Below are 60,948 nucleotides of genomic sequence, written 5' to 3'. Positions count from 1 at the left end.
AGGCGGGTCTTCTCCGATAAGGACACTCAGTGAAGATAGGAGACACGTATCTCTACGCCTTGGCCCTCTCCCGGCCTCAAGCCAATCTGATATCCCCATTCAATCTCGTTTGTCTGATGGACCGGCAATAGTCACCAGGAGTGTGGCAAGAAGAAAAGCAGGGACTTCAACGGAGAAGAAAAGATACAATGCTAGCCCCCTCCAAGGAATCAATCTGAAGAAAAGGAGAGTTACCAAAACCGAAAGCTCCCCTAAGAGAAGAACACATAAGGAAAAACAATCAACTCAGACTCAACAGAGAGGGGTCCCGAAGCCTAAACTTATTCCAGCGATAACAAAGAAGCAAAAGGATTTTCGGGCAACCCCAAGCGCTCTTCCTTAGCGTTACTTAGCTGGAACTGTCAAGGGATTGGGAGCACCCTGACAGACCAGCGAATCAGGGAATTCAAAAAAAGAATTTCCTCTGTAGTTATCTTCCTTATGGAGACGATGAATCAAGACGAAGTGGTGCTCCGAATGTTCCAGCGAACGGAATATACAAACCACTTCACAGTGCCCCCGAGTGGGACCAGTGGCGGGCTCTCCCTATCATGGAAAACCGATACTCAGGTCGATATTCTCTCTTCCTCTCCCAACTTTATTGATACTATTATCACCTTGCAACAGAAACCTATGTTTGTCTCCTTCATCTATGGAGCGCCTAGAACAGAAAATAGATTAGATTTCTGGAACAAGTTAACTGAGGTTGGTTTAGGAAGAGACGAAGAAGCTTGGTTAGTAGTTGGTGACTTTAATGACCTCCTGGATAATTCCGAGAAAGTAGGAGGTCCCTTGAGATGGGAAGGATCTTTTCTGGCTTTCAGGAGCTTTGTATCCCAAATGGGGTTGTGGGATCTCCAACACTCCGGCAACTCTCTCTCGTGGAGGGGAACTCGGTACAGTCACTTTATACAGTCCCGCCTAGACCGCGCAATGATCAACTGTAAATGGGCTGAGCTCTTCCCCTCCGGTTGCTGTGAATATCTGAGATTTGAAGGCTCGGATCATCGTCCAGTCTTAGTCCACCTCAATCAGACTCAGAAGAAAAAGCGGGGGCTGTTTCGCTTTGATCGAAGCCTTAAAGAACAACCTGAGATAAAAGAGTTAGTTGAAGAGCATTGGACAGCAAGATCATATGAATCGGTCCTCTCCAAGATCTGTAGGATCAGGAGAAAACTAATGGAATGGACCAAACTTCAGAGCCGGAACAATAAGGAGGCAATTCTGGAAATGCAAGCAAAGCTGGAGGAGGCACTCTCGAACGCAAATCCTGACCCGATTGAGATAGCTGCACTGTCACAGAAGCTGGAAAAAGCTTACAACGAGGAGGAACTCTACTGGAGACAGAGGAGTCGGATCCTTTGGTTGCATAGTGGAGACCAGAACTCCGGGTTCTTTCATGCCATAACCAGGGAAAGACGAACTATTAACAAGTTCTCGGTGATAGAAGATGCCAATGGCCGAGCGATGTACGAGGAAGATCATATAGTCAATACCATCTCAGAATATTATAGAGATCTCTTCTCCTCGAGACAGACGACTTCGTTGCAAGTCATCGACGAGGTCCTCTTCCCGCTCATCACCACTGATATGAACGATGCCTTAATTAGGATTCCAGATAAACACGAGATCAAGAGAGCGGTCTTTTCCATCAACCCAGATAAAGCTCCTGGGCTGGATGGGTTCTCGGCAAGCTTCTACCAAAGCTTTTGGGACATAATAGGAGATGATGTAACGGCAGAAGTTGGAAATTTTTTCACTTCAAACACACTTGATGGCCGTTACAACGAAACCCACGTCAGGTTAATACCGAAAACCAGAGGCGCTAAGGCGGTTGCGGATTACAGGCCGATTGCCTTGTGCAATACCCACTACAAGATCATCGCAAAAGTACTCACCAGTCGGCTCCAACCAGTGCTCCAAGCCATTATCTCGAGTAACCAATCCGCCTTCGTAAAGGGACGAGCAATACCTGACAATGTGCTCATCACACATGAAGTCCTCCACTGTCTCCGAACCTCCGGGGCAAAAGTACGATGCTCCATGGCTGTGAAAACGGATATGAGCAAAGCGTATGATAGGATCGAGTGGAGTTTCCTTGAGAGAGTACTCTTTAGACTTGGTTTTCACCCCATTTGGATCTCATGGATTATGGAGTGTATTCGCTCAGTCTCATACTCCTTCTTGGTGAACGGATCAGCACAAGGAAAAGTGGTTCCGTCTCGGGGGATTAGGCAAGGAGACCCACTCTCGCCCTACTTGTTCATTTTGTGCACCGAAGTTCTCTCTGGACTGTGCTCTAGAGCAATGCAGAATGGGAACTTGGCCGGGATAAAAGTGGCGAGAAGATGCCCCCCCGTAAACCACTTGTTGTTCGCAGACGACACTATGTTTTTTTACTAAAACAAGTGTAGCATGCTGTGAAGCTTTGAAGAGGGTTTTATCCTTATACGAAGGTGCTTCAGGACAGTGTATCAACCTGGGTAAATCGGCCATTACCTTCTCTGCAAAAACACCAAGCGAGGTGAAGACACGAGTAAAGGACTTCCTCAATATTCACAGTGAGGGAGGGGCCGGAAAATATTTAGGACTACCCGAGCACTTTGGGAGAAAGAAGAGGGATATTTTCTCAAAGCTCATTGACAGGATCCGTCAAAAATCAATAAGCTGGTCCACTAGATACCTTTCGAGTGCTGGAAAGCAGGTCCTCTTACAAGCAGTTCTAGCCGCTCTCCCAACGTACACAATGACGTGTTTCAAGCTTCCACTCTCAGTATGTAAACAGATACAAAGCGTCCTAACTCGATTCTGGTGGGATGCAAAACCCGAGATTCGAAAACTGTGCTGGGTCTCTTGGACTAGGCTAACTCGGCCAAAAAGTGTTGGGGGTTTGGGATTCAGGGAGATAGAACAGTTTAATGATGCTTTGCTTGCAAAACTTGCTTGGAGAATGCTAAAGGAACCTCACTCCCTGCTTACCCAAATCCTCATGGGAAAATACTGCAACAATTCATCTTTTTTGGATTGTGTTGCTCCGGCCTCAGCATCTCATGGCTGGCGAGGTTTACTAGCGGGGCGTGAGGTGCTAAAGAAGGGCCTTGGCTGGATTGTGGGAAATGGGAAATCGATTCCGGTCTGGTCTCAACCATGGCTACAACTCGACAGACCTTCAACTCCCATAGGGCCACCAACACTAGAAAACGCTAACCTATGGGTGGCTGACCTCCTGCTATCTAACTCCTCCGAGTGGAACGTACAAGCCATAAGAGAGCACCTGCCTCAGTATGAGGAGAACATTAAGGCGATCACCCCCAGTGACTGTAATATGAGCGACGAACTGGTGTGGCTAAAGGATAAGTCGGGGACTTATACTACAAAATCGGGTTACGCAGTTGCCAAACTCAACACTGAGGCTGAGCCTTTTGACCAGTTTGACTGGAAGAAACGCATTTGGCAGGTTAATACCTCCCCAAAACTAAGACATCTACTCTGGAAAGCTACGGCAGGAGCCTTACCCGTGGGCTCAGCGATCCAAAACAGAGGAATTGCCATTGATGCAAACTGTAAGAGATGTGGGGAACTAGAAACAGAACTCCATGTTTTGTTCGAATGCCCTTTTGCTAAGAGAGTTTGGAGTCAACTTCCATGTATGCACTCACCGTCCTCACGTCCACAGCTACCAAACTCAGTCATGAACCTCATCGAAAGCTGCAGTAAAATTGTTAATCTGCCCCCAACGGGTCTAAGCGACATTCCCTTATTCCCATGGGTGTTTTGGACCATATGGACTAACAGGAATAAGTTACTGTTTGAAAGTAAAGATTTTTCTGTTGAAGAAACTGTTCTGAAAATACTACAGGATTCAAGAGCATGGAAGGGAGCTCAAGAATCACAGCATAATCCCGCAGTGTCACAGTGTGTGGATCCTTCCCTGCTAGCGCCTAACAACCTTTTGCCTCCGCCTTCTTCTCTTTCACGTAGCAACACGTGGAGTCTTTACTCTGATGCAGCTTGGGACTCAAAGACTGGAAGATGTGGTATGGGGTGGCACTTTCGAGACTACACAGACGCACCAGCAGGCAACTTCTCTTCACACCGCCGATCTGTCCTCTCAGCCCTTGTAGCTGAGGCCCTGGCGTTAAAGGCTGCAGTCCAATCTGCAGTTACACGTGGTGTTGACTCCCTTAGAGTGTTCTCAGACTCCAAAAGTCTCATCACCCTTCTGTCTACCAAGAAGAACCATGCGTGGATTCAAGGAATTCTCTTTGATATTCACTCTCTATCAGTCTCCTTTAGTAGTATCTCTTTTCATTTTATCCCTCGATTGGGTGATACTTTGGCTGATACAATTGCTAAGTCAGCGCTACTCTCCTTATCTAACTCTCCGGCTTGTGGATGAGTTTCGAACGCTTTGTTTTTTTTTTCTAATTCGAGTATGCTTTTGCCAAAAAAAAAAAAGCTAACAGAACAAAACCGTTTTCTGAAGTACATTTTGTTTTGTATCTATATATCTTTAGCATACGTTTTTCGTTCAATGCATCATTTAATCAACAAGAACCATTCTATCTAACTCGTTCAAAATAGTCAGATTTATTTGGTGGTTTAGTTCAGGTTTTTCAGATAATTTGGATAGTTTCAAATGGTTAATTGTAAAATAATTAATATGTATTAAAATTGTTAGAAAATGTATTTTTTTAAACTAAACACTAATAAATTAAAATAATAAACTGTATATGCCATTGATAAGTTTATATTAACAAAGTCTAAAAATATATAATTTCTTATACTAAAAATATAGAGATAGCCTAAAATTATGGAAAATATGACAAATTAACATATTCACTTCTCAAATAATATATATATATATATATATTGATTTATAGATTGTATCATTATTTTTATAGATATTACTGTAGCTTTTTATAGATTCATATTAACCTTTGATATGATTCCTTTTGTAAAAGTAAATACAGTGAAACCTCTATAAATTAATAATGTTAGGACTACACCAAAACTATAATTTTTTTATTAATTTATAGAGATATTAATTTATCGATATACTAATTGAACCAAAAACTCAATTTGAGACTATAAAATTATATTATTTTATAGAGATTTTTAGTGTATATTAATTTATAGAGTATTAATTTAAAGAGGTTATACTGTATATTATTTCCTTTTTTCTAATTTTTTTGCAATAGTTAGTTTCTTCCAATAAATTATGTTTTTTTGTTAAAACATTTATTTAGTTATGATGAAAATAATAATGATAGACATAGAATTATTTTAATATGGTAAAATAACTTATGCTATCTTAGTTTTTATTTAATTATTAGTTTTTGTGATTTTTGTATCGCTCTTAATACAGTTTTGTTATATAAAAGAATGCAAAAGGTTTTGTTTTCTGATCCTAACATGGCCATGGATATGATTATATGATATGATGAAGAAAAATCTGTTGATGATTATACCACGTGTGAAGTAAATTTAGATTTACAATCTCTCTTGGTGTTATTTGTAAATTTGTAAAACTGATGAATTCTACCATCTGCCGGACGCTCACTTTGTTGAAGGTTTGTCTCCTTCTTTTTGTCACAGACGCATTATTGTTTTGTGTTTTGTGTTTATCACCTCCTTCTCTCTTAACACTCTACAATGCCAATAGTATCGGAAACTTCCTAATCTTATCTTACAGCCAAAATACCATTTCCCCTGACTCAGAGATTCAGGTCAATGTTACAGAATGGTATCGACTTGAGCACTGTCGATGTTAGCTATGTGCGCAGCCGTTCATGGTATGTATGTGGTTAGATAGAGAATGACTCATGTCAGTTTCTGATTCTACTACTTCACACTATTTTCCTCAAAAATCTCTCATTTTGAGCTTACTCAATGTTGTGGTGAAAACTCTTAGTCATTGCAAGTATTCTGTTTCTTATGCAGCAATTGAATTGATGACACACAACGAATGATGCAAATGGGTGTATTTGGTTTTGATGCATAAAAGGTATCTATGCTAAGAACCTTCTAGACTTTCTTGTATCATGATCCTACATATTTCGTTCTGATCTTGGTCAAAACCTGATTATTGTGCCGTTGCATTTGCAAATTGACCACAGAGTTTGAGTGCTGAGAAGGATGGTCTTGACATTATTCAACATGGATGGGCTTTACCGCAATTTGAGCACCGCGCAGACACCGTTTTGAGAAAACTGGTGCAGTAGCATAGCAGTAGGAGCATTCTTGCTCGTATCCCCTGGTTCTCTGCTGGTAGGTAGATGCTCCTGTGTTTTTATGTCCTCCATTGTTGTCATAAGCATTGACATCTACCAAGTTTTCTTCAGTGACACAATTTGGTTTAAATATCTAGTATTATTACAGATATCGGATGGTTCCATCTACTTGATGACTTTGGTCCAGCTGATCTGTTTATAAGACTTGTTCTTATATTAAATGGACCATTAGAAGATTGTGTAAGTTAGATTGAACATATGGAATTTTGATCATTATCAACATAATTTAAATTGACAATTTCTACAACAACAACAACCATTCGTCCATGTGTTTGATGCCACTGCTGATACGTGTATAATCCAATCAAACAAAGATGAATCTAGACTGACGAAGGATAGAGAGTTCGAGGAGATAGAGCAAGAAAATGAGTAACAGAGAATACAAAAAAACAGAAAAATATGCGTTCAATGCTCACCTTCGAGCAAAAACTATAAAGTTTAAATCCAAACAACCTTGAATAACACAAAGAGTTGAAATCCAAAGTCTCATGTAACAATAATACATGAAAGCATTGAACACAGTTACACAAGCCACTTCATATTCACCACATAGTCTACATAGGTCTTAATATATATAGAATCATCCTCATACTCTTCAAACTCTTCAAATCCCTGAACATTGACTTTTGTAAAAGTTTGACGAAGGTAAGGTAGACGGAGTTTGCTGGTTCCCGGTATAACGACCACACAAGTTCACCAGTACCAGTCATTCCAACGAACCTGCTATATGAGATCATGTCCTTCTCCAAAGGAGACAGTTCGTAGATATGCTTGGACCATTTATGATTTTCAGCATCTTCTATAACCCAAAACATAAGCCTCTTTTGATACGAATCTACCTTACGATGTATAGCTAATCTACCTTTGTAGTTGAACAAAGTCAAAGAACCCATATAACAAGAATACATCATGTCTCTGTTTGTGTTGATAAAGCTGAACTTCTCAGACCCAACGTCGAAGCAAACTATCGTAGTAGATCGTTCGGTCCTAGCTCCGAAATATAAGACACCATTTATACATATTTCGCGACTTATTACACGGTTTTCCACAAATTGGAATTTGCGTTGGACCGGTCTCCAAAAACGCTTTCCAGACCCCAGTGTGAGAACCTGATGAGTATTGTCTCTAATACCATAATGTGTAGTGGTCATACACAACACTTTGAACTGTTTGCCCATCGGATCATAGCCTAAATACATACTCGCAATCTCCTCTCTCGCTTGGTTACTCTTAGCAAGTAAATTCTTTTCTTTCAGAAGCACTTTGGGCAAGGTTAGGAACTCTCCCGTGGCGGGGTTACAAATCACCCGCACCTTTCTTCTCCATCCATGAAGCAAGACCAGTCCACAAACCGGTGTACTTGTGTCAGATGGAAAATATTCTGGAAAAGAGTTATAGTAAGGGGTTGCTATGAGGGGATCAGTGTTACCGTCTGGATTATGAGGCTGAGGTGTAGAGAAGAGAAACAACTTGCGATTGTAGTGTAAGGCGAAAAAGAGCCGTGGACGAGTGAAAGACTTGGACAGAAACAATTCGGTGAAATCACGGCGACGAATTATGGATGCCCAAAATTTTGATACGCAACGAAACCTAGCTGCGGACTTTGCCGGGACAAGAGAGAATATACTGATGAGTAGATCAACTGGGATTAAGGTAGATGATTGTGCTTCAGGTATGGAGAAGTGCTCTTTCGACATGTTTCACCGGGGGTGGATTTTACAACCCTAGAAAATATTCAAGACGAAATTGCGTACTGGAAGATCGAGTTGTAGGGTTAGTGAACTTTATAAATTGATAGATTTTTATAAGTACGTGGATTCTCCAATGTATACATTGATTATTATATTCTGTCATTAATTATATGGACTTTTTTAGGTTCATATTATCTTTTTGTATATCATTCTTTTTGTAAAATAAATATATGATTTTTTTCTACAAATTGCTATACTTATTAGTTTCTTCCAATAAAACATGTTTGTTTTTGTTTCTTAAAATTTTAATTGGTTATAGTGAAAATAATGATGATTCACATATAATTATGTTAATATGGTAAAATAGCTATTATACTTGTGCGGCTCCAATGTATATATACTATAATTTTTAATTTTAATGTTTATTTTAATTTAATAAGTCAGATTTGAAGTTTATATAATATTTACTATTTTAGTTTAAAATAAATTATTTTGATAACATTTGTGATTTTATGGATAAATTCATTATCAACATAAATTCATTTGTGATTTTGATGTTCTTCATTTACAATTACAAATTAATTTATTTTAGGTTAGGAATATAGTTGTTTAATATTATATATATAATATTTAACATAAATATACAATTTATATTTTATAACATATGTAATTCTCTCAAATAGATCTTTTTAAGTTTTTTGTCACAAAAATAGACTTCAAAAACTAAAATGACCAAAATAGGATTTTTTTGTTTTGAAAATTTTAATTTTTTTTATTTTCTAAATTTGAAATCCTCAAAACCTCACTCCTCAACTCTAAACCCTAAACCATAAATTCTAAACTCTAAACTCTAAACCTTAAACTCTAAATTCTACCTCTTAACTATAAACCGTAATGTCTAGATTAATTAACCCTAGGGGTATAAGTATATATTTACTTTTTTGATAAAACATTATTATTTTTATTTTTAAGGTCTATATTTGTTACAAAAAAATTTTAGGTCTATCCTAGAGAATTTCTCTATTTTCAATGATGCTTTACCTTTAATCTTAACTTTAACTAGATCTCGATCCGCGCAACCGCACGAATTTTTGTTTTCATTTATTTTTATATAAACATTTTGTTTTCAATTATTAATTGATATATATTATAATATATATGTGTCTATCAATTTTTAAAACATAATAAGTTTGCGGTATATTTTTTCATTGAATAGATTGTTTCAAACTTTCACATGTATTTGTATTTTCTTCTATATATATATTTTTCGGATTATTATTTCATTATTAAAATCGTAACTATATATATAAAGATTAGTAAAATATTGATTTATTGTCATATTCAAAGATATTGTAAAATTTCACAAATTTAGAAAGTTTTTTAAAAATTAAACCTTTCCCTTCATAGATTTAAATTATCGAGTAAATAATTAAACATTTAGTTTTTGTTTAATGTTTAAAATAAACTATATAGTTTCAAAAAAAAAATTCATTAGTTTAAGGTAGTAAAGATTAATCATTGTTAGATAATATGATTTTTGTTATTTAAAAAAAATCTTTATAATTTTAAAAGTTAACATCGACAAATATTTAAATAATTAACATATGGAGGTATAATATTACAACATTAAATTATATCTATTTAATTTATATTATCTATAAATCCAATGGATCATCTATTGTTTAAATCCAATTATTGATAGCCTAATAAAAATTTTTGGTAGGCCCAAAATTTAAATGATAAAATTACAGACTAAATGTAACATGGCTTTCTAGAAATAAGTCAATTAGGTCCATTTTTTAAAAAATCACACATGAATCAAGGTTGTGACTTCTTTTTTAATATTTTTTAATATATAAGATATTTTAATAATTTGTATTTGGATTAATATTTCCAATCAAAATTAGAGAAAATATATATCTAATTCTGACCAATGTTTAATACAAAAAGATAAAGACCATATGATATAGCATATTATTAATATATATATATATATATATATATATATTTTTTTTTTAAAATAATAGCATATATATTGTAGAATTGGTTAATTTTTATTAATTATTTTAAATATCATGATATATATATAAATATATATATATATATATTAAAATAAAAATTTAAATAATACTATTAATTAAAATAATGTTTAAAAAAAAATTATGAATAAGATGACAAAAAGATAGAGAACCATGTGATTACAATATTTTCATTTTTATATAGAAAAATCTAATTTATTTTACCACAATATACTAGTTGCCATTTTATTTTGTATCTATTTGGGTCAAAATTTTGCTAATTAATTAAATTGAATTAGAGTTGATTTGAGAAAAGGGTACCAAATCTTCTGTTAGCTCGTCCTTACCGAAACAAACAGACTTTCATTAATATCTAACACAGTGGCTTCTTGTCTTACTGCCTAAAAACCAATCTCATCTCAGAGTTTTATAGAAAGAAACAAACTTCAACCGAAGAGTAGCAGATTAGGGTAACTGTAGCGACGATCATACGTTTTCCCTCAAGGGATCTCAGGCCATTTTCTGATCAGTTGCTGAAACAAAACGAAACCTTTGTTGAGATTTTCTTAGTTCCTCTGTTTCTCTGGCTAATAAAGTTCGTCTCTTTTCTCTCAAGCGGATCTGGATTCTGGTAAAGTTTTGATTTTTTGAGCTATTTACATGGTTTTCAGTTTTGGGGGCAATGTTGTTTATGTTCACACTGTGTCTGATTACAATCATACTTGATCTCGAACTTTGTAGGATCCTGGGAGCTGAAACCCCACGTTTTTTTGTGTAGATAAATGGACCCAGAAAGTTGTTCGAGATCGATTAGTGTTTGTGAAAGTTCGTGTGGATCTATGCTTGTTACTGATGTCAAGGGTGAAACCAGTGACTCTGTCTCGAAACAAGGGGAAGAACGAAATGAGACTGAACTGCAACAAGGAAAAGAAAATGGTGAGAGTGATGCCTTAACAGAAGCAAATGTGAAGGAGCTCCACCACGTGGTGGATTTGAGTAGTTGTGGAGGAGAAAGTGATAATGGGCAAAGTATATGCAGAATATGTCATGTTGGGTCTGATCAAACACCTGATAGAGTTTCTGGTAAGACAGTAGTAACCCTGGAGTTGATTCAGATTGGTTGCAAATGCAAAAACGAGCTTGGCCTTGCCCATTTTCACTGCGCAGAAGCTTGGTTCAAGCTAAGAGGAAACAGGTAAAGAATTCATTATTAGCTTGGTAATGTTATGGACTCTCTTATGTTTGACTTACCTCCACAATCTTGAAGTTTCAGTATGAAGTCAAATCTATACAGGAAAGTCATGGTTTAAACCTCTCTTGTTGTGTTCCTGGCAGTGTGTGTGAGATCTGCGGTTGCACAGCAAAGAATGTTACAGTTAGCGTGACAGAGGAGGAGTGGAGCGAAGTAATAGTAGACACAAGAGTGGATGAGAGAACAAGACGTGGAAGTAGACAATCTTGCTGCGTCCTTATTGTTTTTATGCTCGTTATCATTCTGATTCATTGGTTATTCAAAAAGTTTAGTACAAAAACCAAATGAATGAATTTAGTTTTGTAAGTATATATCTCTCTGGTAATATTATCATAAAAGTTTTAATCTAACTCTGACCAAGAGGAAACTGATGGGGTTATGGTTGGTACGGAGGGGAGTAAGGAAAATGAATTGGGGATTGAGAAGCTTGAAGATGCATGTGAGAATGATTCTGTGGGAGAACAAAGAACAGCCATATGTATAGTATTATCATACAGCCATATGAATTCAACATATGCTCAATTACAGAGGAATTGATAGTATGTTAACTCGACTAGATGGGGAAGTAGAAACATGGTTAATGACTCTCGGTATTGATTAAACAAAATTTCGAGAAATTGATTCATTCTTTGCGTCTTTGTAACTATTAACAACTTAATAATTACATTATTGAGGATTTGATTAAACAAGTAAAGGTTAAAAATTAAGGAAACAAATTGAGATTAAATTTGAAATGGTGTTACTTTGTATTGAATAACACGGAACTAACATTTAGGAAGAATTAAAGATATTTAACTCCAACAAAGACATTCGATCTGGAGAAAGTGAAGCGAGCTCTAGAGATGGAAACTACATTCTATTCTCCTGAACGAAGGTAACTAATATAACAAAAACCTCTAAACATAATTTATACTTTATGCGTACCAATCAATCACCAATCAATACTCGCACGCTAGGTGTTCGACGAAATTTCACACTGAGGGATTCATTTCCAAAATCGAAACTTTATATCATCGAAAAATCTTTCGTCTCCACGTGTCACTTATCACACACGCGTGTTTCTTAAACATCATAAAAACGCTTTTACTCTGTTTTTTCTCTCTCGCATACTATACACACTCTCAAGAAAAAAAAAAAAGTTAACAGCTTTTTTTTTTTACTTTCTTTCTGGCGCTCCCATAATCTTGAAGCTTGGCGTCCAAGAAAGAAGAACTTTTCTCAGAGAAAATCCAGAAGAGGACTGCGATAGCTGGAATCACATGGCTAGCTCAGAGAAAATCGGAGCCACGGACGAGGAGAAGATCGTCGATGCATACACTCAAGCCGAAGTGTTCCTCCATGAAGGTGATTACGTGAAGGTGTTGGAGATATATAACAGAGGCAACCATCTCCGTTCACGGCGCGAATCCATCATGCTATCGCCACCATCTTCTCCAAGGCGACGTGTTCTTTGAATTGGCGAGAGTAGCGGATGGTAACGAACTCAAAACTGTGTACCTGTTTGCGTACGTTGATGCTTACTCGGTTTCAAGTCGTCTCTGTCCGGAATCTGTACGATCCTTCCACGGATACTCTCTTTCCCTTATTGAGTTGGGTGATAGGCTTGGGCTAAGCAAGTTCTATGAGAAAGCTCATTCCAAGGCTAAGCTAGGGCTAGGATTGTGCATGAAGATTCTTGAACCTCAAGGAAGAGAAGGTGATTTGCAGTCAAAAGTTGAGGCTTTAATTGATCTTGCTAGAGAGAAAATGCAAAGCAATAACGCTATGGTTGTGCATGATACAACTAGCGTGGATGATCAAATACAAGAACAGGGGAAGGGAGATGCTGATGTTGATCTATTGAACAAGTTGTGGAGTAAGCTGGACGAGAAAAGCAAAAGAGACTTCTTGGTTGTGGACAGTAGAGGTTTTGTGGATTATATAGAGTCTGTCCATGCCAAGACAAAGGCTGAGAGAAGACACTTTTCCGAGTGTTTGTGCATCGACGATACTCTTCGGTGGAGAAAGTGGAAATGCCGCATCTGTCCACAAGTCAATTACTGCTTGGTAGACTGTACATGGCACATTCTAGAGACGCATGTCCAAAAGTTTCAACCTCGAAGCAGTTCCCGTCCTAGGCGTTTGGATGAGTGTTTTGCTAGCATGATACGTTGTGGGAATTGGGAGCCTGTGGATACAGCGGAGGCAATAAATCTGATCAAAGACAAAATTGAGCGCAAGGAAAAGCTTGTTTATGTGAATGGGTGGTCTTGTGATTGGCCTATAGCGACTGATGAGACGCGGAAAGACATGCTCAGACAGTTCGGTCATGTTCTCAAAGATTATTCTGAAAACGATATTATGCCACGCAGCGTTTGGGATTGGTTGATGGTTTATGCAGAGGAGAATGTGAAACTGCCTGAAGTTCCTGGGGACTACCTTGAAAAATGCAAATTCTTCAAGAGCCCTCAAAGTCTCTGCTTTCTAGAAGAGAAGAACATTGAATACCTTCTGGAATATGTTAGAGAGCTAAGCACAGATCTTCGCACAGGTTTGGTTTCGAAAGTGGTTGATGGGTTATGGGTAAAGTCACTGGTGAAGGAAAGAATCGATATTCAGAGAGTTGGTTTTAATCTGCTTCTAGATGAGAGGCTACTGTTTGAAGGAGAGCATCGTGATTATGATGACGTAGGGACAGTAAAGACTTTCAAGTCCAGTGGAATTTATGACCATGTGATACCTAAGGGTGATGAGATTGTCTCTTGGCTTCTAGACTGCCCACCAATCGATGCAGAGTTCGTGTCCCAAGTGGCAGAGGGTACACAGAATCTTGAAATATGGTTAGCAGCATTGAGAATAGTGCGTTCCACAGCTAGGAAAGAAGAAGGCTACTACACTAAGAGAGACAAGCTGCTAACGTATGATAAGATGTTGGGTGAAGCTGAAGCCCTTTGTGACAAAGACGACAAGTGGAGAAGCGTTGTTTTGTCAGTGTGGTAAAGGATATTCTTGAAGGAGCTGCTACTCCAAGATTTGGAGAATTAGATGACAAAGAATTCACGGATGGTACATCCGAGCTCTTTACTACTGTACAGAATGATGCAGTCAGAAGAAATCTGTGGAAGCTCAGAAACTCACTTAACAACAAGGTCGTCTTCTTCTTTTTCATTTCAGTAAGTTCTGACCTGTGACATGACAGCTGACTAAAGCAAATCTTGGGCGGCTTTTTTGCAGGTCATTTCCATTGATGCGAAGATTTTGCTGAACGAGTGGACGTACAAGAAGCTACACGAATTTGCAAGACTATCAGTCATTGAGAACCGATTAGTGGTTAATATTCCCTTTGTGAAGCTCTATTTACAGGTTTGTCAACTTTTTTTTTTTAATCAAAGATCACTCACTTGATGGTGAAGTATTTCTGAACTGCCACTTATATTATAACATGTTTCTCTTGCAGGATAAACTGAGGAGTATGCTGAAAACGCATAAGAGAAAGATTACAACAGGTGCAGGAGCTTCTGCTAAGAAGGCACATAAATAAATGAGGTATAATATCAATCTAATCTTGTGAACAATTGTTGTTTTGCTGTTGTTGTTTTTCTGAGTTAAAGTGGATCAAGTTTTTAATGCAGGGCTACACTTTTGGAGGCTCATTCGTACAAATGGAGAAATGTTTTGAATAGGAATGTTTGAGAAGATGGTCTTTTATGTTTTGCTTAAACTTTGAATCTGAGACGTTCTAGTTTGTTCCAGGATGAGATGCATACAATGTTTGTGTTTGTGGAGGGAAAGTTTGAGGACATAGACATAACGAACTGCTCTTGTTGATCTTCAAAGACTTACACAAGTTTTATTTCCCTTTCATTACGTATGTGAACATAGATCTTAATAAGATTTCTCATTTTGCTTCAAAGTCTCTGAGTCCTCTTCTTACTTCTGTTGATATCTTCTCTTCATTTTGATATTTTCTTATTTCTTACCAGTCAAGGTAAACTAGGTTTTTATTGTCAGCGACTCATCTTTAAATCTTTTCCCCCTCTTTATGATATTCTTACTCTCTTTTGATGTTAGAATATGCTCTCCGTTTCCATACCATACTAACTGAAAACATTCGTTTCATTTCTAACGAGCAGATTCTCAACTTTCTAGTGTTATCTCTGTGAACAGACTTTTAAGAAAATGCGGTAGTGTTGTGGAATTATGTCTTCTTTGATAAACATAATAGTCTCATGTTCATATTTTGTTTTGTCTAGATTTTATTCAAAGAGTAGTTTCGTACGTCGAGCACAAAAATCATATAATATATAAATTTAGTCGAAAAAATGTTTCAAACAAAAAAATAGTCAACTAAACATTGAAATTTAGTCGGAAAACCGGATATCCGAATTTTTTTTGATACTTGCGAATATTCACGGATATTTACGAATACATGCACTATGTTCAATACAAGTAATTCTAGAAAAAAATAATACCAAATTATTTTTTAGAAATATCTTTTACATAACAAAAATATAAAGTAAAAAAAATAATGAAACTATATATTTTATTAAATTTTAAATTAATAATTTTTCTTATAAAACAAATTCTTTTATAGAAAAATTCTAGTTTTGTATAAAGATTTTATATTCCTTTTTAATTTAATATTTTTTTAAGTAACCTTTAAAATTAAATTAATAAAGTATATGTTAAATAATAATTATATAATAGTAGACATTTAAAACTCTATATTTAATCGTAGATAAAAGTTGAGCGGATCGGATATAAGTCTCTAAAGTTTTTAATATTTGTGATTTGCTCTTTTTTAACTGATATTGATTTTTAGTATTTTCTTTAATTTGAAGACTTACGGATATCCGAATTTTTCAGATTGAATCGAAGCGAATAACGAATCAAATTAAATTTAACGGATAAATGCACAGCCCTAGGTCTTATAATATATTTATTATTGTAAGATTGAGATATATATATATATATATATATATATATATATATATATATATATATATATATATATATATATATTGCTGAAGACAAAGATGTTTAAGATAAATTTTAATATTTAGTATAAAATAAAACTAAAATTGTTTAAAAATATCTAAAATTTCAATTATTAGACATTGTAAACACACAAAGTTATAAAAAATTGCTGCTAGTACCAAATTTAGAAAATATTTTTAGTTGCTAAAGGATACTTTATAATATTATATAGACAAATATTAAGTTAGTGTAGTACTGAATTTGCTTCTAAAAAAATATTTTCCGGGAAATTTTCATGTTTACCACTTTGTTGTACTATTATTCATGTTTACCACTACTAAATAGACACTTTCAAAAGTACCTTATTCATTAAGAGGCGAAAGACTCTTATAACATTGTTCTATATATATATATATAATAAATAATTATTTAAATAAATAAATAAATAATTTTTTATGTTTTCGAATTATACTTTTTCAAATTCAAATTTTTTTATAAATTTCTTTTTTTTTATTTTTTTCAAAAAAAAATTCAATTTTCTTTTTGAAAATCGAAAATCATTTTGAAACTATTTTAAATAATATATATATATATTTTTAAGTATTTATTTATATACTTATTAGAATCCTAAATTTCACATTGCAAAAACTTTACCTCACTCCTCAACTCTAAACACTAACTCTAGATTAGTTAACATTATGGTTATAAATGTATTTTTTCCTTTTTAAAAGTGAAAGTAAAAGTGGTTAGTGTAATCATGAAAAGTGGTATTATGAATGTGGTATTTTTTGCAATTTTCCATATTTTCCACACATATTTTATGGTTATTTATTTTTTATTAAATTTTTGGTTTAAAATATCAAAGAAACTATAAAAATTCAATAAGAATTATATACTCACCACTTAGGATAAAGTGTAGTTTCAAATAAAATAGTGAGAATTGGCAAAATGGGACACTCTTGGTTTTTATTTGTCTGATTTTTGATCTTTAGACCACTTTTACTTTTTTGTAGTGAAAAAAATAATATTTTAAATTTTAAAAATTTCAAAAAATACAAAACTATTAGAAATATATGTAAGACTATCTGTATATTTTTCAGAAAAATAAATTATGTAACCATATTTTATTTTATGTCCTACCTAAACATAGAATACTCATTCTGACGGTCTAGTTTAGAACTCAGATACAAAGTATTTTACAATGATCTAACTTGGATATAAAACATAAAAAAGAAAATTTATTCTAGCCCGACTAGAGTTTGTTCTGTCTCATTATAGCCAGATAACAGTAGTCTACATCAACCTTGAATACGTGTTGTAAAGTTTAATATGTATATGGCCTAACTTAGCTTATTTATATTTTATAATCTATTCTAACTATAACCCTAAGGCCTGCTTGATGAAAAATACATATTCCACATAGTCATCGTTCTAGACTGCGTAGTTTATGTATTCTACCTAAATAACAAAAATAAAAATTACCATATTTTGGTTCTTATATATTTTTCCTAAATATATCTTACATAAAGTAAATCTCGTTTTATCAAAAAAATAAAGTAAATCTCGTTATATCTTCTCTCCCACGTTTTTTTCTGTTTTTTACATTTTCATATTCAATAAAAACTTAAATCAGTTACGAAATGTTATAATTTTTAATTAATATTGATTTGGTTAATTAAAGGATATAATAATATTAAAGAAAATATAAATCTTATTTATCTAAATAATCTTCTAAAAGTCCTACCGGGACAAAGCTAAGTTGAGAGTATCCCCTATTTTTCCAATTTTCCCATAAAATATTTTTATATGATTTTTTTCCAAATTTCTTAAAAGGATATTCTGTAAACTAAAATTTAGGAAGAATTAAACATGATTACCTTTCAAAAAAAAAAAAGAATTAAACATGATTAACTCCAACAATTTGTTTTGCTTGTATTGATAAAGACGGAAATACGATAAAAGCAAACTCCAAAATAAGAATGAAAATAGGAAGGAGTAAATATATATTTAACTCAAACAAACCCTTATTCCTTTATAACAAAAGAAAACATTCATCTTCACCACCACCTCTCCGTTTCTCGATCACAACAAGAAATTCGATCTCGAGAAAGTGAAGCGAGCTCTAGAGATGGAAGAAGCCTTATTCTGTTCTCCTGAACGACGGTAATTAATATAACATAAACCTCTAAACAAAATTTCTTCTCAATTCATTATTCAAAACCTAACAAAGTTTGGAGCGCACGCTAGGGCTCTTGGAAATTTCGAAATTTGCAAAACTGAAATTAATTTACTGCACTGTTTTTTTCTCTCTCACACAATACTCTTAAGCTATTTTTTCTTTTCTTTTTTCATTCTCTATAAAGCCCATTCGACCACAAAGAAACCCACCACTTTCTCAAGAAAATCGAGACTGAAGATTGTGCAGAGAGAAGTGACTACAAAGACTCAGAGAATACATATGATCTTGCCAAAGAATTATTCGAAGAATCTGATCACATCAAGGCATTGGAGATAACCGAGAAAACCATCTCTGATCATGGCCTGAAGAAGTCATGCTCTCCTCACCACCAACTGCAAGGTGACATATTCTTTTCTCTAGCAAGAAAAGCAGATACTACAGACATCAAATGTGTATACTTGTTTGCTTCTGTTGATGCTTACTCGATGTCTAGTCTTCTATGTCCTGACTCTGTAAGCTCCTTCTATGGCTGTGCTCGTTCCCTGATTGAATTGGGTGACCAGCTTGGGATAAACAGCTTTTATAAGAAAGCTGAGTCCAAGGCTAGACATGGATTATCCGTGAAGATGCTTAAACCTCAAGAAAGTTCTCATCAGTTCATAGAAGATGATTTGAAGGCAGAACTTGAGGATTTGATCAATCTTGCAACACTGAAGATGAATATCAGTGAGGCTATGCTTGTGAAAATTAATGTGGCTAACCAGATGCAAGGACAGTGCAAGGTAGATACTTACGTTATTGATAGATTGAAGAACTTGTGGGGTAAGCTAGATGAAAAGACCAAAAGGGAATTTTTGGTAGTAGACCGTACAAGTCTTATAGACTATTTACGTGATAACATGTATGACAAGAAAATGATTGAACACATTTCCAAATGCCTACGCGTGGATGATGAACTTGGCTGGAGATGGTGGAAGTGCCGCATTTGTCCTCAGGTAAATTATTGTTTCACTGATTGCAAGTGGCACATCTTAGATAAGCATGTCCACGAGTTTCTACCCCGAATCTGTTCTCGTCCTAAGCGTGTGGATAAGTTTTTAGCTGACATGATATGTTGTGGGAACTGGGAGCCTGTGGATACATCAAGGGCAGTAGATCTGATCAAGGCAAGAATTAAGGGTAGGGAAGAGTTTATTTATGTTAATGGATGGTGTAATGATTGGCCTGTAGCCAAGGATGAAGAGCGGAAAGAAATACTCAGACAGTTTGCTGAGGTTCTGAAATCTTCTTGCTCCAATGATACTCTTCCATGTAGCCTTTGGGACTGGTTGATAGATTACACAGAAGAGAATGTGAATCTACCTCAAGTTCATGGGTTCTATCTTGATAGTTGGAGCTTCTTTAAGAATCCTCAGTGCATCTGCTTTTTAGATCTGAAGAGCCTTAAATACATACTCGAGTATGTTAAGCAGTTCACCACAGATGTACGCACAGGATTAGTTTTAGCAGTAGTTGATCGGTTAGGGGCAAAGTCCCTGGTCAATGAAAGAATTGATCTTGAGCGAGGAGGGCTTAATCTGCTTCTGGATGAGAGATTGCTGTATGAAGGAGAGCATGGTTTTGATGACTTAGGTACAGTAAGGACTTTTAAGTCCACTGAAATTTATGAGCATGTAATACCTAAGGGTGATGAGATTGTCTCTTGGGTTCTAGACTGCCCAGCAATCGATACAAATTTCGTGTCTCAAGTGGCAGAAGGAGTACACAACCTTGAGATATGGTTAGCAGTTTTGAGAATAGTACGGTCCACGGCTAGGAAAGAGGTAAGCTACTATAGTAAGAGAGACAAGCTGCAAACATATGCTAAGATGTTGGGTGAGGCTGAAGCCCTTTGTGACAAAGAAGACAAGTGGAGGAATGTTTATCAGAGGAGAAGATATGCATTGACGTTTAGAAGTGTGTGTGAGAGGCGTGTAACTCAAGATAATGCTACCAAATGTTGTTTCTTAAATGTGGTAAGAGATGTTCTTCAAGAAGCAGAATCTCCAAGATTCGAAGTATTACAAGACAAAGAATTCATGGAGTGTATATCGGAGCTCTCTACCACTGTCCAAAATGATGTTATTAGAAGAAGTATGTGTAGGCTAAGAAAGTGGCTGAATGAGAAGGTAATATTATTCTTCTTCTTCTTTTTCTTTCTATTTATTTCAGTAAGTTTCCATCTATGACAGCTGATAATAACAAAACAAATCTTGGGGGATTTTACTTACAGCTCGTTTTGATCGATTCAAAGATTTTACTAAATGAATGGACGTACAAAAGGTTACTTGAATTCGCCAAGTTATCTGCAATTGATAATCGCTTAGTGGTCCTTCCGTTGGTGAAGATGTTCTTACAGGTTTGTCGCTTTTTTTTAGACCTTTCACTTGGTGGTGTTGCAGTTTATATATATATATATATATATATATATATATTATATCTTAGTTTCAACTCAATTATATTATACATGTGTTCTTTTGTAGAATAAACTGAAGAGCACGATAGAAACACATAAGAGAAAGATTACAACAGCTGATGCAGGAGCTTCTGCTAAGAGACGAAGTACTCAAACGAGGTAAAAATACCTAATGACTCTTGTCAACAAATTGTTGTTTTATGTGTGTTTTTTTATAAATTTTGTTTGAAGTCAGCTATGTTTTTGATGCAGGGATGGAAGAGAGTTTTTTTTAAGTAGGTGTTATTTAGAAGGTATTTTATCCTTTTCGTTTTCCCATTTTCATGTTAGCTTTTACTTACCAGTCAAGTAGTACAACATCCGTTTCTTATAGCCCAGCGTGGCGGGCAGCGTAGCGGGTCTTTAATTCAGTGCAAATACTTTAAAACAGAAACCAAACTGAACTTTTTACTTTGTTTTAGGAACAGATGCATGCAATCGTTCTATGTTTCTTTGATATTTTGTTCCATTCTTTGTGACATGGCAACTTTTTTTTTGTGACACTGCAACTTCGTATCTACTGTTCTCTGTTATTAAAGATTAAAGAAGAGAGCAACAAAAACAACAACCAATCAAATTGTCTTATGCTTTGACGTCATAAAGAAATCCGGTTCCAGCGCTATTTTACGTTGTTATATTATTCTACGTTGCTATATTATTACACACATATAAACATTCAAGGAACTATTTAATTCGACAAAGTTCCTTGTTATCTCGATCATTAATAAACTCCAAAACCAATGGACCACAACGATGTAGTTAGAGAAGTGTATTTTTATAAGTAGTAGTTTACTTAAGCAAATAAAAGTTTTTATATATAAATCATAATGGAGAATTTACTTGACTGCAACGTTTGGACAATACAATGACAGTGTGTATAACCTTAGATGCCATCAAACATCTATTGTATGAAGCCAACAACACGTAAACTATCAGTTTCAAAAAAGAAAAAGAAAAAACAGCACGTAAACTGGTAGATAATTGAAAAGGAATAGAAGGCGGGTTATATATATTTATTTCGATGTGATGCAAACTTTAGTTATGCATTACGTTAAGTTTGTGTTTTGTATACGTTTATATTTTTTTGTTAACTTATTCATTACATTTTTAACATTAAAAAAAATGTAGTGTTTGATGTTAATCAACGCTCCTCTATGTATAACAAGTTGTAACTGTATAGCGTAGCGTATTAACGTGTATCTCGAGAACATTTTATTTATTATTTTCTTCAGTGTCCCTCGAGAGCATCTATTTTCCACCGAAAATATATCTGAAATCGGCTACTTTCTTTCCTTTCCTACTTCATTGGAAGAATGAAACAAAGAAAAATATTTTTTTTTTAAATCATGAGGTATGAGTACATAATTCCTGAACATGAGTCTGGACTAATCTTTAGAACCTGTAAAAGAATTAATATTCTTTTTGTCATAATTTTCACCAAGTTTAATCTGCGAAAAAACAATTATTACATTTTACAACTCTGCTGATAAACATGAAACGATAAATGATACATACACAGAAGTGTTGTAATCATTCATTCCTTTCAATACATATGTGAACAAAGCATGTGTACAATCGTAAAGTACAAGCTCCCTTCATGAAAAGTCCTCCATAAAAGAGTATTTTTCCTCTTCAACCAATTCGTCGCCCGTTCTCTTTCGTTAGTATCTTTTGTTTTTGTTTTTGTTTTCTCCGTCCTTTCTGATTTCCACGCCGCCTCTTCTGAACTTGGCCAGTCAAGGTAAACTACAAATTTCATCAAGTCCATCTTTTTCATTCTCTATGATAAAATTATCATAAAAATGGTGTAATAAGATTCCAACCGAAAAATATATTCTTCTCAGTTCTGGCAAGTTTAATTAGTGTTACGCTATGGCTCTATGCATGGTGCACAGTCTCAATTAGCCATGTGCATAATATCCAAAATCTGAAAACAGAACCGCAACTAAACAGAAAAAACTGAGCTCGAAACCAGACCAAAAATTACAAAACCCGAACAGTTCCTATTTTTCTAAATCCAAAAATTGAAACCAAACCGAAAACCGAAGGAGTATCCGAAAATTTTAAACATAATAAAAATATTAATTATTTTAATTCTAATATATGTGGAATATAATTTATTTAAAAAAATATCCCAAAAATGAATTATCCAAACATTTTTTTTTTATGTTTTCGGGTTTAAGCGAGTTTTCGTTTTATTTTATTTTTAGGTTTTATACCCGAACGAAACCCGAAATATTTCTAATTCGGTTTGACATGGGGTTTTATAAAAAATATATATATTCAACATTACCCACCCCTATCCGATCCGAAAATATTCGGTCCCTAAACGGGTCATAAACACCCAAATCCGAATAACCGGAAAACCAAATAACCGTAACTGAAAAGCTGAATGCCCAGCACTAGTCTCAATCATCTAATCATATTTCTCACTTTCTTCTATAATTCTATGTACATATTTTTCTTATATAAAAAGTGCGGAAAAGTTGTGTAGAATTAGAATGGAAGAGACACAATAGTGACATTCTTATATGATTATATGTTGTCAAAATAAAGCCAAATATCACTCTTCTTTAGATAATTAAGCATACTGTATAATAGTCTCACGTTCAAACTTTGCTTGGATTATCTAAGAGATAATTTCTCCAACCAAGAAATCATATCCGATAAAATTAGTCAACTCTTTAACATTGAGATTCGAACAAAGGTCAAACTTTTCCTTCACTAAACCAAAGAGCAGCTCTATTGTCACTCCATCAACATCACTCCATCAACATTCGAAAATATAGTAACTAAGCCTCCGTCCCTCTATATATATGCACACATTCAAGGGACTATTTTCTATCATACCAACGAATTGTTCACCTTAAAGAACAAAAATTCATCGACAATTCCAACAAAAACCAAAGTCAATGGCTCGTGTAATGATAATTTTCCTCGTTCTGGTCCTCATGACCTTCTCGCCTTATAATCCGTCCCTGGTCACGTCAAGAAAGCTATTAGAGATGAAGAGACATCAAGTGCTGTCAACAGCGAGGGAGGAGAAAAGCCACATGACTCAGGTGGCAAAACCCAAACTTACTGTTGGTCGGTTTCTGATATCGGCTCCTAGCCCCGGTGTTGGACATGCTGGTGGTGGCCGTTGATTTCCTATGATTCGTGTTTTTCTTCTTCAAATTAAGATGTTTGTTGTTTTCACATTTCACCAATGCACTCCAAAATTACTGAACCGCAAGTATCTAGTTAGAGAAGTCTATTTGTATACATAGAAATAGTTTACAAGGTCCAATGTGGAATAAAACAGTATACCTATGTGTTTACTCATATCAATTACAAGTTGCCTCTCCCCCGTGTCTTATCGACTCTTTACCGGTTTGGAGTCAAGATCCGAGACCTATCCTCCCGCAGAGACACTACAGGGCTCCGACCATCTTGTGGATTTTGGTTTGTACGCAGAATCTTCCATTGTGAAGTTTTCGTTTAAAGCGACGACCCCTCCAAAGATTTGTCTCAAATTTGATATTGTTTTAGTCAACTGCCACAACGTCTTTGTGATACCTCCTTTCCCTGTTACCGGATCTATTGTGCAAGAGTGTGGACTCGCCAGATTTACTAGCTATTATGTCACCGTTGCGTCTCCGTCACACTACGCCGTTTCAAGCATCGACGTTTCTTCACAGAATCGATCCTACAGTTTTCCCAGCCATTTTTTTGTCGCCAAAACTATTGTGCAAGAGTGTGGACACGCCAAATCTTCTCGCTACTATGTCACCGTTGTGTCTCCATCACACTACGCCGTCTCAAGCATCGACGGTTCTTCACAGAGTTGGCTATACGGTTCTCCCACCCCTTTCCTCGTCGCAAGAACTATTGTGCAAGAGTGTGGACTCGTCAGATCTTCTCGCTACTACACTACTGCTGCGTATCCATCACATTACGCCGTTTCAAGCATCGACGGTTCTTCACAGGTTCGACTCTGCGACCATATCACCGGAGCTGCTATTTTCTACAGAGTTTCATGGACTACTTGCTATCAAAACCCATTGGTTGGGTTCTTCAACGTCATTTTCGACTTCTTTGCGTTCTTTCGAACGCGGGCTTTAGGATTACAAGTGAAGCTTCTCTATGGGTCTCTTCTCTCCTTAGCCACATCTATCTCTCGTTATGTTTTAGTTATTTTCATTTATCAGTTTATCGTCGAAGATCTCTCCAGTTGTATTCGACTTAGTCCATTGGGCCTTTAATCTTAATATAAGTATTTGTTGTTAAAAAAAAGCAAATACAAGCTTACATAAAACAAAATGGAGGAGTTATTTATAAACACCGATCGGGCAATACAATGCCCGTGTAACATTAGATGTCATCAATCATCAAGATTTGTTTAAAAAGTTTTTTTCTAGTGAAATTGCATCCCATATACACAATTTTCTCATTATTAACTCAATACCCTAAATCCCACACCATGATATTTTTGTTCATAGACACACAATTTGTCACATCATGTGACTATAAAGTATCTGGCTCAATCTTGGTCAAAAAGTGAGTATAACTTCTGCTTCTATCTTTCTCAAAACATTACTGATCTATTGGTCAAGGCTGGCATGGAAAGAACCTCTCCCTTCTCCCATAGTCACTTCTGGGTCCTCTTTATCTGCTCTGCTGTTGCAAGTTCCACTTTGCTAATCCTCATCTCTATCGTAGCATTCTTGGTGGTTGCAATCATAACCAGACCTGACATAGCTTACACAGTGAACTTTCACAATTTCTGATGTATTTATCTAATTTCTAACTTTTTTCTGGTTTTTTAGCAAATTGATTCTTTTTCTATTGCTATTTCTTAATACCAGAAAATTCTAAGCGGAAACATGTATCTCTTAGTTCAAAACCACAACATTTAATATTAGTTTTTTCTATTACATGCACATGTAAACTAGTAAAATCATTTGAAAAGAAACAGAATTGGCTGTTCATTTCAGTGTGATGCTTTCAAAACAATCCATTCAGAGGCCTTTTAATTGCTAACTTTAATCATAATCATTACGCTACGTTTGTATTTTTGTTACGGAAAAAAAAATTAATGGCAGCAAAAATAGTTTGTTTTAATCAAAGTTTGACTTATACACGTTCATGTTCTTTTTTGTCAACCACCTACGCATTGCCTCTTCTCAGTTGTGTGGTGGTTGATCCTCTAGTTGACCATAAAAAGTCAAATGCATAATGGGCTCCTCGAGAACTTTTTTTTTTGTTTTCTTTTCTTCTGTTATATATCTGAGGTCTGCTGCTGTTACTTTCCCATTTTATTAGAATAAAATGCAAAATCACTGCTAGCTTGTCAACAAATTCTGCTATTCTAGTATTTGTTGTTCTAATAACCAAAAATTCATGAGGTGAATATGATATTCTTTGGTCAAAATGATTTTTTTTTCCACCAAGTTTAAAATGTTTAAAAATACTTATATAATAGATTTTGATCTACTTTTTCCGACTCCTCGATCTTTTACAATAGCTCTACTGCTAAGAATGAAAGCATGGATGAAACAAAAAAAGTGAATGAGATAAGTAAATGAAACAGAGAAAAATAAATGAACACAATTATATATTCATTCCTTTAAATGATGCACTACAGGAAAAAAAATTATCTTCTTTTGGATGTTTTGAGATTATTGGAGATAGTCTAATAGAGAATATGTGTTTGGTTGTACTTGTATGGATCATAGGTTAAGGATTTGGAGCTGATTTATGTAACAACTTGGCGCCCTTCATCTCAAAAAAAATTCAACCGGTTAGACTTCATCATGAATGGGGTGACATTCTCATGATCTATCACATTTGGAAGAAAAAGAGACATACAAGAAAAAACAAGACCACTGCTGACATTCATCTTCTCATGTCACTCCCTCAGTTGGGTATTATGAATCTCCAAAATTAGAAGACCTCTCTTTCGGTGTAGCACACAAAATCTTAGCACATGATCTCAGTTTGTTTTACACTTTTCATGCAAAAGTTAACGCGGTTGGGGGGGGGGGGGGGGGGGGGGGGGGGGGGGGCACTTTTTATTTGTATTTTTTTGTGTAAAATTACAAGAATCTGTTAGAAATTGCAGATGAAACTTCTCTTTAAAGCTCCTAATAAATATTTTTGTTAAGTTAATACGCCCTGCATAATTAATTATATTTTTGTTCCTATAAATCTAGGAAGTGTATTCAATTGAGAGCTTTAGGTGATTTGCAACAAAATTACAAATCCAGTGTTATTCAAACATAAATTTTAAAATTTCATTTTAAATCCAGTGTTATTAAACTTGACATTTTATAAATTACTCTCAAATCCAGTGTAATTGAAAATATTTTTAATTGTGGAGTTTTAAAGTTTTCAAGTGATTTTAGAGTGTTTAGGTGGAGTTTTTTAGTTAAAAAATTTAAAACTCAAATCTCATGGTTTTAGGTGATATTCTAGGGTGGTTTAACAAAAAATATTTTAATCTCTGCAATTCAGTGAAATCATTTAAAACCTCATTAAAGATCAAATCACCTCAAATTGTAGATTGAATACACCCCCCTTGTCCACTGCCACCTCGATAGGGCCCTTATCAATAGCTCCAGGTCGGACATGTTCCCAAATGGTAGAACCCACTATCTCCAGTTTGAGGGCTCAGATCACCGACCTATAGTATCAATCTTTGATCCTACAAAGAAGAAACCGCAGAAGATGTTCAGGTATGATCGGAGACTGAGAGATAATGAGGAAATTAGAAGAATCATAGACACAACCTGGAATGAATGCCAATATCATGACGTCCCATCGAGGATTACAAAGTGAAGAAGAGCAATTGTAAACTGGAGCCGAGACTTCTGTATCAACAGCCAAAAGGAGATTCAATGCTTAAGAGAAGAATTGGATAAAGCAATGTCAAACTTGACGACTAATGATGTAGTGATCTCTGACCTGAATCTGAAGCTCCTTGCAGCGTATAAAAGCGAAGAGGAACATCGGAAGCAGAGAAGCAGACAACTATGGCTGGCGCTGGGAGACATGAACACGGGCTTTTTTCATGCCAGTACAAAGGGGACGTAGGGCTCGCAACAGACTATCAGTCATCGAGGACTCCGCTGGTGTTCCCGTTGTTGAAGATGATCAAATTACAGAGGTGATCTCAGATTACTTCAGAACTATCTTCTCCTCGTCAAACCCCTCGTGCTCTGAAGTAGTGAACGAAGCCATCACTCCGTGGATTGACACGCACCAATGAAAGGCTCATTGAAATCCCCTCTCCTACGGAAATCCGAGAAACTCTGTTTGAAATCCACCCAGATAAGGCTCCGGGCCCTGATGGTTTCTCAGCAGCTTTCTTCCACCCTCACTGGGATACAGTAGGACCTGCTATATGCAATGAAATACAAATCTTCTTCAGAACAGGACAACTACCACATTCGATCAACGAAACTCACATATGTTTGATACCGAAGATCCAGAGCCCTAGGGTAGTCTCAGATTATAGACCTATTGCGCTTTGCAATGTCTATTATAAGATAATTTCTAAGATTCTATCTCTGAGGCTAGAACCTATTCTACAACATGTTGTATCTGAGAATCAATCGGCGTTCATACCTGGAAGAATCATCACTGACAACATCTTGATCACTCATGAAGTCCTCAACTACCTCAAGATATCTACAGCTAAAAAGAGATGTGGCATGGCAATAAAGACTGATGTTAGCAAAGCCTACGACATGTTGGAATGTAATTTTATTCAATTTGTCCTAGAAAAAATGGGTTTCCATCAGACTTGGATCCATTGGATGATGCAATGCATAAAGACAGTCTCCTATTCTTTTCTTATAAACAATGTGGTTAGTGGAAAAGTCTTACCTCAAAGGGGCATACGCCAGGGCGATCCTCTGTCCCCCTATATCTTCATTCTCTACGGGGAAGTACTCTCAGGTCTCTGCAGGAAAGCTCAATCAGACGGTACACTAGCAGGCATTAGAGTGGCCGAAAACAGTCCGAGAATTAATCACCTGCTATTCGCAGATGATACCATGATATTCACCTACTCCAATGCCCACTGCTGCACTGCTTTGTCCTCAATTGTACACAAATATGAACTAGTATCAGGGCAAAAGACCAACCCTGAGAAGTATTCAATCACATTTTCATCAAAGACTCCACCGGAGGTTAAGATCCAAGTGAAGACTCTATTAGGGATTGATAAGGAAAGCGGAGTGGGGAAGTATTTGGGCTTACAAGAACACTTTGGACGGAAGAAGAGAGACCTCTTCGCCTCAATTGTAGACAAGATCAAGCAACGCTCCATTAGCTGGACCACGAGGTTCCTCTCAACTGCAGGCAAGGCTACAATGCTGCAAGCCGTCTTGTCATCAGTTCCAACCTTTGCGATGTCAGCTTTCCAACTACCGGTGAGCCTGTGTAAGAAAATTCAATCAGTCCTAACGAGATTTTGGTGGGATTCTTCAGATGGAAAAAGAAAAATTTGTTGGGTATCGTGGGAAAACCTCACAAATCCAAAATCTCTAGGCGGCCTAGGATTTCGCGACATCATCCTCTTCAACCAGGCACTCTTAGCTAAGATAGCTTGGAGACTGATAACAAAACCGGATTGTCTCTTGGCCCGTGTTCTACTGGGCAAGTACTGCCATAAATCTTCCTTCCTCAAAGTCAATCATAGTACCTCATCTCACGGTTGGGAAGGCATTCTTTGGAGACGTGATCTACTCCTCAACCACCTAGGAAAGTCTATCGGCAATGGGGAAACAACTAGGGTTTGGGAAGACCCTTGGATCCCATCTGCTCCATCGCCAATGCCCTATGGACCTATACAAGAAAAAGATCAAGACCTTATGGTGTCAGACCTCCTCACAAGAGAAACAAAGGAATGGAATGTACTCTTGATCAATGAGCGCTTACCAGTGCTACTTCACCATATCCAACTGATCAAACCCAGCCTCCTAGGAGCTCCAGATGCATACATATGGAAGGCAGATAAATCTAGCTCATACTCAGTTAAGTCAGGATATAACTCACTGCATTACCCTTGCTCCCGACCAACAGTACCACTCAGAAGACTGCTAACAGAGCCACAAAACGATCCCAACAACAACAATGCAGCCGTTACTGTCGCTCCGGATAACAACTCGGGAGACTTTAACTGGAAGAAAAACGTCTGGAATATACCTTTTTCCCCAAAGCTCAAGATGTTCCTGTGGAAAGCGGCTCAAGACTCACTCCCTACAGGTGCGAACCTATCACGGCATGGAGTCTCGTCGAATGTGAATTGTGTCCACTGTAACTGCCAGGAGACCACGCTACACGCCCTCTTCAACTGTCGCTTTGCGCAAGATGTTTGGAAGTTATGACCATGGGAGAGCTATATGGATCACAATTCACTCAACACCTTCCGAAGGCTCCTGGTGGGCTCACAAAGAAAGAAGAACCTCCCACCATATGGAGTCTCCATCAATCTTCTCCCCTGGATTTGTTGGTCCATTTGGTGTTTTCGCAACCATCTCCTCTTCCAAAATAGGACACATTCACCACAGGAGACCTTCAACAAAGCTATCTATTTGGCGAGGGAATGGGAAAATGCCCAAAACCCCAAGTCAGCAAGAGGACCTTCTACCATCGCAGCCCCGCAGCACCCGACTGAAACAAGCTCTGCAATCCGATGTAACACAGACGCGGCCTGGAGATCGGACTCAACAACAACAGGAATCAGCTGGATCTTCACAGCTCCATCTACTGTGGAAGTCAATAGGGGATCGAAGATTCAGATGCATGTATCCTCCCCGCTTCTCGCAGAAGCCTTAGCCATCAGGGAAGTTCTCCAACAGGCGATCTCCCTCAAGCTCACTCATATCTGGGTACGCTTAGACTCCCAAGTGCTCGTTAGAGCAATCGACCGGAATCGAAGTTCATCGGAACTCCACGAAGTTCTCTCGGACATCACCGGCCTCACGTCGTCGTTTAATTTCTATTTCTTTTCTTTCACTCCTAGAAACTCAAATGGGCCTGCAGATGCCATAGCAAAGGCCTGCCTTGCAAACTTTGTATCATCTGGACTTACTTTTTATTAAATAGAAGTATTAGTGTTTCAAAAAAAAAAAAATACACCCCCTAGAGTACAGTTTTGATTTTGATAAAAGGGTAACAAATCTAAAGCCCATCTAACAGCCTTACAAAACAAAAGTTATCGGCCCAATCTTATTAAAAAAAAAACTAAAGCTGACATGGCAAGCAGCGATTGGTTATACTACCGTGTCGAGCATATTTCTCTCACATCGCCACGATTTAGCATTTATCCATAAATAAATAAATAAATAAAAATCTGAAATGGATTTAATTACAAGTGTGACCTTCGTCTCTCTTCAACCATCAGAACACCAACGCTCGCTCGCTCTTTCTCAGCCGTGTGTATAGCCGGAGGTGATCCGTCTTTCTCTTCTCCATTCATTAGATCTAAAGTTGCTAGCTTCTCTCCTTACTATTAATCTCTTCCGATCTCTGTTTGTATTCTCCTGAACGTTTTCTTTTTCTCCCAATCGTGATTGATTGAGAACAAATTGGGTGGGTGGGTGGGCATGAGTTAGATCTGCGTTGATCGTTGTTTTCAGATCTGTTTTGAATGTTCTGGGTAGCAAAGATGTGTATCCAATTGATTTATCAGAGGCGTTTTTTTGATAGATCTGGTTTTTAGATTGTATATTCCATAGCTCCTCTATAGTCAAGTAAAGTTTCATTCTTTTTGTTGTTCTCGGGTTGCTCCGAGAGCTAGATTGATCTACTTATTAGAAACTGTGTGGTGTTTGTTTTTTTGGTTGAATGAATTAGTTTTGACTTTTTCGAGAATTCTTTTTCATGTAAAGGTTGTAACTTTGGTGCATTTTGTGTTCGTTTTCATATTATTTTTTGAAGCAGATAAGAAATTTGGATCAGCTTTGATACAATGGGAGGAGGATTTAGAGTTTTGCATTTGGTGAGGCCATTCTTGGCTTTTCTTCCAGAGGTCCAGAGTGCTGACAGGAAGGTGCCTTTCAGAGAGAAGGTCATCTACACTGTTATCTCTCTCTTCATCTTCCTTGTCTGCAGTCAGCTTCCTCTCTATGGTATCCACTCTACCACCGGCGCCGATCCTTTCTACTGGATGCGTGTCATTCTTGCCTCCAACCGTGGGACCGTCATGGAGCTTGGTATCACTCCTATCGTTACCTCTGGTCTCGTGATGCAGCTCTTGGCTGGTTCTAAGATTATCGAGGTTGACAACAATGTCCGCGAGGATCGTGCCCTCTTGTAAGTAGTCTTGTTGTTGTTTGAGCTGTGGCAGTGTTAGTGAGTTCTTATTCTGTGTGTTGGACTTGCTTTGTTAGGAATGGTGCTCAGAAGCTTCTTGGTATTCTGATTGCCATCGGTGAAGCTGTTGCGTATGTTCTTTCCGGAATGTATGGACCCGTTGGACAGCTTGGTGTTGGAAACGCCATTCTCATCATCCTCCAGCTGTTCTTTGCCGGTATCATTGTTATCTGCCTTGACGAGCTTCTTCAAAAAGGATACGGTCTCGGCTCAGGAATCTCTCTTTTCATTGCCACCAACATCTGGTAAGACAGAGCCCTTCCTTTCACAAGATCATTTCTGGTAAAATAGAATACTTAGGAATTAAAGTTGATGATACGCAGTGAGAGCATTATCTGGAAGGCGTTTAGCCCAACTACAATCAACACTGGCCGTGGAGCTGAGTTTGAAGGCGCTGTTATCGCACTTTTCCATATGCTGATAACTAAGTCCAACAAGGTTGCAGCTCTCCGCCAAGCGTTCTACCGGCAGAACCTTCCGAATGTCACCAACTTGCTTGCCACGGTCTTGATCTTCCTGATTGTCATCTACTTCCAAGGGTTCCGTGTGGTTTTGCCGGTGAGATCAAAGAATGCACGTGGGCAACAGGGCTCTTACCCAATCAAGCTGTTCTACACCTCTAACATGCCCATCATTCTCCAATCCGCGCTCGTCTCAAACCTTTACTTCATCTCTCAGGTATACACACATTCTTACAGTGAATTATCTCCACAATAACATAATGCTAACGTTGAATCTCTTCTTGGTCAACAGCTTCTCTACAGGAAGTTCAGTGGAAACTTCTTTGTAAACCTTTTGGGACAATGGAAAGAATCTGAGTACAGTGGGCAGTCTATTCCAGTTAGTGGTCTGGCTTACCTCATCACAGCTCCAGCAAGGTAATGCAAACTCTCTTTCAGTATTCGTTTTAATCCATCAAATTGATACATCCACCAAACAGATTCGGTGAATAAATGCTGCTATATGATTGCAGCTTCTCGGACATGGCAGCTCACCCGTTCCATGCACTGTTCTACATTGTCTTCATGCTCACCGCTTGTGCTCTTTTCTCAAAGACATGGATTGAGGTCTCCGGATCTTCTGCTAGGGACGTAGCTAAGCAGCTCAAGGTAATTAAATCATAACAGCTCAATATAACATATACACTGAGTTTTCATACATGGTGTGTTGGGTGTTTGATATTTGGAAACTCCGTGCGTGACAGGAACAACAAATGGTGATGCCGGGACACAGAGAGTCAAACTTGCAGAAGGAGCTGAACAGGTATATCCCAACAGCAGCAGCTTTCGGAGGAGTGTGTATCGGTGCACTGACCGTTCTTGCTGATTTCATGGGAGCCATTGGGTCCGGGACTGGAATTCTCTTGGCGGTGACAATCATATATCAGTATTTCGAGACCTTCGAGAAGGAGAAAGCAAGTGAACTCGGCTTCTTCGGGTTCTAAGTTAGCCTAAAAGTGGTAAACTTTGCTGAGGTTTAAAGCAGAGAAGGCACGTTACCTTCTGTTTGCCAAACCTCGAAGGGTTTGAGCACAGGTTAAGGAGAGCATTGTGGTAGACCTTTTTTGTTGTTTTAAACAAAATTTTCGCTTGTAGTTTTTTTTTCTTGTAATACATTATTATACTTTTCTAATGTATGTTACTATGTTTCTAGGAATTTCACTCGACCAAATAAACAATTTTAATGAGACATTCCTTAGCTATCTGATTTTATTAAATACCTACTTCTTCTTTTCATTGCTTTGAAAGAAGAGGAATCCAACGTCTATTAATTCTGAACCATAGTGTTGAATCAATGACATGCACTACCATCTGACCTCTGAGGACGTTGCCTTTTTGGTTTTGCAGTCTGAGCAAAGGAGCTAATAGCAGCTCTCTCTCTCTCCCCCTTGAAGATCATCAGAGATGAACCAGAAGTTTAGTTTGGCCCTATCACACCACTTTGTGGTAGAAACCAATAATCTAAGCCACACACAAACCAACCTATTCAATTATTTTTTTGGAAGAAGTCCGTCAACGTTGGTACATGTTCCCAGTTATGTATGGTTCTGCAAATGAATAACATAGACCATATCCATATGATATTTTGTATGTATGTTCAAAGAAGCAGCTGGTTTGTCTTTCAGCCTATGTGCAAGTGTTAGGAGGCGGTTTGATTTGTCCATTAGAGCCTTCAAGATGACAGAAAAACCTTTGAAAATATCAAATCTTGTTATTGTCTGCAATGGAAGAAAAGAAATAAAGTCTTTTATATATTCATTGTCTAATAACACTTTAGGAGTTCTACAGAGTGAGTTTTAATCTCTTTATCTTAATCACTAGACACAACATAGAAACAATGTCTTCTAGTACTTAGGCTTGGAGTGACCGTCAACACTAAGCTTCAAGGCATGCATAGATTGTTCCCTAACCGCCTTCCTCTCCTTCACTCTCTTCATCAAATTTTCATACCTTCCGCCACCAAGGTGCATCTTCGCACGAGCCTTGAGCCTCTCGTCAACTTTCGGTCTAGGACGTAGCACAAACTCCATCGCCATCGCCGTAGGCACCACCGTCACCACTCTACCACCTGGCACCTTTGGTTTCTCTTCCACAGAGAAGTCAACATCCTCATCAAACTCTCCAACTCTAGCTTCGGGAACTTTCTTCTTCTTCTCTCTTCTGGAAAGCACCTCCTCTTGCTCTTCCCTCTCCTCTTGGCTCAACATGTCCTCGTACCTCGTGCTCCTCTCGTAAATCATATGCCCCCATCTGTTGACCAAGTCGTTAGCGAGCCTCCTGTTACCCCTAGTCTCCTCGTCCGTCCTCGACAAGAACATCACCACCTTGGCGAGACCGCTCTTGATCAGCTGCTCTCTTCTGCACCCCTCTCCTTTGTCTATAATGATGCTTAGATCGTAGAGAATCTGCAAGACGGAGGTGCGGATGTTCGTGTTCGGCAAGCTACCGTCCGGGAGAGGCTCGAGCCAGTTCTTGAGGAGGCTGAGCACCCCGTGGTCCAAGAACACGGCTTGGAGGTGTTTCTTGGAGAGAGCTCCGACGAGGATAGGGAGCTTGGTGAGCTTGTTGGTCGCGGGCTTGCCTTGCTTGTTGAGCTCCACGTCGTCTTCTACCGCGAGTTCGAGATTGGCCATGACTTGTTCTACTTGCAACGCGATCTCGGCTTTCGTTTTCTGCCACACGGACTTGCGTTTTCTCACTTGGAAGAGTTTGGCGATCTCGTCGTTGTCTTCCTTCCTCTTGGCGCGATCGATGACAGCCTTAGTAGGGTTAGGGTTTGGAGTGTTGGTGTTCGTGAGTGAATCCCACATCTCCACGATCTCTGTCTGAATATCAAGATCGTTATCACGAACCGAGTCTTGCTTCTTCTTCTTCTTGTTAGGACGAGACTCGTCTTTTTGATTCCTCTGTCTCTTCTTCTTCCCTACTTTGTCGTCGATAGGACTAGCCCTAGGTTCCGCAAGATCATCAAGAACCTCTTCTGTGTTGTCGACGGAACTAGCCCTAACCCTAGTTTCTGTGAGACGTTCTTGACTCATTCTTTCTGTGTGTTTTTGATTTCTCTCAATCGATCTCTCTGTGTTTTATTTTGTTGGCAGAATGTTTCGTTGAAGACCACTTGACTTGCTTATATAGAGGATACTCTACTACTTAGACTCCGTGTAGCCCAAGTTTTCCTTTTTTTTTTCTAAGTTCTGAAAATCTAATTAAACGGTGGCGGTTCGTTGTTTTCCTTTTTTCATTTATTCTGGAAATTCGATAAAACGACTGCGTTTCGTTTTATTCCTTTTTTTTCTCTAAATTTTTAGAAAAAATAATATTTAATAAAACAAAAAAGAAAAGCCCTAAATAAACCCTACTCGAAATCGACACGACGGCTTCTTTTGGTGACTTCTCTCGACACATTCGAGTGGAGATGGAGATCGATTTGGGAGCAAACGCGTTCGGTATAGACTTCCACCCATCGAAGAAGCTAGTAGCTGCTGGTCTCATCGATGGACAATTGCATCTGTAACTCTCGAAAGCCACCCTTCTCTTTCAATTCCACAAACAAGCACCAATCATGTTAACCTCCTACTCTGTTTCTTTCTTTTTTTTCTTGCAGATACCGTTACGACACAGAGTCTTCACTTGTCAGGTACTAAAACAATCTTTTAAATCTCTAAAGTTTGTGTCTTTTTCTTGTGGGTCGTTTAAAAATCGTTTTTTTTTTTGTGTGTGTTAGGGAGCGTAAAGTTCGTGCTCATAAGGAGTCTTGCAGAGCTGTTCGGTTCATTGACGATGGCCAAAGTTTGTTCCTTTTAGCTTTTAGAACACTAATTTGAGCTCATGTCTGAACAACTTTTAAGTTGTATGTTTTTCTTTGGGTTTATTAGGAATCGTCACGGCTTCAGCTGATTGCTCTATTCTAGCTACTGATGTGGAGACTGGTGCTAGTGTTGCACGTCTTGAGAATGCTCATGAGTAAAATTCTAATTCCCTTTGATACACTTTTTGGTTATATAATGATCTTTTAGTGACTGTGAATGTTTCCGCATTGGTCTTGTAGAGATGCTGTTAATACTTTGATAACTGTTACTGAGACAACCATCGCTTCAGGGGATGATAAAGGCTGTGTTAAGGTCTGTTCAAAAGATTCTCTCTTTCGTCTTTAATCATTAACGCAACTGTGATACAACTTACTCTAATGCTGCTCCTTTGGTCTTGTTTTTTATGATAATAATGTGTGTGTTCATCTTCTCAGATATGGGATACGAGGCAGCGGTCTTGCTCTCACGAGTTTAATGTACACGAGGATTACATTTCTGACATGACCTTTGCATCTGATTCTATGAAGCTAGTGGCAACAAGGTTTGGATTTTTTGTATTCATCTGATTCAATGAAGATAGTGCTTTTAGAATTTTCATAGAAGACTTTTCCGCTTATCCATCCTTTTCTTTTGTTTCTTTGATGCTGTTTAGTGGAGATGGGACACTATCTGTATGTAATCTCAGAACGAGCAAAGTCCAAGCTCAGTCCGAGTTTTCTGAAGACGAACTGCTTTCTGTTGTTATAATGAAGGTAAAGATTCTGTCGTCTCAAGCTCTTCTGTCTCCACATTGTTGCTACTTTCCTAATGTGTGTTATTGTTTCCCTCTTACCTGATTGATTTCAGAATGGCCGTAAAGCTATCTGTGGAACTCAAAATGGTATTCTCATGTTGTATTCATGGGGATTTTTCAAAGATTGTAGGTGAGCCATATAAATCTCTAACACTAACTATGTTACTGGTTCTAAGGCATTGGATCTATAATGTGTTAAGACTTAACTATCTGAAACCTTTTTTTTTTGCTATCTACAGCGATCGGTTTGTTGATCTATCTCCAAATTCAGTTGATGTCCTATTAAAGGTAAGACGAAATTATTTTCTTTCTCAACCATATGGTTACGATAACATTAGTAGGCTGGTGACTAAGGGAAGTCTTGTTGATTTATGTTGTAGCTTGATGAGGACAGACTTATCACTGGGTGTGATAATGGAATAATTAGGTAACGAGAAGAAACACTCTTCTTCCATCATAAAAGCCTTCTTTACTGTTTATCTCCACTGCTTGTTTTAATCAAACTTTATTTGCATTTTTTTTTCTCCAGCCTCGTTGGAATACTTCCCAATAGAATCATACAGCCAATTGGGTCTCACGAGTTCCCTATCGAAGATCTCGGTATGTTGCAGTTCCCTCTGTTCTTAAAGATAACAGTTTGTGTAGACTGAGTGTTTCTAACTATTTGGTGTCAAATGTCTCTTGTAGCTCTCTCGCATGATAACAAGTTTCTTGGTAGCACTGCTCATGACAGTATGCTCAAGGTATCATCTATCATCCCTTCTCTTTAAAAAACAAGTTACACAAATATATCCCTGATTTATTTTGTTGCTGTTCATGGTTATGAAGCTGTGGGACCTAGAAGAGATTATAGAAGGTTCTAATGGAAACGCATCGGGAGCTGCAGAAGACAGTGACAGCGACAACGACGGGATGGACCTTGACAATGATCCTAAGCCTTCCAAAGGTATAAAGAGAAACCTGCACAACTCTCTGGAACATTTAGAAACATTTTCTTGGCAATGTACCTCCTTGATTATGATTTCATCTCGATGTTTTCTTTCGCTTGTACAGGTAGCAAGAGGAAAACAAAAAGCAAAGCAAATCCAGTGGACAACAGAGCTTTCTTCGCAGACATGTAGCTTTTGTTTCAGATTCATACTTGAGCTATGTTTTGTGATTCTGACAGTTTTGTTGACCGACATTATCTTTTCTTAATGTTTTACCATATTGTGATTATTTAATCACATTACCAATCAAACATGTGACCTTTACTGTATTCAGACATACAAGATTCGAAAGAGGCAAATGATTTCAAAAGAACTTGTGTTCAAGAGTTTACGTATGCAACTTTTTCAGCGCAAAGGAATACAAGTAATAAACTAATAATTAAATTTGATAAGCAAGAGCCTTGTGAAGGCCTGGAAGAAAACCAAACATGAATGAAACTATACTCAAGTGTGATGTGTTTCCTGGCTTGTCTTTAAGCTATGGCCGATTTGATCGTCTCAGTTTGTGTAGGACGCCACCACGACTTGTTAATTGAAAGCAAGTCTTCATTGTCTTTTAGACTGTGTAGTTTTTACCTCCCATTTCATGGATTTCACAATTTTCTCAACCTCCCCTATTGTAATTTGGCTGAAGTGGATCATCATAAGAGAACATGGAACGCAAAAGAAGAACATGGTTTTCTATTCATCACATGAGATGAGATCATGAAGTACAAAAGTGTTGGAAAGTCATCTCATGAGTTGAAAAACCTCCAGAATGAACTTGAAGCAGTTTGATAGGCAAAATCTCATGTTGGAAACTTTCATAACTTGTTTATCACACCCCTTATGCGATCAAAGATTCATAAGATGATGTTTTTAAACAAAAGTTAATTATGGAGGTTTAAACCTTCAAAGTGAGTTCACACCTCCATAATTCTCTTTTGTTTAAATGCATCATCTTATGAACCCTTGACCACATGAGAGGTGATAAACACGTCAAGAAACTACAAAATCAATGTAAGCAAAAAACAGCAGCAAATCCTCCACAGATTGCAGTCATGTCCATCACGTCGATTCCCATGCCATCAAGGTGTGACTTTGAGACAATAGTCTTCCACTTCTCTTGGTCTGTTGTGAAATTCGCTGGTGCAGGTTTTCCATAAACACCTTATTGTGAATCTAACCTTCAAAGCACAGTCTCAAGCCTTTCTGGCCACGCTGCTCCTCGCTTGGATGAATCCTCTGTCCCTTTTTGCATACATGCCTCAAGTGGAACATTCCTAAAAACAGTAAATCAAACATGTGAGCATCAGGTTACACTACTTTACAAGTGAATTGAGTTAAGGTTTGAAGCCACTCTACCTTGTAGAGAGCTGGATCATTTTTGAGGTCGTTTGTTGTAACATTCATTTTGAAGTTGGCTTTTGATATATGGCAGCACCAACTTTCAGTGAACATGAAAGCAGTGGAGATAAGAAAAGAAAGATTCCATGGGTAGCGTGGCAAAAACTATGTAAACCTAAGGAGCAAGGAGGTCTTGGCTTCCATGATATTGGCAAGTTTAATCAAGCTCTACTAGGGAAACAAGCATGGAGAATCTGGAACAATCCAGACTCATTGGTGGCCAAAGTACTTAAAGGTAAATACTTCAGAAGAGGCAACTTCCTGGAATGTGGTTTGGGCTCGCGTCCTTCCTTTGTGTGGAGAACATGAACCAACGCTTCAGCGCAGACGCATTCAGAACATGAACCAACGCTTTTGCTTCCCTTTTGCTTCAGACGCATTCAGAACATGAACCAACGCTTCAGCGCAGAGGATCAATAAGAAAGGGAAAAGAGGATCTCCTTGTCTTATCCCTCTTTCAGGTATCAGAGCTTGAGTTACGGTGATCGGTCAAAAAACTTTGCGGAGTTACTATTCACATGAACAGTAATTCGTGAATAGTGAATTTTTGTCGGTAACATCGGTTTGTCGACGTAGGTGTTCTAATACGCGGTGGTTCCAGAAACGATGGGAGGCGAAGACGGTTCGGCGCACAGTATCGGGAAATTTGACGGTACAGATTATGCATTTTGGAGAATGCAAATTGAAGATTATCTGTATGGAAAGAAGCTTCATCAACCGCTGAGCAAGAAGCCTGAGAAGATGGATCAGGATGAGTGGGAGCTCCTTGACAGACAAGTTCTGGGTGTTATAAGGTTAACACTGTCGAAAAACGTTGCTCACAACGTTGCGAAGGAGAAGACCACAAAAGGGCTCATGAAAGTTCTCTCTGATATGTATGAGAAACCTTCGGCAAACAATAAGGTGTTTCTCATGAAGAAACTATTTCATTTGAAGATGGAAGAAGGTGGCCTGGTTGCCGCACATGTGAACGAGTTCAACACGATTGTCAACCAACTGTCATCGGTTGAAATCGAGTTTGATGATGAAGTGCGAGCACTGATTTTGTTGGCATCTCTGCCAAATAGTTGGGAGCCAATGAGAGCTGCGGTTAGTAATTCTGTGGGTACTCAAAAGCTCAAATTCAATGATGTTAGAGATCGTATCCTTGCTGAGGAAGTTCGAAGGATAGACTCTGGGGAGGCATCAACGAGCTCTGCTTTCAACGTGGAAAACAGAGGGAGAAACCCAGATAGAAATAACCGGAGTAATGGCAGATCGAAGTCAGGGAATGGACGGGGTCAATCCAAATTCAGACAGCCTGCAGAGTGCTGGAATTGTGGAAAGACAGGTCACATCAAGAAGAATTACCGAGCACCACCGAAGAAGGAAGACAACATTAGAGGCGGAGCCAATGTAGTGACACGTGAAATCACTGATGCATTGGTAGTGTCTGTTGATTCCCCGAGGAAAATTGAAGCTCGTGATGCAACTGCAAATATCACCAAAGCGTCAATCTCCTATGTCGATAGCCCAGTCGATTCATGGGTGCTTGACTCAGGAGCGTCGTTCCACACCACACCGCACCATAACATCATGGAAAATTATGTTGCGGGAAATTACGGAAAGGTATATCTTGCTGATGGATTACCTTTGGACATAGTTGGTATTGGAGATATCAACCTGAAGATGTCAGACGGACGTGTGTGGAAGATTACGAAGGTCAGACATGTGCCAAAGTTGATGCGAAATCTGATCTCAGTAGGTCAACTTGATGATGCGGGGCACGATGTTAATTTTGGTGGTGGAGCCTGGAGAGTCAAGAAAGGTTCCATGGTGGTGGCTAGAGGTCATAAAAGAGGCACTCTTTATATGACGACGAGTTATCAAGACACTGTTGCTGTTGTCGAGAATGCCAAACAGACCAAGTTGTGGCATTGTAGGTTGGGACACATGAGTGAGAAAGGGATGAAACTCATGGTGGAAAATGGCGCTCTTCCGGATCTGAAGACGGTGGATCATCAGATGTGTGAAAGCTGCATCCTTGGGAAGCAGAAACGAGTTAGTTTCTCTAAAGGAGGAAGAGAGCCAAAATTTGAGAAGTTAGAGCTGGTGCACACTGACGTGTGGTGACCCGCTCCTGTTGTATCGTTGGGAGGTTCATACTACTATGTGACCTTTATCGACGACTCCACAAGAAAGGTGTGGGTTTACTTCATGAAGAACAAGCATGAAGTGTTTTCGGTTTTTAAAATATGGAAAGCCATGGTTGAGATTGAGACGAATCTCAAGTTGAAGTTTTTAAGGTCTGATAATGGTGGAGAGTACATCAGCGACGAATTCAAGAGATATTGCGCTGATAATGGGATCAAGATGGAGAAGACTATTCCTGGAACGCCTCAACAAAATGGAATAGCGGAAAGGATGAACCGAACCTTGAATGAGCGTGCAAGGAGCATGAGATTACACTGTGGATTGCCAAAGACGTTTTGGGCAGATGCAATCAATACCGCAGCCTTCTTAATAAACAGAGGACCGTCTGTACCGTTGGGATTTAAGATCCCTTAAGAAGTTTGGAGCGGAAAGAAAGTAAATCTTTCTTATCTAAAGGTGTTCGGATGCTTAGCTTATGTTCATATTGATGATGCTGCAAGAAGTAAACATGACTCGAAGTCTAAGAAGTGTTACTTCATTGGTTATCGTAACGCGGAGTTTGGTTACCGGTTTTGGGATGATGAAAATCGGAAGATCATCCGCAGCAAGAATATTGTGTTCAACGAAGAAGCGTTGTACAAGGATAAGCTAAGAGAAGGCTCGGAGAAGAAAGAGCCTGGAGCAGTTGACTTAGAAGATATCCTGACACCGGAGTTGCCACATGATACCGCAACAGCAGAAGAAGAAATCTCTCAAGACGAGAGTGGTGAGGCTGAAGAAAGTGATGATTCTGAAGTGGTCCCATATACACCAGTCACGGAGTTACGACGGTCAAGCAAAATCATCAGAAAGCCAGTAAGATTCTCTCCATCGCTCAACTACATTCTGCTCACAGACAGAGGCGAGCCTGAATGTTATGAGGAAACTATGCAAGTTGATGAGTCGATCAAGTGGGAGCTTGCAATGAACGACGAGATGGACTCGTTGTTATCCAATCACACGTGGGAGTTAGCAGATTTGCCTAAGGAGAAAAAGGCATTGCATAACAAGTGGGTCTACCGAATAAAAGAAGAACCTGATGGGAGTAAGCGCTATAAAGCGAGGCTTGTTGTGAAGGGATTCCAACAAAAAGAAGGCGTTGACTACACCGAAATCTTCTCTCCTGTAGTCAAGATGGTGACCATTAGAACGGTTCTTGGGCTGGTAGCACAAGAAGATCTGCATCTTCAACAGATGGATGTGAAGACGGCATTTCTTCACGGTGATTTGGATGAGAAAATTTATATGAAGCAACCCGAAGGCTTTGAGATCAAAGGGAAGGAAAGCCTTGTTTGCAAGCTGAAAAGGAGTTTGTACGGCTTAAAACAAGGTCCAAGACAGTGGTATAAACGGTTCGGCAACTTTATTAAAGGCGTTGGTTTCTTGAGGTGTGAAGCTGACCACTGTTGTTACTTCAAGACGCTTGAAGAGTCCTACTTGATATTGCTCCTATATGTCGATGACATGCTGATAGTAGGAGCAGACTTGCACGAGATCAATAGCTTGAAGACGAAACTCTCAGAAGAGTTTGCGATGAAAGACCTTGGAGAAGCAAGACAGATTCTAGGGATGAGAATCAGTAGGAGCAAGGAAGTTCTTAAGCTATCACAAGAGGAGTATGTGAAGAAAATCCTCAAGAGGTTTAACATTGATGACGCGAAGCCAGTTAGTACTCCCCTGGCAAGTCACTTTCGGTTATCCAGAGAACAGTCTCCAAAGACGGAAGACGAGATGGAATGTATGGATAAAGTTCCATATGCTTCTGCTATAGGAAGCCTGATGTACGCGATGATATGTACAAGACATTGCACATGTAGTGGGAGTCGTTAGCAGATTTATGAGCAATCCAGGGAAGGAACATTGGGAAGCCGTTAAGTGGATTTTCAGATATCTAAAAGGAAATCCAAGTTTATCGCTATGTTTCACGAAGTCTAAGATGAGATTGCAGGGATATGTTGATGCTGACAATGGAGGTGACATTAACAGCACGAAGAGCACAACCGGGTATGTCTACACCTTTGGCGGTACTGCAATTTGTTGGGTTTCAAAGTTGCAGAAAATTGTATCTCTATCAAGCTGTGAAGCTGAGTATGTTGCTGTAACGGAGGCAACAAAAGAGATGATATGACTACAGTCTTTTCTAGAAGAGCTAGGCCATGACCAAGGGAAAGGTGTGTTGTACTGTGACAGTAAAAGTGCCATCGATTTGGCAAAGAATCCGGTTTACCATGCTCGGACGAAGCACATACATCGTCGGTATCATTTCATCAGATCAGCGTTGGAAGATGAAATGTTGGTGCTTGAGAAGATCCCAGGAAGCAAGAATCCAGCAGACATGTTGACGAAGGTCGTGCCGTATGACAAGATGAGGTTGTGTGCAACCTCAGTAGGCTTGTTGGAGTAACAAGCTGGGAAGACCTGCTACATTAATCAAGGTGTGAAGACAGATTAAAACCAGTCTTCAAGTGGGAGATTGTAAAGAACATGTTTTTGGTAGGTACAACAAAAATTTGTATCAAGAACATGTTTGTTGATTAATTCAACAACACATTTCTTTTGTGTTTTTGATAGGTGCAACAAGAAGTTTCACCAACTCCTCATAATCTCCTATAAATAACCACAGAAGGAGAAGAAGAAATCCATCCCAAAACAAAGAGAAAAACAAGAGAAGAAGAGAGTGAGCAAGAGAGAAAAAAAAAATCTTTCTTTTGAAAAAATCTTTCTCTATAAGAAATTAAGTGTAATTTCTTGAGTGTATTTGGGGTCGGGTGTGAGTTCAGAGCTTGTAAAAATTTCCCGGGTTGATAATAAAATATCTGTAGCAGGTCCGGAGACGTAGGCAAGATTGACCGAACTCCGTTAACAATTGTGTGTGTGTTTTCCCGCTCCCATAAATTCTGGTTTACCGCAAAATTTGACCGCATATTTCCTAACATTTATTACGTGGTTGTCTTGTTCTGGTTTGTGAAACGTAATAATTTGGGTTGGCTTGGTCTTTTTTTTTTTGTCATCAAATACTGACTCATACTGACTCTGTGAACCACTCCGGTAGATTTTGATCCATGTGAACGACAAACGACAGTTGTTTTCTGGCACTGCGTGCTAGGCTATCCGCTCTTGAATTTTGCGTCCTTGGTACATAGATAATCTCCGAACGTGTGAAAACCTCTTTCAGGGACTTAATATCTTCCAAATAACTTGCAAATGTGGGCCATTCTTCTGGTTCCGAAACCATCTTCACCAACTGAGAACAATCCGTTGCAAATGTAACCTGAAACTGGCGTAAATTTTTCATACATTTCATTGCCCAAAGTAGTGCTTCTATCTCCGCATGTAGAGGGGATAGACAAGCTCGGACATTCCTTGCTCCTAACAACCCATCAAAGCCTTCTAAATTACTTAGCCAACCTTGCCTAGAGAAAACTTCATTCTCCTTCCAAGAACCATCTGTAAAACACCATCTCCCCGGGTTGGCTTGTTCTTATTTGTTAGATAAAATAAAACTATTCCAAACTATACTAGTAACAAATAGTTTAGTTATATAAATAAAATACTGTATGATAAATTTTTTACATGTATATGATGTATGCATATTTTTTTCTTAACATTAATTTTATGTGCAATTTTCTAAGAATCTCCTATATATTAATTCTGGAGAATTACAATATGTTTCGTAGCCATGTATCATCGTGAGAATAATTCTTATAATTTTTAGAAAAATAAGTTGGTCTATACAAACATATACTATGTTTTTTATTAAACAAACTATCAAACTAATTAGTAGTGTACAAAAGAATATTTTTTCTTTCTTTAAACAACATTTACGGAATTACCTAATATGGCTAACATATAAATATATCAATTATTGATTATGAATAATACATATTTGATAACAATTTTTTTATTTTTTCTCTTTTTTGTTTAATTTTATATTATTAAAATAAATTAAACAATCACATTAAGCATATAATAAAAAAAAATTAGATTTTTTCTTATATGTTATATTTTAAATTTTTTTAAAAGACTATAAATTACTAAAAATGGTAAAAGTCCCATATTGAAAATTTTGTGATCAATGGTTTAACTTTTTTTGTTCAAACAAGATATAAATGATCATATATTGTAGGGTGTTCGAATACACATTCGGGTTCATATCGGGTATTTAGGTTTTTCGGGTATTTCAGTAAGAAAATATAAAACCCGTTTAGGTCTTTCTACACTTCGGGGGTTCAGGTATTTTATGTTCGGTTAGGATATTTGGGTTTGGTTCAGATATTTTAATTTTGAAGAAAAAATAAATAAATTATTTATTTATTAAGTTTTCTGTATTTAAAATATATTTTTAGTTTAACTGGTTTTCTAATTTTTAAAAGATTAAACTATTAATAGGTTTGAAGATAAAACTTTAAAAATAGAAAGACAATAATTTAGTTGTTATTTTGAAATTTTTGATGCAACTTTTGTTAACGCAAGAAATAAGAGCTTGATATGTATTTTAAGGGAGTATCAAATAATTTTGTTCATAATTATATGTATATTATCTAATTTTGAGCAATGTGCATCATTAATATAAATATTTTGAATAAAATGAGAGAAGTAAACTAGAAATATATGGTTAAGTATACTTATGTTTGGTTATCTTCGGATATCCATTCCGGTTCGGATATTACCCGTTCGGGTTCAGATATTACATGTTTAGGTTCGAATATCGAATTCAATAACCGTTCGGGTATTTTGCTACTTCGGTTTGGATTTTCGGATCGGATTCAGATGCGGATTTGGGTATCAGATAAAATGTCCAGCCCTAATAAATTATATGAATATGAAGCCTCATTAATAGATATTCATATTATATATATATATATATATATAATATATATAAATATCATTTGAAATAAATTATATACTATATAAAAATATAAAAATATGTTAATTTTAAAATTTGCAGTGAAAATTATTGAGATTTTAATATTTTAATTTTAAAATTTGTATTGAAAAATCTCACAATTAAAGTTTTGTGATTAACGGTTTACACTTTGTTACCGCAAATATACAAACGTTAAAAAATCATATGAATAGAAAGTGTCAATAATAAATATTTATATTAAAATATACTATATATCTATGTCAATATCAATAAAGTTTAATTTATACCATATAAAGTAAATAAAATGGTTGTTTTTATTTATTTACCAAAAACGTGATTGTAAATTAACAAAATGTATTGGTTTTGATTTATGTGATTACTCTAATGTATATACTTTTATGTATACAAATTATTTTTTAAATATGTGGTTTATGATATCTTATTTGATTCTGAAAATCCCAGAAACACACTTCTTCAGATCGAAGTGATTTTTAATATTGGAAGCACTATATATATTATTTCGTTCAGATTAAATAATTTAGTCTTGATTTTTATTCCTAAAAATCTTTTAATGAAATATCATGACAAGATTTTAATCACCTCCTTTTGACTTTGCTCGAAGAATCAGAGATTTGATCATTCGTCTAATATTGCTTCTCACTAATACAATATCTAGCTATTTTAATTGTAAGAATAAGAGATTTGAACTATTTATTATAAGTTTTCTGGTTTATCATTTAATAAATCAAATTGTTCTTAGTTTATATATAGTTCACATATATACTCAAATGGTAAACTATTATATATACTTTTATCTATTTACTCTTTAAGTAACTAAACTTCAAAAGCGTACAAGTAATTTGTTTTGTTTTTCTAGAATTAGATGATTTTTAGACCGGACTGGTGAATATATAGTAGACATAAATTTATATTTTGAGTCTGCACTTATATTCTATAACAGCTTGATATATTAGATTTGAACACTAATCTGTTAATATAGTTTGATAGTGATTTTCTTCAAAATTTTGATTCTTATATATGTATCTGGAGTGGAACTAATTTTTACAGATATCCATCTTTTTAAATTGACACTTATGTAATTCACTAAATTTATAGACGAAGTTTTAAAAAAACTAAACTCATATCGATGAAATAAAGACGAGAACGAAAACACAATTTTATTGCGTTAGAAAATGAAATCACTTATTAAGAGTCAATAGTAAACAAATCGAGAGCAGAAAATCTAATCTCCTTTCGTTATTATACAATTGATATTGCCTATTTATTTTTGGTGATTTATGGCAGCCTCAAAACTTTATTTTCTTTCGTGCATATGAAATCTTTAAAATAATTAAAATGAGATGTAATATGTTAACTCTTCAACAACAATGATACATCTGAGAGACCAATATTTGTATTCGTTATTTTATAATCGATAAAGATTATAGTGTTGCAAAATGTTAAAACCATGAACAAACATTATTATAAAAAAAAACTAATATTCATTATTCATGCTGCGTCAACTACCAACACATATTTTTAGCAAAAAAAAAATACCAACACATATCTGACACTCGAGTTGAACACTCAAAGTTCCTGCTTCTGCTTGCCAGCTAATAAAAGCACAGGTGCTAAACCATGAAATCCAACATGAACAACCAAAAAATTACTTATAATTTAAAAAAATTATGAATAAATATATTAGAGTTAAAAATTATGAAATGACACCTAATGTAGTATCGTAAGTCCGTAAAATAACCATGTATTTACTAGTTAGTAAATGGAATTTAATACTCAATCACATCTTTTGTGAAAAAAGTTAGAGATGCTAATAGAATAGTTCACACTTACCATGGACAGCCATTTTAATGTTATAAAAGAATCTTTGCGGGATACATATATACGACTCAGTTCAGATTTAGACCATGTTCGTTTTTGTATTTTAAGCATCACTAAATGCAGCATCTAAATACAACATTTAGATGTTATATCCAAACATTGTTCATTTTTATAGTTACTATTTATATGCAGATGCAACCTCTAAATGTTATGGTATTCGGACTTTTTGTGTTTGTTTATTTTATAACAAGATTAAGATCCACGCAATTGTGCGGAAAGAGATTTACATATAAAAATAATTTTTATATATTTATTACTTATTTGTGTTCATTTACGCATTATGTATATAATTAAATTAGAGTAAGCACATAAATCAAAAATTACCTCTTGTTTATTCACAATATTTTTTTGGTAAATAAATCAAAACAATCATTTTAATTATTTTATATGGTATATAACTAAATTTCAATGACATGGACATAGATATATAGTATATTTTAATATAAATATTTATTATTAAGAATTCGTACTCATATGATCAACACAAAATTTCTAATGTGCGATTTTTTCAAAGCAAATTTCAAAATATTAAAGGTTTCAATATTTTTTCAATACAAATTTATAAACTAACATATTTATGTATTTTATATGTTATATAGTTTAATTTTAAACTATATTAATATATAATATGAATGTCTATTACTGAGATTTCATATTCATACAATTTATGATCATTTGTATCTTGCTATTACAAAAAAAAAATTAAACCATTGATCACAAAATTTTAGTGTGAGACATTTAACATTTTTAAATTTATAGTCGTTTTAAAGATTCAAAATATAACATATAAAAATAACTTTTTATTATATAGTTAATGTGATTGTTTAATATTTTTAATAATATAAAATTAAACAAAAAAAATAGGGAATATACAAAATTATTATCAAATATTTATTATTCATAATCATTAATTGTCATATACATGTTAACCATATTAAGTAATTTCCTAGCTGTTATTTAAGGAAAATGCGAGTATCAGTTTTCTAAGAATTCTGAATTTCATTATCTTGTTGACACGTGGCTACAAAAAAATGTTGTAATGTTTCTAAATTAATATATAAGGGATATACTGCATTCTATATTCCACCAAATGGGTATCAAGAATATTCAATATCACATGATGTATAGAAAACAGTCCATAGAATATTCAATCGTAAGCAACCAAAGCAGTCTAAAATATCAAGAATATTCAATATCACATTCAATTAGAGTCAACATAATCATTGTGAGCTTGCTGTATGAATAACTACGAATTCACTGGATAACCACATATACTCAAAGGATCCATGTTACGGTGGACGTTAAAAACGTATAATTTGAACAATTAATTAGCTAAGTTATTTTTCGTACCGTAACTGTTTCAGGAACTTTTTGGTGGTTTTTTTTCACCAACACTTATAGAGATGTACTTAAATTGATAATGTAACTGAAGTTTGGGAATGAACCAGACCATTTTTATTAGTAAGTCTGAGAGCAAAGATAACATATATGAATCATTTTACTGATTAAAATTTAAATATTAGTGCTAATCAAAATGAAACATGTTTTAATAATAATAATGATTGAATTAATGTTATGAACTTAATTATTGGCTATCTAATTTCCCAAGAACAAACACCAAATTTATCATCCACATATTTACCAATTTGGCACATGTTAGAGAACTCAATATTGTTAAAACTATTAATCACATATTTACCAATTTAGCACATGTTAGAGAACTCAATATTGTTAAAACTATTAATAATGTCCGGAAAGATCCAACTCCTTGACGATCCACCTTATACGAAATCCGTTAGCGAAATTACTATCTTACAATAAAAGCTCTTCAAATGCGTAGTGGGATGATTCAATTCTGATCCGTTACACTTAAGCTACGTGAACCAAAAACCCTCACTCTTTCCTGGTCATCTCTTCTATATAAGCATACCAAATCACCACCAAGAAAAGGAAAAAACTCAAATCACTATAACTTCCCAAACACTTCGATGGAGCCAACTAACCGTTCTCTGACTCACCTTGACACCATGCCGGACGACATGTTGCGCCTCATCATCTCAAAAGTCGGTGCTGCGTCGTCCACCGATTACTGCAACGCCGTGCTTACTTGCAAGAGTCTGAACTTTGGTTTAGATGATCCCTTGATCGCCAAGACCCTCAGCATCGCCCCTTTGGTGGAGAGGCCTTATCTAGCTAATGGGTATGAAAAAATGATGGAGAGCCTTTTGGCAGCCAACAACCTTGATGCGCATTACGTTAAGGGTATGCGTGAGTACTTTTATTTTGATAATCACTTTTTGAGACTCCATCACCTTCATCTTGCCTCTAAAGGGTATGAAAAAATGATGATGCCATCACCATCAGTCAACTTCGTAAGTATCTTTTTGCCCTTCTCGATTATTCCCAAGGCCATGAGAAGAACACCGTAAAGATACTTAGCTTATTTGTGGTCCCCTTTAGAGGCAAGACGAAGGTGATGGAGTCCCAAAAAGTGATTATCAAAATAAAAGTACTCACGCATACCCTTAACGTAATGCGCATCTAGGTTGTTGGCTGCCAAAAGGCTCTCCATCATTTTTTCATACCCGTTAGCTAGATGAGGCCTCTCCACCAAAGGGGCGACGCTGAGGGTCTTGGCGATCAAGGGATCATCTAAACCGAAGTTCAGACTCTTGCAAGTAAGCACGGCGTTTCAGTAACCGGTGGACAACGCAGCACCGACTTTTGAGATGATGAGGCACAACATGTCGTCCGGCATGGTGTCAAGGCGAGTCAGAGAATGGTTAGTTGGCTCCATCGAAGTTTTTGGGAAGTTATAGGTATTTTTACTGTGAACATCGCCAATATAGTATCCAGGTATATAGACGAAGGAAGACTTTGCAATCACAAAGTATACTGATCCGATAATAGCTATGTATATGATCTACAAAACAAAACAAAAAAAATAGAGTATAAAGTTCACCACTTTGTGTTATTCACAGGTAAGCATCAAAGTATGAATCACAACATCAGATTCATCTGCTACTTAAAATGGATCAAACAGTACTAAACCAAGAAGAAAGATACAAACTTGCAATATGGGATTAGGACGGTCGCAACAGAACTGCTCCACCGTTAAGACAACATCCGTTCCCTTGGAACCAAACACCTGAAACACCATTCCGACAAACCTCCTGCAAACCCAAAACAGAGGAACTCTAAATCAAAACAAAGATCAAACGTTGGAGTAAATGGAAGAATGTTCAATGAGGTGAGAGGAGAGAGTTACAGTAAGTGGTCATAGGCTCCGCGAGTGATGAAGGTGTGCCTTTGAAGATTGGCCATTGACCGCAGAGGAAAGAGATGACCACCGTCAACGTCATGATCCCGTTAACTACCAATAGCCACTGTACCGCCATTGAGAGATCCTCCGATCGTCTGGAAAGTCCAACTCTTTTCCTCTCTCTTGTTAACGTATACACAGTTTCAGAACATTAGGGGATAATTTGAAAATCAGATAAAATAAAAGGGTACAAAAGAAATATTTAGATAGTTAGGGCCAAACATTCTACACTTGTATAAATAGAGCCACACCATAACTTAAACCTAAGGTTTTAGCGAGAGCAACACATCATCATTAAATAACATGGAATCTCTTGTAATGAAACTCATGATACATATAGTAACCTTGTTGTTGTTCGATCATTACAAAGACTCATGTTTATGTAGGAACCTTATTTTACTACAATGGGACAACTGATATTTTGTAAAAAATATTAAGAACATAAATTAAAATTATAATACCAAAATATAAGAATAAAGAAGAATTGCAGAGTCGAGATGATTAATCTCTTTCCTTAAATCTTTAAACGCTCCGTAGTGTGACGGTTTTATAGCGCTTAGATTCTCAGGATACAACTTAAACATTGTTTCTGTTTACTATCGCCGAAAAATAGAATCTATCGAACATAGCTCAAATATAAAAAAAAATAACATCTCACATAACTATTCTGAGTGGAGAATTTTTCTTCTTCTCTTATTCGTATGAATCTATGTCCAAGGAGGTAATGAGCACTTGACTTTTATAGCCAATTCTAACATAACTCATACATACGTTTCTTAGTAGTCATGAGTCATAAATGGAGAATTAAACTTATGATAATAGTTGGAATTCAATCCCACTTTACGTTAGAGTTTTTATTTTGTAGTTACAAAATTCAACTCATTAATTTTATCATTAGTGGCAATTTAAGAGATATATTGTTGTTGACTTTTCAACAAAGACAAAATGAAACTGGATCATTTGCCTTATTCCCTAAGTCCACAACTCTGGACCAAGAATCTCTTTATCTAATATACCATAGTATATTCAAGGTTTACAAACCTTCTTATAATTCTCCATTATATATACAAGTGAACATTCATTTGCATTTTTTATTGTGGGACAAATTACATTTGTTTTATTTTATGCTTTATAAGCAACCCACTTGGAACTCCATTTCTGATTCAAACTAACTTCGATTTTGACATACGAATACACTATTACATAGTGTCAAACATTCGGTTATTCTGACGAACGTCTTCGTCCGAAAACTTACCAAAATGATTTTAAACTATTTCGTCAAAAACGAGTTCCAACATTTTAAACAACTAAACAAACTAAACATAAAAGACAATAGATCCAGCTCCTTTGAGTACACAATCAGACTTGCACTATACTCAAGCCAAGACTAAACGGCCTACGCCCTCCTCAGACTAAACGGCCTACGCCCTCCTAAGTATACATGGATCCAAGAAATAAATTTAGATTTCTCATAACAACTTCAAACCTTTTATCTTTGTGTACATAAAAATACCAGTGAAGCTATGGCTGGCCAAAAAACCTGAATCCGATCCGAAAAAGTAGTTACGAATCCGAACCAAAATTTATTAAATATCTGAGTAGATTTAAAATTTTGGTATTTAGAGAACCGAAACCAAACCCGATCTGAACCAAAATATTGCGGATATCCAAATATATTTATATATTTAAATATATTAATTATATTAGTATTTAAAATATCTAACATATATAAGATATTTTAAAGTTGCCTAAAATATTTGGAAATATATATAAATAGTCAAAAGTAAATGTCTACAATTGCCAAACAATACTCAAAAAATAACTGAAATATATATTGATTGTCTATAAAAAAAATATTCAAGCTAAACCAATTTTAATGTTAAATTTAGGTATTTTAGCATACATTTTAATATTAATTTTATTTTTTAATTTTGAGAAATTTAAAGTATATTTGAATTTTAAATGTTTAAAATAACTTAAATGGGAAATCTAAACTCAAACCAAACCCACCAAAAAATATTCAATTGACTATCTTAATGTGCTAGCATAAATATATAACATCTACTTTTCTTAAAATGTCAGAGATGCACAAATTTCCAAAATAATCGAATAGAAAAATGTGTCCATGAGAGTACATATGTCAAAAACACAACTTGTATGTATGAAAGACAAACCTTTTCATCTAGTATAAGAAAATTGAGACTAATGATTTCATTGTTTTGTTTAGGATTTTTGGCTATGAAAACACGTAAAACTCTTCCCATTATTTTTTGTTTATAACGTTTCATTTGAATATCTTCTAAAAATTTGTAACCAAGTAACTACGTATAACTTTTTTTCCACCATTTTATTATTAGTTTGATTTGTGAAAATTTTATTTTGAGAAATGCATGGACATAGACTATTTATAGATTTTAAAAATCTATTTGAATAGTCACAACTCTTCAATTTGAATAGTCACATTCTTTCTATTTAAATGTAATTATTTTGAAAAGATACTTATAAGAATAGTCACAACTTTTCAATTTTTAAAAGATACTTATATGAATCATGACACAACATAACTCATTACACTAACAAATACACATCTCTTAAAACAAAAAATTGTACAAAGACATTTTTGAGTACTTAACATCATAAGAAAAAACACAACTATTTAGACAACATTTAGAAAAGACACAACTTTTAGAAAAAACACAACCTTTCAACATAAGTGAGATTCAGAACCTTTGAAATTAATTGGAATTGCTATTATTAGTAGATAATTGTATTATTTATTTGGGGTTGTAATCTAGAATGTGTGAATTATGAACTTGGATAATGATAAAATCACATATGAAATCTCTTTCTTAAAATTTTTTGACAAATAAAGTTGTTTGTGTTTTAGGCTAAGATACATAAATACCAAATGGAAATTCTCGTATTTGTATGTATATATTTTGAAGATCTTTGTTGATCGATTGAAAATGTAACTTTCTTTTATTTCTACAATTTATTTGCTTCAAATCATATTTTGTCAATACGTACAACTTTTATACAGAAAGTTGAGGGTTGCAATGATTAACAACCAGAACATTGCAATGGTTAACCAATTATCATAATGGTTATCACCAAAAATTGCAATCGTTTATAACTAAATTCTACCATTACCAATAATTACAAGGGTTGTCACTAAGAATTGCAATGGTTCATCATTAAAATATACTATTATCAATAGTTGTTGTTGTTTATCATAGTTGTAATGGTTCATCACCAAATATGTTACTATCATCAGTGGTTGCAATAGATTATAAAAGTATAAAATAATAAACTTATCCAGAAGTTAAATTATCAAAATATTTTTTAGATAATTTTAATATTCTTTAAATGCATGATATGAAAATGAACTAAACAATAACTATATTAAAAGTTTATAGAAACATTTAGAAAAAAATATCATCAGAGATTTTGAGAACTTTTTAACTGCAGTTTTTAAAATGAAAAACACATCTTCACACAAAAATATAACTTTTTCAAAACTTATAAAAATTTATGATAAAAAGACATGTTCTTACCATCGCTTCTGTGGTTGAGTAAACCTCTTTTCCTCTTACAACTTTTGTGCTGGACCATTTCATCACGTTCCCGAAAGCTATCACGGGGTATTGATGAATACAATAGATTGTCTGGGATTATGTTAAAGGAACCAATGGAATATCTCAGGGACACAAATATCTCAGGGATGATGCCGTGAAATGAATTACTTTTTTCATTGATGTTTTATTACTTCTTTCCAATGGCGTCGGTTTATTTAATGGAGGGACGTACGTCATATTTGTTCGAAAGTTGGTGTCTTCGGTGTATCACAATGCACATGTTTTTCATGGGGAACAAAGTGGCCTTCACTTTAGTGATTCTCGGTTTAATGGAATTCAATGTAGACTTTTCCTGGTTTTGGACATGTATTGTGTCAACAAAACAACTTGTCAATCGAAGAGTACAAGCGACTGGGTGAAATTGATTTTTTGGGGAAATAATGGAACATTTACGGGCCACGTTAGAGACTGGGAGGGAAACTTTAAGATAGGTGACAACACTTGTTAATCTCGACAAGGAGTCAACTTCCAGATTCATCTTCATCAACATTTTGATTAGTTTTATTAGTCAAAGTAATGCATAATGCATTTTGGAGTTTCATCTGGTAGCTAATAGAAAATATATGAAGAATGGAGATAACAGATTAATATATGAAGACTGGGGATAACAGATTTTATCTGTTAGCCTAAAAGAGTTCCGACAGAAAAGCTTGGTTAGTCTCCACTTCTTCATCTTAATTATTTTAATTTCCTTTATTTGTTTCTATGGTTGTAATGAATATGTTTATGTATGTTGTAAAATCTTTAGATACATTCTTATGATGAAAAAACAAATCTAAACATTTTCACAACCTTTTCCAATAGTTGTATATTGAGAAGACATATAATTATTTTAAATTAATTTAATCTCCTATTTAATACTATAAAGTAGAGCTTTACTTTCTTTTTAGAGAGACACGTAATCAAATATATTATAGAATCACAAATCATTTTGTAGTTTGATAACCTTTTTAAACTAATCTTATTTCTATAATAAAAAGACACAACCGTTTATAATGAAAAAAAACACAACCTTTAACACTATAAAGAAAAGACATAAAAGTATAGAAACACAAAGATACAACCTTTGATATCACAACCTTTTTTAATGGTTGCATATTGAAAAGACACATAATTATTTTTAAATAATTTCATCTTTATATATTTTATAGAATCACACATCTTTTTTTTATTTGATAATATTTTTAAACTAATCTTATTTTTCTAATGAAAGACATAAATGTTTATAATGAAAAAACACAACTTTTGACATTATAATAAAAAGACACAAAAAATACAATTACACAAAGACACAATCTTTCACATTAATTGAGATTGTTATTATTAATAGATAACATCTGAATACTACTCACAAATTGAAAAATTATAAGACATTATTTATATTAATAATAATAAATAAATATATTATTCAAATAAATATATTTAAATTTTTATTTTTCAGTTTTGGTAGAAAACACGTAATTTTCCGATTTAGACGAAAATACACTTTTGAAATTTTAGAGGGAAACACACAATTTTTGGCTTTGGTGAGAAAAATGAATTTTATGGCATTGACAGAAAAAAAACTTAATTTTTTGTTTCAGTTGGAAAACTCGAATTTTAGGTTCCGGAAGTAGATTTAATTTCTCTGTTTTGGAGGAAAAAAACAATTTTTGGTTTTGGCGAAAAAAATATTTTTTCAGTTTTGGTAAGAAAAACCATTTTCTGGTTTTGTTGGGGACATGCAAATGGTTTCGGCAGAAAAATTATATTTTCTAATCAAAAAAATTATATAATAATTACTATATTAAAGGATATTTAAGTCTTTTGAATTTTGAAATGCAAATGTATCTTCCAAACTATACATTTTTGCTTTTCAAATATTTAGATATTTTAAATATTATAGAACATGCATCTAGATGTTGATGCAATAGTGTACAAACGAACAACATCTCAATATTTACATCTAGATGTAGCGTGTAAATAAAGAAACTAACATGGCCTAAATCTCTAAAACTGACCATGTTAATGGTTCAAGACTTTGGAACTATTATGTACCGAGACTTAACCATCTTAAACCTTTTTTTGCTACCTACAACGTCCGGTTTGTTGGTCTGTCTCCAAATTCAGTTGGTGTCCTATTAAAGGTGAGATGAAATGTGTTTTTAAGCATACTAGATTCTTTAACCGCACTTATATATTTTGTATTTTTTTGTATTTATTTTAAAAATTTGTTAACTTTATGTAATTATATTTATTGAACTCAATTGTTTTGTCCTACAATTTTACGTGTTACTTGTAATTTTAAAATTTATAACTTTGCATATTTATCTATTCCTTTAAAATAGTGGTATATTATTTGGATCATTGTGATCTGAAATTTTTTCTATTATTTGAACATATTATTTCATATACTACGTGGGCATTTACATGCGAATGATATGGTATAATTTGGTAAATTTTGTCATTTTTGTATATATAATTTTGAATTCTAGATTGTATTTAGTGTAAATTTAGAATATATTCTTGTCTGACACATTTAAACCGAATGTTTTTTACTATGTTCTACATATATTCTGTAGTACAGAGTTTTCTATTTTAATTTTTTATTTTTGAAAAAGGCTTAAATTTTTATTTTTAGTTTCTCAAATGTATCATGGATTATGTGTTGTAAAATAGGTTTCCATCATACGAAACCAAAAAAGAATAACATGATTAACACAATAAAGATGAAAATGTAGTGTATGGTTATTTTATTTCGTTTTGTAAACTAAATATTACATCTAAAATTTACCAGGATTCCAAATTATAAGAAGTGATACCTTTGGCTAAGATTCAGCGAAAGAGTTATAAAGAGAGAAACAATGGAAGTTGAAACGTCATCGTTTCTCATCTTGTAAGGATCAACGAAGGAAATTAAGTTTTAAAAAATGGAGGTTCTTAAATGTAGGATAACGACAATTTGAGAGACTTCAATAAGAACAATGAAGATGAAGTGTTTTATTGGATTCAATAAATAGTGACATGGCAAAAAAATCATATTTCATTGGCTGATTTAATTTGCTGAGGTGGATAGGCTCAATGGAGCTTATATTACTTGCAATTTTAAAATTTTTATTTTTCATATTTATCTATTCCTTTAAAATAGTGTTCTGTTATTTGGATCATTGTGATCTGATAATTTTTCTATTATCTGAACATATTATTTCATATACTACGTGGGCATTTACACGCGAATGATATAGTATAATTTGGTAAAACTTGTCATTTTTGTATGTATAATTTTGCATTCTAGATTGTATTTAGTATAAATTTAGAATATATTCTTGTCTGACACATTTACTGTTTTTTACTATGTTCTACATATATTTTGTAGTACAGAGTTTTCTATTTTTATTTTTTATTTTTGAAAAAGGCTTAAATTTTTTTTTTAGTTTCTCAAATGTATCATGGATTATGTGTTGTAAAATAGGTTTCCATCATACGAAACCAAAAAAGAATAACATGATTAACACAATAAAGATGAGAATGTAGTGTATGGTTATTTTATTTCGTTTTGTAAACTAAATATTACATCTAAAATTTACCAGGATTCCAAATTATAAGAAGTGATACATTTGGCTAAGATTCAGCGAAAGAGTTATAAAGAGAGAAACAACGGAAGTTGAAACGTCATCGTCTCTCATCTTGTAAGGATCAACGAAGGGAATTAAGTTTTAAAAAATGTAGGTTCTTAAATGTAGGATAACGGCAATTACAGAAACTTCAATAAGAACAATGAAGATGAAGTGTTTTATTGGACTCAATAAATAGTGACATAACAAAAAAATCATATTTCATTGGCTGATTTAATTTGTTGAGGTGGATATGCTCAATGGAGCTTATATTCCCCTTTTAATAGAGTAATATAGTTAAGATAACATAAGAGCACCTCCATTGGTTAAAACCACGAAGGTTTCTAAAAAAAAATATTAGTATTAAAATGATTTATTTATGTTTTATTTTCTTTAAACTAGTTAATCATCTATTTGAATGATATATATCATTTTACTATTCCATAATTTCTTAAAAACTCATAACTAAAACTTTTTACTCATTTTCTCTGCTAATTTTTTTTTTTTTTTTGAATGCTAAGAACTCCTCCTAATACTATCATTGGAGGTGCTCTCAGTAGGCTATTGACTAGTAAAAGTCTTGTGAATTATGCTAGGCCCCGTTTTACAAAAAAAAAAAAAAAAAATTATGCTAGGCCTGGGCATTTTAACATGGACCCGAAAACTTGAACTGGAACCGACTCAAAAATACCCGACCTGAAACCGAACCGAAAATTTACAAGTACTTTTTAGATCTAAATTTTTTTATCCGAAAGAACCAGAACCAAAATAACCGACCCGAATAGATCTGATCCGATAAAAACCGATTTGCACCCAACTTAAAAATATATATATCCAAATCAAGTGTTATTGAACATGAGATTTGTGAAAATCACTTGTGATCTCCTGTTATTCAATTAGCAATTTGTAAAACTCATATCAACTCCACTGTTATTCAATTTTAAACAATATTCAAGAAAAAAATTGTGATAAGTATTCTAAGAGAGTTTACCTTTATTTTTAGTTAAAAATAGTTCCCGCAGAATATCATCTATACAGGTGTTATTTGGACAATTTTTTTAAAAAACATTATAGACAAAATATTGAAACAGAAAGCTGGAGTTATAGCCACCAGAATGGAACGAAGGAGACAAACATAAAGAACTTCCAGAAAATGGACAGAAAAACTAACCAGCGAGACTGCGATGTAGTTGCGAATACAAACAAACCAGAAGCATAAAGAACCCTTGCAAATGAGAATTTGTGAGACTGCGATTTCTCACGTATCAAGTCTTACGCATCAAATGTTACAAAAGTCATGTTTATGGTTTTGGATCAAGCTTTGAAACAAACCGGTGACCTTCCAATGGTTCAAAGCATATTCCTTTTCAGATGCTTTCGATACCTCTGATCCGGATCACGACGAAGTTTGGTGTGTAATGCTCAATTTTGAATCCAACTTCTTCTTGAGACGCAACAACTCAGCATCATATCAGCTTTTCCTCTCGTTAGGACCTGACAGAGAATATTACAAGAGCTCATCTTATGTCTTTCTTTGCCACTCCAACGTCCACTATATCTACACATGTACAACATTAGCTTTGGATAAAGCATCTAACTTTTAATTCTCTTAATTTAACCAAGCTGCTCCGAAACATCAACTTTCAAAAAAATTCACACTGTTTGGCCATCTGAAAAGGATACGGCTTTAATAAAAG

The 60,948-nt window shown here is 35.6% G+C and overlaps 8 protein-coding genes and 1 pseudogene across 10 annotated transcripts; 7 read left to right on the top strand and 2 right to left on the bottom strand.

Annotated features, from left to right (window-relative positions):
* Positions 1 to 5,266: 5,266 nt before the first annotated feature.
* On the bottom strand, positions 5,267 to 8,460 carry LOC106433910 (annotated as a pseudogene).
* Positions 8,461 to 10,424: 1,964 nt separating this feature from the next.
* BNACNNG58540D lies at positions 10,425 to 11,643 on the top strand. 2 transcript variants are annotated; one of them, XM_013874745.3, is made up of 3 exons: positions 10,425 to 10,672; positions 10,820 to 11,236; positions 11,377 to 11,643. In XM_013874745.3, exons 2-3 carry the CDS (start codon positions 10,824 to 10,826, stop codon positions 11,579 to 11,581), a joined length of 618 nt encoding a protein of 205 aa, XP_013730199.1. In that variant the 5' UTR covers positions 10,425 to 10,672; positions 10,820 to 10,823; the 3' UTR covers positions 11,582 to 11,643. The 2 variants fall into 2 exon arrangements, with proteins under 2 accessions (XP_013730199.1, XP_013730198.1); XM_013874744.3 differs by having other exon boundaries at positions 10,431 to 10,672; positions 10,783 to 11,236.
* A 211-nt stretch (positions 11,644 to 11,854) lies between these two features.
* On the top strand, positions 11,855 to 15,185 carry LOC106433908. 2 transcript variants are annotated; one of them, XM_048753567.1, is made up of 5 exons: positions 11,855 to 12,167; positions 12,484 to 14,421; positions 14,507 to 14,635; positions 14,730 to 14,818; positions 14,905 to 15,185. In XM_048753567.1, the coding sequence occupies exon 2, from the start codon at positions 12,959 to 12,961 to the stop codon at positions 14,270 to 14,272; it is 1,314 nt and encodes a 437-aa protein (XP_048609524.1). In that variant the 5' UTR covers positions 11,855 to 12,167; positions 12,484 to 12,958; the 3' UTR covers positions 14,273 to 14,421; positions 14,507 to 14,635; positions 14,730 to 14,818; positions 14,905 to 15,185. The 2 variants fall into 2 exon arrangements, with proteins under 2 accessions (XP_048609524.1, XP_013730203.2); XM_013874749.3 differs by lacking the exon at positions 11,855 to 12,167 and having other exon boundaries at positions 12,182 to 14,421.
* Positions 15,186 to 16,962: 1,777 nt separating this feature from the next.
* Positions 16,963 to 21,755, top strand: LOC106433898. The gene is made up of 5 exons (XM_013874739.3): positions 16,963 to 18,412; positions 18,613 to 20,596; positions 20,701 to 20,826; positions 20,951 to 21,042; positions 21,136 to 21,755. The coding sequence occupies exons 1-5, from the start codon at positions 18,378 to 18,380 to the stop codon at positions 21,233 to 21,235; spliced, it is 2,337 nt and encodes a 778-aa protein (XP_013730193.2). The 5' UTR covers positions 16,963 to 18,377; the 3' UTR covers positions 21,236 to 21,755.
* A 6,180-nt stretch (positions 21,756 to 27,935) lies between these two features.
* On the top strand, positions 27,936 to 31,013 carry LOC106433899. Its single transcript, XM_013874740.1, has 4 exons — positions 27,936 to 28,069; positions 28,175 to 30,174; positions 30,237 to 30,417; positions 30,464 to 31,013. The coding sequence occupies exons 1-4, from the start codon at positions 27,936 to 27,938 to the stop codon at positions 31,011 to 31,013; spliced, it is 2,865 nt and encodes a 954-aa protein (XP_013730194.1).
* A 199-nt stretch (positions 31,014 to 31,212) lies between these two features.
* Positions 31,213 to 33,977, top strand: LOC106433911 (protein transport protein Sec61 subunit alpha). The gene is made up of 7 exons (XM_013874751.3): positions 31,213 to 31,362; positions 31,855 to 32,226; positions 32,304 to 32,531; positions 32,610 to 32,964; positions 33,040 to 33,164; positions 33,260 to 33,395; positions 33,491 to 33,977. The coding sequence occupies exons 2-7, from the start codon at positions 31,883 to 31,885 to the stop codon at positions 33,728 to 33,730; spliced, it is 1,428 nt and encodes a 475-aa protein (XP_013730205.1). The 5' UTR covers positions 31,213 to 31,362; positions 31,855 to 31,882; the 3' UTR covers positions 33,731 to 33,977.
* Positions 33,978 to 34,286: 309 nt separating this feature from the next.
* On the bottom strand, positions 34,287 to 36,008 carry LOC106433900 (protein IWS1 homolog 2-like). The gene has a single exon (XM_013874741.3). The coding sequence runs from the start codon at positions 35,822 to 35,824 to the stop codon at positions 34,631 to 34,633; it is 1,194 nt and encodes a 397-aa protein (XP_013730195.2). The 5' UTR covers positions 35,825 to 36,008; the 3' UTR covers positions 34,287 to 34,630.
* Positions 36,009 to 36,097: 89 nt separating this feature from the next.
* On the top strand, positions 36,098 to 38,690 carry LOC106433889 (WD repeat-containing protein 55). The gene is made up of 14 exons (XM_013874730.3): positions 36,098 to 36,296; positions 36,391 to 36,423; positions 36,511 to 36,575; positions 36,662 to 36,749; positions 36,835 to 36,907; positions 37,030 to 37,136; positions 37,248 to 37,347; positions 37,442 to 37,518; positions 37,628 to 37,676; positions 37,769 to 37,815; positions 37,918 to 37,988; positions 38,076 to 38,131; positions 38,217 to 38,334; positions 38,442 to 38,690. The coding sequence occupies exons 1-14, from the start codon at positions 36,202 to 36,204 to the stop codon at positions 38,507 to 38,509; spliced, it is 1,047 nt and encodes a 348-aa protein (XP_013730184.2). The 5' UTR covers positions 36,098 to 36,201; the 3' UTR covers positions 38,510 to 38,690.
* Positions 38,691 to 50,689: 11,999 nt separating this feature from the next.
* LOC106433901 (F-box protein At2g35280-like) lies at positions 50,690 to 51,130 on the top strand. Its single transcript, XM_013874742.1, has one exon. It carries the CDS (start codon positions 50,690 to 50,692, stop codon positions 51,128 to 51,130), a length of 441 nt encoding a protein of 146 aa, XP_013730196.1.
* The last annotated feature ends 9,818 nt before the right edge of the window (positions 51,131 to 60,948 follow it).

The sequence above is a fragment of the Brassica napus genome, chromosome C4 (assembly GCF_020379485.1).
Source record: "Brassica napus cultivar Da-Ae chromosome C4, Da-Ae, whole genome shotgun sequence".
NCBI lineage: Eukaryota > Viridiplantae > Streptophyta > Magnoliopsida > Brassicales > Brassicaceae > Brassica > Brassica napus.
The sequence above is the reverse complement of the archived record's forward strand: the minus strand, read 5'-3'. Positions and strand labels throughout refer to the sequence as shown.

Bases quoted from the DNA above. Each gene is read 5' to 3' on its own strand.
- LOC106433889 (XM_013874730.3), top strand. From the start codon at position 36,202: ATGGAGATCGATTTGGGAGCAAACGCGTTCGGTATAGACTTCCACCCA. The intron at 36,424-36,510 runs GTACTAAAACAA...TGTGTGTGTTAG, and splicing joins ACAGAGTCTTCACTTGTCAG to GGAGCGTAAAGTTCGTGCTC. The intron at 37,989-38,075 runs GTATGTTGCAGT...TGTCTCTTGTAG, and splicing joins GTTCCCTATCGAAGATCTCG to CTCTCTCGCATGATAACAAG.
- LOC106433899 (XM_013874740.1), top strand. From the start codon at position 27,936: ATGGCTGGCGCTGGGAGACATGAACACGGGCTTTTTTCATGCCAGTAC. The intron at 28,070-28,174 runs GTGATCTCAGAT...CACCAATGAAAG, and splicing joins AAGATGATCAAATTACAGAG to GCTCATTGAAATCCCCTCTC. The intron at 30,175-30,236 runs GTGCGAACCTAT...TGTAACTGCCAG, and splicing joins TCAAGACTCACTCCCTACAG to GAGACCACGCTACACGCCCT.
- LOC106433908 (XM_048753567.1), top strand. From the start codon at position 12,959: ATGAAGATTCTTGAACCTCAAGGAAGAGAAGGTGATTTGCAGTCAAAA.
- BNACNNG58540D (XM_013874745.3), top strand. From the start codon at position 10,824: ATGGACCCAGAAAGTTGTTCGAGATCGATTAGTGTTTGTGAAAGTTCG. The intron at 11,237-11,376 runs GTAAAGAATTCA...TGTTCCTGGCAG, and splicing joins TTCAAGCTAAGAGGAAACAG to TGTGTGTGAGATCTGCGGTT.
- LOC106433911 (XM_013874751.3), top strand. From the start codon at position 31,883: ATGGGAGGAGGATTTAGAGTTTTGCATTTGGTGAGGCCATTCTTGGCT. The intron at 32,532-32,609 runs GTAAGACAGAGC...GATGATACGCAG, and splicing joins TTCATTGCCACCAACATCTG to TGAGAGCATTATCTGGAAGG. The intron at 33,396-33,490 runs GTAATTAAATCA...CGTGCGTGACAG, and splicing joins ACGTAGCTAAGCAGCTCAAG to GAACAACAAATGGTGATGCC.
- LOC106433901 (XM_013874742.1), top strand. From the start codon at position 50,690: ATGGAGCCAACTAACCGTTCTCTGACTCACCTTGACACCATGCCGGAC.
- LOC106433900 (XM_013874741.3), bottom strand. From the start codon at position 35,824: ATGAGTCAAGAACGTCTCACAGAAACTAGGGTTAGGGCTAGTTCCGTC.
- LOC106433898 (XM_013874739.3), top strand. From the start codon at position 18,378: ATGGAAGAAGCCTTATTCTGTTCTCCTGAACGACG. The intron at 20,597-20,700 runs GTAATATTATTC...TTTTACTTACAG, and splicing joins GAAAGTGGCTGAATGAGAAG to CTCGTTTTGATCGATTCAAA. The intron at 20,827-20,950 runs GTTTGTCGCTTT...GTTCTTTTGTAG, and splicing joins TGGTGAAGATGTTCTTACAG to AATAAACTGAAGAGCACGAT.